General features: G+C 48.9%; 2 protein-coding genes across 5 annotated transcripts; one reads left to right on the forward strand and one right to left on the reverse strand.

The window, feature by feature from the left end:
- Positions 1-3,671: 3,671 nt before the first annotated feature.
- DNAH1 (dynein axonemal heavy chain 1) lies at positions 3,672-45,772 on the forward strand. The gene is given in 36 exon segments (XM_061346896.1): positions 3,672-4,296; positions 4,842-4,914; positions 7,305-7,479; positions 8,303-8,459; positions 8,997-9,129; positions 10,564-10,722; positions 11,246-11,501; positions 12,717-12,874; positions 13,649-13,860; positions 14,939-15,225; positions 16,229-16,379; positions 16,932-17,125; positions 18,371-18,596; positions 19,215-19,334; positions 20,109-20,191; positions 21,602-21,743; positions 22,861-23,016; positions 23,992-24,190; positions 26,044-26,297; positions 27,142-27,354; positions 28,885-29,049; positions 33,292-33,467; positions 34,440-34,518; positions 35,561-35,674; positions 36,610-36,696; positions 36,777-36,964; positions 37,076-37,171; positions 37,620-37,772; positions 39,407-39,459; positions 39,462-39,580; positions 39,844-40,038; positions 44,212-44,380; positions 44,383-44,420; positions 45,219-45,261; positions 45,264-45,330; positions 45,332-45,772. Coding segments are annotated over 36 exon segments (5,439 nt in total). The 5' UTR covers positions 3,672-4,086; the 3' UTR covers positions 45,471-45,772.
- Positions 45,773-49,405: 3,633 nt separating this feature from the next.
- BAP1 (BRCA1 associated protein 1) lies at positions 49,406-60,529 on the reverse strand. Of its 4 annotated transcripts, none has more exons than XM_061347043.1 (17): positions 60,396-60,528; positions 57,061-57,090; positions 56,912-56,966; positions 56,583-56,715; positions 56,142-56,261; positions 55,603-55,664; positions 55,378-55,520; positions 54,453-54,531; positions 54,148-54,271; positions 53,728-53,845; positions 53,171-53,358; positions 52,694-52,827; positions 51,654-52,126; positions 51,421-51,527; positions 50,706-50,798; positions 50,122-50,194; positions 49,406-49,830 (listed from the first exon to the last, which is right to left on the reverse strand). In XM_061347043.1, exons 1-17 carry the CDS (start codon positions 60,430-60,432, stop codon positions 49,697-49,699), a joined length of 2,103 nt encoding a protein of 700 aa, XP_061203027.1. In that variant the 5' UTR covers positions 60,433-60,528; the 3' UTR covers positions 49,406-49,696. The 4 variants fall into 4 exon arrangements, with proteins under 4 accessions (XP_061203027.1, XP_061203026.1, XP_061203025.1 ...); XM_061347042.1 differs by having other exon boundaries at positions 51,367-51,527; positions 60,396-60,527; XM_061347041.1 differs by lacking the exons at positions 49,406-49,830; positions 50,122-50,194; positions 50,706-50,798 and having other exon boundaries at positions 50,928-51,527; positions 60,396-60,529.
- Between the last annotated feature and the right edge of the window lie 419 nt (positions 60,530-60,948).

A 60,948-nucleotide genomic window follows, 5' to 3' on the forward strand; every position in this document is an offset into this window, starting at 1 on the left:
TAAATGAAACAAACGCTGTTGGAGTCACGGTCTAAGTGCTTTGTGTGCTGTCTCGTAGCACCCGCCGTGGCTGTAACCCCAAAAGGTGTGGTGGATCCTTGTCATTGGGTGCTCCGTGTAATAAACGGTGCTGCTTGCCATCAGTCTTGCTGTTCCCCCCTGTGTCCTCAGGTTCTAGTGGAGGTTTTATGGTGCTTTCCCACTGAGAAAGGAATGCATTTAAAAACGCAGAGGCAGATCAGTTTGGGAACCACACAGATCCTTGGAGGGAATGGGCTGCTGTAAAACCCCATTACTTTCCACTCCCTTTTTGAAACAGAAGAAATTTGAAGCACAGGATAAGGTTTAAAGTGCTTTGTGGAGAGCGCATCACCCTGTTTGAGCTTATATGGCTTAAATGATAGGAAGGAAGAACTTTGGCGTGTTGGCAACCAGATAGTGCAGTAGTTGGGTTTCTGGCTATCCGCAGGTAAATAATTTCAGATAAATGACTATTAGATTTCAATCTGCAGTTTTGTTTAGGGGTTAGATTATTTTTAAAGTACTTTTTTTTTTTCTGTTGCAGTTTTAGCCTTTTTGAACCTTATTTGAAAGAAAAGAGCCCATTTTGTTAGCTTTGCATCAAGGAATTGAAGTACAGGCAGCAGATCAAAAAGCTCATAGCAGACATAGAGCAAGACACGTGGGAGTTTGACTTCTTGGATATGTAAAGCCTGAATTTACCAAGAAATTGTAATTACAGCTTTGCCACGATGACACACAGACGTTGTACCTCATGTGTCAGCGGTGCCGTTACAGTGTGCTTTCATTTTGAGTAGTTCAGTTTAGTGTAGTACAACATACCTGGCATATCTAGGAAACGTGCTTTTCAGGTGTGAGGGAGCATGTCTGAACTGCTGAAGGATAGGTGTTTGAGCAGTCAGGAAGAGATCTTCAAAGAGGATTATAGCTAAAACTGAGATGGCTGGTGCCAGGCAGATGTTGGAGAGGGGGGAGATGCTCCCAGATGCACAGGGGCAGTGTAGAGCAAAGGGTTATTGAGGTGGGCAGAGGATCTGCTTTCAAGGAGACATCTGGTCTACTTGCAATGAGCTGAACTCCTTTTTCCCCTCCTTAAAGCCTCAACTTGTCAAAGGGGAGCTCCTGCCCTGAGGAAAGTGCTCTGAATAGGAAGGGATTGAAGACTGCAAACATGGTTTAAGCTTAAACAGGGGAAGTTCAGGTTAGATATATGGAAGAAGTTATTCGCTTTGAAGGTGGTGAGGCACTGGAAGAAGCTGCCCAAAGAAGTGGTGAATGCTCCATCCCTGTCAGTGTTCGGGGCCAGGCTGGACAGAGTCTTGGGTGATGTGGTCTAATGTGAGGTGTCCCTGACCATAGCAGGGGGTTGGAACTAGATGATCATAAGGTCCCCTAACTGGGAGGACAGCCCTGGAGCCTACACACTGCTCATCATTTGGGGCGAGTGGGAAGGCAGAAGGTGGTGTTGGTGGAGTTTGAGCCTGGGGAAGAGTGAATTGCTGTGCAGTAAACTCCTAGGCTCAGCAGCTAGGCTGAGTAAAAGAGAGAGGGTCTCTGTTCTCATCGTTTAAACCAACCTGGGGGCTGGATGAGAGCACCACCATGCTCTGGGAAGTCTCCTCGCTGGAAGCCCTGGCCACAGCCCAGCAGCTGGGGTGGCAGGAGAGCAGGATTCCCTTTGTGTTCAGCAGTTCTTCCATCTCTAGGGTAGCTTTAGCATGCGCTGCTTTGCTTGTCTGTCTAGGGAATTGCTAGGAAAACTTTGGAGGCCTGTTTTCTTTCTTTATTTTAGGTGGTGTGTGTCAAGCTTTTTGCAGTTACAAACCCCAGAGCTTCCCTTGTGCAGCTGGGAGATCGTGACAGATGGAAGGACGTTTCTGAGCTGGACACTGAGTAGGGGTTTGTTTTATTTTGAGTGCTCAGGAAGGGCTTTACGGAGGTGTGAGTGAGCACACAGGGAGCAGAGCATTGAAGAATTAGGCCTGCTGTGGGCAGGCTGGGTACACACTTCCCCCATCGCAGACACTCGGCCGTCAGCGGCAGCAGGAGCCGCGTTATTTTGGTTCCAGGCAGAGATTGCCAGGGCTGCAGAATTGGGAGTGGGCTCCATCACTCACCCTAAAGGTTCAGATGAACTGTGAGTCCTGGAGGTAGCTTTTCTTTGGCTTGGATGGGGTTCGGATTCTGGTCCAGGTCCCATTGCCACCTCAGCCCTGCTCCCAGGAAGAGGATGCTCAGGTGACATATCAGGAGAGCCACCACAGGGTTGTTCTGCCTTGCTGCTGTTCTCTGCGCTGATGCAGCAGGCACAAAAGAGTCCAGCAGTGATTCATCAGGAATCCTTGGATCTTGGCTGATACCAATCAATCCTGCTGGGCTGCTAAAATAGATATGGCCAGAGCATAAAATAGCTAATAAAAACAAAATCCTCCATGGCAAATTCATTCTTCAGGGTATAAGGTTCCAGTTGCCATGCCAAAGAGAAGCTGAGAGGAGAATGAGTTGAGATTTTGTAGCTTGAAGCAGGGGAGGGGGTATTATTGATCTTGTCTCCCAGGTCTCTCCAGTCTGTTGGTTTACTCCGTTTCACTTAAAGGATTCGCATCATGGTAACTGTGATTTATTATCTGATTTCTTTTTTGATTCAACCTCTCCAAATTGTGTGCTGGCTTGAACCTGCAGCAATAAGCCAGCACAGTTATTCCCTCTTATCTTCAGCATCCATGTAATGCTTTCTCTGCTGTGTGTACCTGATTCATTCTCGCAGACAGGCAACAAGGTGAAATTGAGAAAGAATTGCCCTCTTTGACCAGGGGTATAGAACAGGCAGAGTTTTGACTTGTTCAGGAGCAGAGCAGAGAGGGCATGGCAGGAAGGGACACTGTGGTAGTGTCTCCACATCAGGATGAGACTCCGGACAGGCACTGTGCCACCTGTAGCCTGCAAGACCAGGCAAGGTCTTCCTAGTGCTTTGCTATGGCAAGGTGGAGGACCTCCACATGGGGTTGGCCTCCAGAAGTGAGTGAAGCAGATGTGTGGGTCCCAGCAAGGGGAAGACACAAACCGTTAGGCAGGCAGGGCTGGATGAGGAGCCTGGGTCTAGCCCTGAGTAGGAATTGATGAGTAAGTTGTGTCACACCTGGAATAGAGATCCCAAGGAGAACTTGGGCTCATAATTTGTAGGACTAAGCTAGGCAGGCATGTGTCCATCATGTTGGCGCACGCGTGTGGAGGCTGGAGGGGCTTGCGGTACTCGAGCCACACCGTACTCATTACTTAGAGCAGTCATCTCTGTTTAGACAAGCCTAAAATCAGGGGTTGCACTATTGCTGTGCCAGAAGTCCAAGGGCTGCTCTTAATTAGTTTCTCTCAGCACACGAAGGCTTTTGTACGATCAAGCCATGGAGCTGTGGTATTTGCCTGGGCTTGCTTTTCCCATTGTGGAAGTGCTGCGATCACCAGCAAAAATACCCCCTGCAGGAGGACAGAGGGGACCTTCTTGCTATATTTTGTTAGGGATACTTCACCATCTCTCCTGAATTATTGAAATGAAAGAGTCAGACTCAAGCCTGGGAGTAGCTGTGTCAGTATTTAGGCTGTAGCCTACTCGCACTGGAGTCAAGCGTGACAAGATTTTTAGGGGATTTCAGTACAGCAGCAGCATTTCTCTTGCAGTCCCAGTTTACTCACATTCTCCTGGCAGCCTTTTGAACGCTGCCACAGATCCAGGAAGCCCCTGCTGCTTCAGAAAAGTCGCTTTTCATGTGTATGCTGCTGGTTTATCCCCTCCAAAATCCATCTGGAACAGCAAAACACTCTCCCCAGGGTTAGTGAATCACTGAGTCAGTGACGCGAGACCAGCGGACCCCAGGTCATGAAAGCAAAGCTTGGTATTGAAACCGGGGATTGAACTTACCTTGTTACCCACTCATCTTAGCAAGTCAACGATCCCCAGTGTGGTGGGAGGGGGTGGAGGAGTGCCAAAGTTACAGTATTTAAAAGGCTTTTAATGTTTTCCACTCCAGCAAGCTCAGGGTTGCATCACAGCATTGTTCTCCAGCAGAGATGGATAAAGCAAAGAAGGATTTGATGAGTTCTCTGGGTGGGAGCCCCAGGCCTCCAGACACCAAGAGGGAGGCTTCATGCCTAGACTGCAGTGCAGGAAGTTTGTTGGTTTCTAATAGCTGCAAACAGGGGCCAAGAAAATACTTAGCATTTAGACAAAAGATGTATTCTGCTAAAGTCCTCACTCCAGCAGCCTCCAGCATCTCCAGGGTAAGTGCAAAGAGCAATTCTTTTCCTACCACTGTCCTTCTAAAGTGGAAAGACCTATAGCACACCTGGTATAGAGAAACACAGCTTTCACCCCAGCTCCTAGCCCTTCATTTTGGTCAGAGGCCTTTGTGCGAGACCTTGACTCTTACAAAGTGAAGCCATAAGGCTCTTCCTGATGGTAGTTGTGCTGCCTTCCTTCATGGCCCATGCTATTGCTGTCATGATGTTAGCCAGGTTTAGGATGCCAGTATGGCAGGGCAGGCATGTGGAAGTAAAACTCTAATGACTGCCTGCCCCAGTCCACATCTTAAGCTGACATCAGGATGTGCTCTGCTGACAAATCCCCTGCCTCTTGGTGTGTTGGGCTGAAGTTTCAGGTGTTCCTGTCTCTTTGAGCCTTCTCTGACCATTACTCACAGTCTCAATTATCCCTAAAGCTCTGGTAAAGTCAGTTTTACAGTCTCACTATCTCTCTGGACCCCTTTAACCCACCCTCTGACTGTGCTTTGTTATCTTTGACACTTCCCTCACATGCTGCATTTCAGGATGCTTGTGCTGGCCCCCAAATACACCAGGCTTTGCTAAAAGAGGCGGACCTCGAGCAGCACACCCCTAAAGGTAAATATACTGAGAGGAAATGGGATGTGGCAGGAAATGGAGCCATAACTCTTAAGGCTGGCCATAATGAGTATGCTGGGAGCTAGGCTGATGGCTAAATGAGTGCTTTGCTTTCCTTCTCCTCTCAGTGCCCAGGAATGGTACTTAGCTACGTGAATGTCTCTGAAAAGTGAATTTAGAGGTGGAGCAAAGTGATCTGACTGGGTGGTAAAACCATGCTTGCTTTTTGCCTGCATATATGCACTTCCCCCAGGCTTCAGGGTGGACCATGTTGCTGCCTACGGGGGTTATGGTCTTACAGGCTGTATGCCAGGAGAGCACTCAGTTTCTATGCGTTGTCATTGCATATGGAGCCATCAGTGCCCCTTTCCTGTTAAACTGGGACCTGCATGTGAGAGTTATATTCAGAGTCTAGAATCATGGTACTCTCTCATTTATTCATTCTCCTTCCAATTGCGTCCTGCAACAGCTTAGTCTCTCTAGATGCAAGGGGTCTTTGTGCATACAGAGCTGCTGGTCCCACCTGCATACAAGAGCTTGTACCATGGATGCTCAAAAATAGGAAAACAAAAGTTTGCCAGCATTCTCCTGGCCCCTTGAGCACTCTCGGGTATATGGATCATAGCTGGCAGCAGGTGGGGAGAAAGCATACATGTGAGAGGAGTTTTAGTCTTAGAGAAAGATGGTAACTATATTTACCACCTTCCTGTGCATGGAAGTGACATTTGTTTTCATGAGTGAGGACAAATGACTGCATCCTCAAGTGAATCTTGACAAGCTAGACTCATCCCTAACAAGTGGAGACAGATCTCTATTTATGATCTGCTGCTCCTTCAAGGGGGAAGAAGCTATCAAGCTGAGATGTAAATGCAAATGAAACGCTAAGTATTGACATAAATAGTTGATAGTGCACAAAGAGCCATAATGGATGAGGCCATGGATTTTGCAACAGTGAGGTGACAAAATCGGAACAGCTGTGCTCCCTGACAACAAATATTAACCAGGGTCATTCTGTGCATACCGTAAGCAAGAGATCTGTATGAAGCTAAGGACCTCCATTTTAGGAATTCCTTAACCTTATTGTAAATGGTACATACTGGGATGGACAATGCAAATGTTTGGATTGTATTTGTTGCAAGCTAGGCACCCTTCCTAAGAGAGATGAGTAGAGAGGAGCCAGTTCAGAGGCCATTTCCATTACTCCCTAAGCAGACCAAGTACCACTACAAGGGTTGAATCAGGAACCATTTAGAAGGGTAAAGGGAATGACCTCTTAGAGGACCCTTTCTGTACCTGATCATCCCGAAATGTGTCTGGCTTCAGTATTATTGGCTGCTCTGCACAGCTACTTTGAAACCAAGGGGTTGCACCATGCAAGCAGAAGCACATGGAGCAGGGTGAAGGACTGGGTCCAAAGCTTGACCTCCAGCAAACCTGCTTACGAGCCAGAACCTTAAGTTTATCCTCAGTAGAGTGTGAAAGTTCACCATATGGAAAGCTCTCCACTAAAATCTATTTTTAGGTCAATGCCTAGCTCTGTCTAGGGAATAGTGCTTTTTAAAGCTTGCATGCAATTACTTAATTTAGGTTAAGCTTCAAATTCCCAGTTTGCTGCTGTTCTATTATTTTCAGCTTGTTTAGCAATATGAACAGTTTGGTTTATTTATGGGGTAAATGACATGGTTTGATTCCAGCCAGCTCTTGGAAATGTATACTTTCTGCTCAGTCCAATTCCCATTGAAAACATTTGGCCGAGTCGTGAGATTGCTGGCTGTTCAAGTCGGTTTTTTCTCACACCGCTGCAGATGTGAGTGGGAGGTTTGCTTGAGCAGAAACTGAGAAGAGGTTAGTCCCAAGGAAGGTGTGAATAGGGACTTCAGCACCTAAAAATGACCTGAGCAGCTTGTTCTCTCCTGCAGCATTCCTCTAGCACTGTTTTAAATGAGTTCCTCATAGCTAGGACTGACTCTTGGTCTGAGGGCCCCCCCAGAGCACATGGGGAATCCCACCCCTTTCTGAGAGGGAGGGAAGTCATGCACTGTAGACAGTAACTTGCCCATGATCTTGTAGAGTCTGTAGCAAAGCTGGGAACAGAACAGAGCTCCTTAGGGCCAGGTCAGTGCCTACCTCCTAAGAAGGTGCATCACAGTAATTCTCAGTGGAGGCTTTTTCTGTGCCATCACTTTGATACTGGAAAACCATAAGGACATGTTCTAGCAGGAAAAAAGGTCTTTTTCTGTGTCCCCTTTGATATCTACTTGATTTCTGTCATAAACTTAGTGAAATGACTCCTGCAGGCAACCCAGCAGACAGCACAGTTCTCTCGTGTGTGTACATGTAAAGCACAGTGATGGCTGGTGCTTTCAGATGTGCGTTTCTCTGTCTCTTAGTCACAACCTTCAGGATGCCTGAGGATCTTGGAAGTGTGCTGGATAAGCAAGTGATGGGACCAACCACTGAGAACCTCACCGTGTCAGATTTCCCAGTACAATCATATAACCCCAAAGTGCAGGTTCCTTACCAAGTGCTTCCAGGGCAGTGCCCTCGGAGCATTGAAATAGAGAGGTAGGTAACCACAAGGTGGCTAGAGACATCATTATGGAATGAACAGAGCAGATTAGGGTGTTAATTTCTGCTTTCAGGACTTGACATGTCAAGAACCTTTAGTGTGGAGACCTCATAGCAGCCTTCCAGTATCTGAAGGGGGCCTATAGGGATGCTGCGGATGGACTCTTCATTAGGGACTGTAGTGATAGGACAAGGGGTAATGGGTTCAAACTTAGACAGGGGAAGTTTAGATTGGATATAAGGAGGAAATTCTTTCCTGTTAGGGTGCTGAGGCCCTGGAATAGGTTGCCCAGGGAGGTTGTGAGTGCTCCATCCCTGGCAGTGTTCAAGGCCTTGGATAATGCGGTTTAGAGCAAGGTGTCCGTGCTCATGGCAGGGGGGTTGGAACTTGATGATCTTAAGGTCCTTTCCAACCCCAACTATTCTATGAGTCTATAAAATATTATCCTATAAGGCAGTGGTCTCTGAAGTGGGAGATGTGCATTGGGGGGGGTGCACAAGACAGTTCATTGGGATGCAGGAAGAAAATACATTTTTAGAGTGTTTATCTTTTTCTCACAGTTTTTAATTTCTATTTTGGTGTATGCTCTAGATTATAAATATTGGCATAGTGTATATATGTGTATATAATTTATAAATTGGACTAGATGCTCATTATAGGTATTTATTCTATAAATGATGGTAGAAATAGACATGTATGCAGCTCCATGTGTTCAAAAACTTCTTTACTGGTAGGGATACATGATCTGAAAGTGGAGTTGTAGCATGTGAGCCCTTCTGGGTGCGTTGAGTGGTTATTTCCCATTCCAATTCAAAACAGGAGGAGACGGCTATATCTCAGCTTTGATATTGCACAGCTTTTATCCAGCAAGGGGATAGCCTCCAATCAGCTCATGCCAAGGCACCACGATCCTGATGATATGCCCACAATTGAGGATAACAGAGATCCTCTCTTTCCCATCTACCTCCCGTTACAGGTAAGAGAGTGCATTTGGCACTTGTGATCTGTCTCATTGCTTATACCACAGGGCCGTTCAGACAGTTGCAGGACACTTGGCCTTTATTGATACAACAAGCAATAGAACAAGGAAATGCTTTAGAGCAGGCTTGTGCCCTGAAGGATCTCCACAAGATGCTGAGCATCTTCTGCAGGGGGCCCGCCACTTCCATCAGATCTAATAATCCTTGAGGGTGCTCCTCACTGTCATTTGTGTGTCCGAAGATAAGGTGTTGTTCCATGTTTCCTTCCGAATGCAGCAGTCAGCAGTATTATTGCATGAGATCTCTCTAGGTGGTGAGGGTCTTTCCTAGGGTCTGTGCTTCCTAGGAAAGGGCTAGAGGTACAGATACTGTTGTTTGGGGGAAGACTGAGATGAGCACACTTCTTGCACTGGGACTCTTTCCCATTTTTTTAGCCATTTAGGACCTGGGTGTGAATTTTCCTCTCAGAAAATTTTGTGTGGGGTATTTTCTTCTCTCTGAAGTAAGACTTAATTTCACTCCTGGCTTTTTAGGTATTTGATGATGAGGAGTATGACTGTCGAACTCCAGAGGAGTGGGTCTCACTAGGACTGGAACCAGGATCTCATCAGAGAAAGCCAGTGCCTGGAAAAGCACTTTTACCTACAGATGATGTTCTTGGACACGGTAAAGCTTGAATGACTTAGTGCTCAAGTGAGACAATGTTAACAGTTTCAGGCCTGTTCAGAAAAGGGAGCATTTAGATTCTGATGCAGGTAGCTCTGAATAGCAGAAAGCAGTACTTCATCTTGATCCGGCTCAGGCAGTCAGAGCAAGTCTTGTCAACTCTCAGTCCTGCCCAGGACTGACTGCTTCCATATGTTTAGTACTAGCTTCTGCCTTTTGCCCTCCTGCTTCTGTGCCTGGCAATCAGTACAGTCAAAATTTCACTTTACTGATGTGTAGGTATCATCATAAAGTTGGTTAACTCGCATGCAGTGTGTTCTGCCTGGATTCACTGCAAGTGCAGGGTCAGAAGTCAGGTTCAGACAGCAGCGAAAATCCAAGTAGTAAATCTGAGGCAAATTAAATGATGTGACATTGTTTTCCTGTCACCCAGAGCTTTCCCAGTGAGAAGGCATCACTAGGTACAGCTGTATGAATGTCCAGTTATGGCTGCAGCTGATATCATCACAAGTGCACTAGCTTTAAAGCATAGGAACTGGCATGCATATTGACTACAGCTCTGGAGCATCCTCCAGAGGCAGGGCTGTCTGCAGAACCTAAGCATAAAGCAGAAGCTGTGTGGAATCCCAGCCAGCCAGCATGTGATGGCTGAGTGCAGCTCGCAGCTGTAGTCAGCCCCCCTGGGCCCTGAGGAAGGTGAGACTGCTGATGTCTGTATAGTGCCAGGGCTGTTGCAAATTCCTGTAGTTCAGACCAGTGGTTAATAGCATCCCTTCTCAACCTCAATGTAACGCTATCCTGACCTGTATCTATATTGATCTTGATATATATCTGTCAGGTTAGCAGCTCCCAGCTTTTAACAGGATCTGAATATTTAAGACTTAGAAGCCCTGGGAATGACCTGGAGAAATAATAGATTGGAGGAGAACATACAGGGTTTTACACCCACTCCCAGTGAGAAGAATGAGAGCTTGTGGAGACACAGGGCTGGACCACCCATGGGGAAGGGGAATGGGATCACCAGAGCCCATGTGGGTCATAAGGGGTCCTAGATCAAGGGGTGAAGGAATTGGGAAGAGAGAGGTCCCCAAGTATGGGCTGAGACGAGATGTTAGGGGCACACAGGACCCAAATATGAGGCTATAGCTGGAAAGAGTGAGTGGGAGTGCCTGAAGCAGGAGGTGGGAAGATGGTCCACAAGGAGCCCACAGAGATAAGAGGAGGAAAACAAAGGGCTCTGGTGTGTGCAAACAGTTGGAAATAGTAAGCTGTATGATCTGAGTTTGTTATTTACTTGATTGCAGCAGAAATCATAAGAGATTGACCGAGTTTCAAACTAGTAAATGTAGCATCACCACTCTGATCAGGAAAGTCCTTTTGCTGTAGTCCCCTAGGAGAATGGGCTAAGTCTGTTTTAATCCTTGATTCTCTCAGAGGACCCTAAAAACCCGAAATTAATCTACCAGTGGATTGATGTTGGTGTTCTGGATTACGACAAGAAGACAAAACTCTACTTGGTCCATAAAACCAAGAATGGGATGATGCGGAATGAGGAAGGGAGACACATCCTCAATGGAGAAGTAACTTCAGAAGGTGTGTTTTGAGTAGGGCCCTTTGGGACCTGGCATATACTCTGAAGTACACCATCTTAGGTGGGGACGGGAGGGACATCAAGACCTCGTTTTATTTCCTTTCCCTGTTACCACTCTTGACACAGGTCTGCTCAACCTGTCCAGAGAATCCTCCAAGGGAGAGAACTCCACACCTTAATTTGACAACCTATTTGAGGTCTTCCCTTTGGAGGCATCTTCCTTTTTTCTCTGTCTCCCATCTTTTCTGCCTGCAAGAACAGTTAAATGATGGTCTTCCTAGGCCAATACCATCTTGAAGGGGAACGTGGACAGATTAAGATGAAGTACCCCCTCTTGAAAGGCTTGGAGATACTGCTAATTCTGTGCTCCTTGCCTCTTGCCGTCTTCAACTTCAGCCCCTCAGTTTGATCTCCAGTAAGCCAGCCCAGTTATATTGCCCATCAAAAAGCTGCTGTGTGAAACCCAAGCCATTCTGAGTTTCGTTTTCCCTGTAGACTCCTGTAAGCTTTGCTTTCCTTTCCCAGGAAGAGCCCCGTTGTTGCCATGTCAGTACTGGGTGCCGCGTGTTTGCCTGTTGTTTCTGGCTGAAGATCCCCGGGTGTTTGCACAGAGAGTAGTTTCTGCTGACAGCTTGCGTAAGAAGACGCAGGCACTGCTTCTGTATAACTTGTATGTGGACTGCATGCCCACAGATGGCCTAAATAGCATCAGGGAGGAGAGTCTGCAGAGAATGAAGCTTTTGGCTATGAACACTCCTGAACTGAGGAAAGCAGAGAAGAGGTAAGGTATCAAGCACATGTCTGGAACCTCAGCCTTCAGTCCATTAATGCTGTAGGACTTTATAGGGCTACAAAACAAGTGGCAGTGGAGGCAGATCTTGAGTGTCCAGCTCATAGACCGTGGATCTCCTCTGCCTTCCAGCCTGTGCACATGCACACCACCCTCTTCCCAGAGCGTCATCAGAAGTGGGTATGACAAGAGCTCCAGGAGCACATGTACAGGGTGGGTGATCTGTCAGCATTCCCAGGTGAAATAGATGTATTTTTCGTATGCAGATCCATGAGCCTGCAATTAGGTGGCATTCAACAGCAGGATGGTTGGACAGAAATGGCATGGTTGACCTTGCTGTCTCCCTGTGCTTCCAGGGAACAGATCCATCATTGCTGGATTGATCTGCAGACCACCAGCTGTCTCCAGAGAGTTGGCTGCTGGTGACTCTTCTGTCTATTAATAGCTGCTAAAACAAATCAAAAGCTGATCTGCACAGGGTGATGCAGATAGAATAGGATATTTCCACCTGGATAGAATCGAATGTCTCTTTAAGATGCAGTTTGTATCAGGAAGATGCTTTAAGAGTCTCTGCGCTGATGAATCATGAGCCATTGGTGGGAATCAGCCATGACTGATTGCCCTGCGCAGAGACAGGAAGGTGTGAAGGGCTGAATGGTCTGCCAGCCTAAGCTAGAGACTAGGAATCAGTCTCTGAGCAGAAATACAGGCTTAGAGAAGAGTACTCTGCTTGAGGTGGAGTATGATGATTTCCTTTGTTTTTCCTACGAATAAAGCAGGTTTTCAGCACTTACCCACATGTTCTGGCTGAGGAACCTGATGTCAAGAGGTGTTCAGCAAGAGGCAGTTGGGAGGACAGTTTGGGTAGCCCAGCTTTTCCAGAACTACCAGCTAGCTTCCCCAGTTCTAATTTCCCCTTGCCATTGTAATGCTTCTCCCCAGTGGAGGTTTTGCTTTGAGTTGAAAAGGCACTTGAGAAGGCTGCAGTCACAGTCCTCAGGTTCCCACTCACCTCTGCCATTACATGTCTAATTGATAGCTTTGCTGGCTGCTTCATTGTCTGCATAGCTCTCCTGGTGCAGTAGGTGAACTTCAGGGTTATGAAATCCAGGAGGGAGGGAGGGAAGGATGGGGTTTGCAGTAAAGCTCCAGACATGTTTCTGCTCAGATACCTTGAGTTCCCATTGTTCCCATGTCTTGTAATAGGATATTAGACCATGTGTGTTGCCTGGAGAAAGAAGTGAGATTAGACTATGAACGTACCATGAACAAGATCAGTTTTGACAGAACTGTCGCTTCCAAACCTGAGATGTTTTCTTATGTCACCTTGCCAGACAAAGAGGAGGAGAAAGTACCAGAGAAAGGTATGGAACACGGTGAAGCAGCTGGAATTCAGCATGGCTGTGGGACCTCTTGTCTTTGATAGGATTCACACTTTATTGTAGAAACTTTTAGGTTCATGTTAATGGTTAGGGCTCATAAGGGGCCATGCCAGGTGATTAGATGAGACTTGAGTATGTCTGCTCTTTTTTAGGGTATATTTGCATGTTTGTGTTACCTCAGTATAGCACATTATCATCCATCAGCAAGTCTGCAGTAACTCTGCAGGTGTACCCTTAATGGCACCAAATGCAGGCAGTGTAATTAGCTTAACTGCCTCCTGCTCTGCACTGTGCTTGGGCTGGCTCAGCTGTGCCATACCTCATACGTGGAAGAGAGATCAGGCTTTCCCAGTCTCAAACTGGAGGATAATGGCCACAGTAAAAGGTGGTATTTTGTGCCCTTCACAGTCCCCTTGTGCAAGGATAGCCTCGAGGTGGTCCCCAGGTAGCCTCTCACAGATGAGATGACTCGGCTGTGCCTTGAAGCCTCAGTGGGATGATTCTTCAAATCCTGTGATCTTTTCCATGGCCAAAGCCATAGGAAGGTCAGGAACCAAGACAGTCCCTCAGCCCCTGATGGGTGTCTGCTGCAGAGCAGAGACTCGCTTTCACTCAGCTATCTGCTGAAGCTGCTATAGGGTAAGGCCTATGCATCAGAGGAGAGTCCTTTTCCCAAGCACTGTCCCCAAGGGAGCTGTACTCTTAAACAGAAGCTGGGATGGCTGTTGAGGCAGTAATATTCTTTCTTGGTGCCAGGGCTCGTCTGTATCCCACACTATCCTTTTAAGAAACAAAAGGAAGATTTCACCTTTGTCTCCCTCCTGAAGAGGCCGGAAGTCATCCTTCTCCTTACAGAGGTGCAAGATGAGTGCAACAAGGTCCCCATCATGTCTCTGTTTAACACAGCCTCGGCCAAGTGTGTTTGCTTGGAGGAATTCGACCAGATCCAGACTCAGACCTTCACTGAGGTGAGCACATGGAGCAGCCAGCAGGGCCGGCAGTGTGTCTTAGGCAGATGTACCAGCTGCAGAGCAATTCCCTGGATGGAAATGGATGAGCTTTCAAATGAGATGCTGTGGGTGGAGCAGGGAGGACTTTGCATATGTGTGTCAAATTCACTGGGATGCGGGGAGTAATGGGCTTTCCTCCTCCTGGTTTGCATGCAGCTAACAATCCTGGTGGCACTCAAGAGTTTCCTTTTTGTTTTAGGTTTTATTTCTCTGTCTGTCCAGCTGCAAGCCACAAGAGCTTTGTTTTCCCCTGCAGCACTCACGGGGATAATGCATTTCTACACCCTGTGTTCTTCATGTATTTAATTACACCACTTTCAATGACAGCAAACAGACCAGAACAAAAACCTGCAACTTTGTGCTAACCCTCAGCAGATCTTTTTGCTCTCCAGATGAGGACAGTCCATTGCACCCTGGAGGCAGCCACACACAGGAGCTTGCACAGGGTTGCACACTAAATCAGTGGCAGAGGGCACGAGCTGGCCCTTCCCAGTCCCATGCTGCTATAGCGGGGCAGTGCTGTCATCCACTGGGTGACTGAGGTTGTTCTATTACCCACAACCAGCTTCTACCTGTGGAGCAAAATGAAACCACTGCAGACTGCTGCTGCCCTTGGCTTCTCCCCCTCTTTCTCCTCGCTTGTCACAAGAAGACCATATCCTGTCCATTCCTTGCTCATCATACTGTCTACACAACTTCCCTGACCCAGGCAGCTCCGGGGATACTGCTGCATAGAAAAGAGAACAAAGAGGAAACACTGTGTATCAAAAGAAAGAATAGAGCACTCCTGCTTCTTCACATCAGGTGCTTTCTCTGTAGGTCTTTTGTCAGCGAAGGAGTTGTATGGTCAGGTTCAGATGCCACATTTGTGTGCATGGATTTGAAAGCCACTGTTTAGCTGCCCCAGCTCTGAAAGAAGGGTTGCCTTTCACAGCAGAGAAAGGTCCAGCAGCCCCAGCCAGCAGCTAACCTTGTGATACTGCTTTCCCGTCATCCTTAGGGGATTACACAGCTTGCTTTTCTCACTCTGCCCTAGGTTCAGATGTTTCTCAAGAATACTTGGATCCATACTCTAAGGACTGCAATAACGAGCAGCTTGAAAGAAGCAGGCACAGACTGGTACAAACTGGAACAGACCAACTGGGATGTCTACCTGCGTAAGCTGCTGAACCGCATCAGATTCATGCTTCAGGACGCTCTGAGGTATCTGGTCCAGAACTCACTGATCAGCTTCACCCAGCTTGTGCTGGATGCTTGCCACGGTGTCCTGAATTGCTCACAGGACATGAAATGGGGAGATGACCTCATCAATAGTCCCTACAGGTAAGGAAGGGAGGGAAAAAAGGGGTGGAAAGAACAGAGCCGGTGTCTTTCTATTGTTTGTACAGGCAAGCTTTGTACTGTGTGGGGACCTTAGGCTGGGCTGTTTCCTCCAGTTCTCAACCTGACACATCTGGTTGAGTGTGGAAGAATGGCACTGAGCTGGCTGCTCTGTCAGTACAGATCGCAAGCTGCCGTTAGTGATATAGGCAGCCCCTCAGAACCAAGGGGGATGATGCTACTTCCCATAGTGTTTTGAAGATCAGCCACTTCCAGCTTTCTCAGAGCAGCAAATAATTACTAGTAGCTTTTTTTTCCTGGAGGCCAGCAAAAATACCAGGAGGCATTGGTGCCTATTTGAGGAGTAGGATCTAGCTTGTTCCAGGAGTAGCATCTAGGCTGGGATTGCTAAATAACACCAGATTTGGGTTGTCACAGTGCCTAGAATTCTGTTCCACTGCGTATCGATTTAAGATTTCTGTTCTTTATGGTATGAAAAAAGGAAGGTTTAGAAACTGAAAACAGGAAGAATAGGTAAAAAGCTGCCACTCACATGAGAGCTCTTACCTTGAAATCTGTGGAAGTCTTGACACTGACTTCAGCTGATCCTGAGCCACACTGATAATGTACCAGATTGGGAGGTACTGTGTATAGCTGCTAGAAGGTGCATTGTAGGAGTAGATTTGAGATGTTGGATGCTTGGTTTGAAGAGCATCTGCATTATTTTTTCTATAAAGCAGCTCCAATTCATAGATAAGGCTATGACTTTTGGGGGTCTTAGTATGTCATGATTGACACTTCCTTTGCCTCTCAGAGACAACAGTTCTAAACGTCTTTGGTGGTAAATTCAGAATGCAGTGTTCCATACCTTAATCTCCATGGGACAGTCTGCCTCTTCTCTGCTTTCCTGTCCAGCAGGCATTTTAATATCAGCACCAGAGCAATATAACTGCGTGCCATTGTCTCACAAAACATCCCTGTTCTTCCTCGTCTCTTCCCACTGCAGGCCTCTGAGGAATCCGCTTTTCCTAACAGACCTTGTGCTAGACACCAGCGGCATCCACTTCAGCCCCCCTGCGGACAGCTTTGAGGAGTCCCTCATTTCTCTGTTTGATGAGGGAATCCTGGCCACACACACTGTCCCACAGCTGGACAAGGTGAACTGCACTGGGGATGCAGTTGGGATACAGTCGTGCAAGCTTCAGTGCACTGCAGTTTGCCATAGACACCACTGAGCTTGTACTGAAGGAGGGACTTATAGAAGTAGATAGTTGGAAATCCAGTTAATTTGGGCACAACACTGCGCTAATGCTGTCCTGTTCTGACAGGATTTCTGCAAGCTCCCCAACCCTGTAGCTATTTTAAGTGGTTGCAATCTCTGTTTTGGTGCTGCAGGTTCTGTGCAGACAGGTCCCAAGTAGCCTGGTTACCCTAATGAATGGCAGCTGGTAAAAGCAGATTCATAAAGGAAATAGCACCTTTTCCAGTGCTGTCAATCTGGTGCAGATCTCTTCTGCATGTGCATCCTGCCTGTTACTGTGAAAGACCCATCTCCCTAGAGCCTCCTTTTTTGGTGGGAAGAATACAATCCCTGCCACAGTTCAGAAAGACTGCATGAGCTCCCAAAGGTGCCACGGGTGATTCCCTCACCCCTTGCAGCCATGGTTATCTCTCCTGGTCATGAAAGATCTCTCTCCTTCCTCTTCCAGTATGTGCTGGAGAACGTAGCTATCACAGGCACACCTTTGCTTGACTCAGTGGGCTTGCACGAACCAGAAGTGAAGAAGTTACGTGAGACCATGCGCTCTGCCATTCAAATGGCAATGGTCCCTCTCCATGCCTATGCCAAGAGATACGAGAAGTTCTTGGAGCTAAATGACAATGACATCCAGTCCTTGCTAAGGTACCTGCAGTCCAAGTGGAAGCCTTTTCAGAAGCTGTTGGGTGAATGGGCATGAGAATGTGGGACTTGTTCTGAGTGTGACGTGCCTCAGATGTGAGATGAGGCATCTATCAGAGGCAGACTTCAGCCATGGGCAGTGGTCCATGCTTTTAGGGGACACTGGTGATGGCAGTGAGAATTTTGTCCTGCCTCTGACAGCAGTCACATTCCTGTCATGTTTGCAAGTGTAATTGGAGATATTAATGGCCCTAAAAATGACTCATCCTGTTTGAAAATACAGTTAGCATACTTGACTCTGACCTCCTTCAAATAGTGTCTGTTCGGGCTGACAACATTCTGTAGAAGTAATGTTTTCTTTTGTTTCAGCCTCATTGCTTTCACTGCCAAAACTCTCTGCACCCGTGCTGCCTCTGGTACTTGAATGGTCTTTTTAGGCCTCATGTTTTCTACTAACAGTGGAAATTAAGCCCTTTGTTGTTATTTGGGATTAATTTATGAGTCCTATGTGATAAATTCCTGTCTCTTCCCAGAACACACAGAAGTGCCTGCCTTCCACCAAGATGCCTCCTGATCTTGCCCTGTTTATACCCACGCTTTCATCTTGTCTCTCCCCTTCCTCTTGTTTTACTACCTTTCTCATCTCTTCCATAGCTTTTCTGCAGCTAAAAGATTTTGTGCTCTTATTCGACTCCAAACCTATTGTGCTTTAAAACCTGTTGTAGGTTTGAGTCTGTCCCTTCCCTTGCACCCCAGTAGTGTTTCTCCGTTACATACCAGCTCCATGTCTTGTATACACATCTTCTGAAACTGAGGGCTGGTCTGTGCTGCTGCAGTTCAGGAAGGCAATAGGTAGCTTGGATTCCTCTGGTTGGCACTGGTAACTGTAGCAGTGGAGACACTGAAGCAAAGCCTTCAGTGCAGGCTGGTCACCTAAATGGGTGGACTTTACATGAATGTCTTTACTGTATGGTAAAGGTAGAGCTCATGTACTTGACAGATGCAAACACTTCCTATGTAGCGTATCTTTGGTTGCAAAGTCTAGAAGGCACTGGTACCTTCTCGGTCTGTGTTTACAGAAAGTTGTATACCTTCAAATAGATGGGTGTTTTAATAACAGTGAACATAGTATTACTTTACTGCCTTGATCCTTTGGGCAGACATGTGTGGACATCCTCTGAATATCCTGGCTGCTCAAATAATCTTATGGCTCTACATTACCTTTTTTGTTGGTGGTTTTATTTGCAGAGAATATGAAGAGCGATGTCCATCTGCCCAGGAGGTGAGGAATATAGTACACATGTACTTGGCAGAAAAGGAGAACCTGAACAGCACTCTACCTGTTTCTATTGTCATTGGTCCCTTCCGTGTCAGCACAGAAGCTGTTAAGCAAAATCTGACTGCAAAATACAAAGCGCTTTCCACTTCCATGTTGGATATACTGGCTAAAAACCTCCATTTGCGGGTGGAGAGTGTAAGTTACCTGGTTCAACAGATTATGTGTCAGTGTCCTGTCTTGTCCTGCTTTTGGAGTTGCTGTGTCTGTGAAATGGCCAAAAGACAGCAACTGAGGCCACTTTAATGAAGACATTTTAAAGACTGCATCAATGGGATTATTTAAGAAATAAAACCCAACCAGGGGAAGATACAGAGACTCAACCAAATAAAATATTAAATATACTTAATAAATTGTGGGCCTGAAAGCTGGATCTCTTGAGACAAAATTCTTAACACCTTGACATATCTGCCTAGTAGACAACTGCAAGGTCCTTCTGCTACCTCTGAGGGTAACTGGAATGCAGACAATTGCATCTGCTGGAGGGTTCCCTGAATCTGTTATTGTCATAGTTTCAACTACATACCTGCTGTTTCTCTTCCTCTTTTTTTGTCCTCATTTTGTTTGAGGTCAAATGAGATGGATGGAGAAAGACAAAGAGCAGAAAGAAAAGAAAAAGACAGAACAGGGCTGTGTACTCATCATTTTAGACCAAGTTCGTAATGGGAACCGGGTAGATCATTGCAGGTTTTCCAGTTTGCCCATTTGCAGTTAATGACTTTTTGATGGTCTTTTCTCTGCTGTGACCTCCTGCAGATCTGCAACACGTATGAAGCCACCAGCTGCAGAATGCATGAGAAACCAAACAATATTGAGGAGCTGACTGGGCTGCAGGAGTGGATGAAGAGCATCCCCAAGCAGCTGGCTGTGCAGGAGGTAGGGCTTGCTCTCCTTCTGGCCAAGGAGCACCAAGGGAAGTGAGGAGGGAATCTGTTAATGCAATGTGTGGTGTCTCAGAAGCAGAACTCTGATTTTTTGCTTAGATGTCTTTGCATGCAATGCCATAAGATTTCTGGCTTTGTATTTTCATAATTTGCAGGATTTGTATATTTAAATAACACGTCATGAATTTAAATATCTATTCAAAAGAGCAGTTAAAAATCTTGCCTAGAAGACTTATGTATGCTTTTTGCTACCTTCATGATCCATTCCACATCGTGTATTGAATAGCTGCCTTCTAAAAATTAATGTTGTTTTCAGGAAAATACTTCTGCTACCAAATGCTCATTGTGCTGGTAACGTATTTCTTCTGATAGGACGGTCTAGTGCTGAGCTATTTCAGATTTATTTGAAGTGTAGGTCTTCTCCCAGCTGAACAAATGGGAAACAAAGGCTTCAGGCTGTAAACTCACTTGCCCATACCAAAGAAAGAGCCTGGTAGATAACCCAAAACACTCAATTTCTGTCCAGTGCTTTATCCACTAGCTCATACTTCCTTTCATCCATATAGAACAGAGGGTGATGGTGTGATCATTCACAGAACAAGGGGTTATAAATCCATTCCCACTGTTCACACAGCACAGAAGTAGCCTGCATCACATTAAGCTTGTGCGACTCTTCAAAGGCATCTCATGAAAATGGGGTGCACACAAGAGGGTTGGAATCAGGATAGTCTACAGGTGTCTGTTTTTTGTCTTTCACCCTGTGCAGAAGCTGATACTTGAAGTCATGAACGATTACGAGATCATGGAGGAATTCTCTTACAACCTTACCAACGAAGATTTCAGTAACAAGTGAGCATAAGGCGTTTCTCCCATTGTCAAAGTGGGACACTTTGCAGCAATTACCATTCTTAGTGCTTTAGGGGCTATGTGTCTAGCAAGAGCTCCAGCAGAACTAAGTGTCTCTCAGACTGTGTGAGCACTGAATTCTTGAAATGAGGTTTATAGAGAAGTGTGGGTTCATGCTGCCTTCTGGCCTGGGGCAAGGCAAACTGGGAGCTATTAACCTGTTAAATGTATTAAAGATATTTTCTCTTGGGGTTTGGTTTGGTTTTGGGGTTTTTTTTGAGACATCTGTAAGGTCTCAAAATGCAGGGTTTAGTCTGTGTCTGAAAGTGAATGAATACTTTCAAGGTAGGAACACTCCCAGAGTCTTCTTAGGACTGGAAAGGAGCATGAACCCTGCATTATTATTGCATTCCTTTCTCATGCAGCCTCCTCTTAGTTTTACCTTTGGCTATGTGTCCCAATAGCAGAGGCAGCTCACAAACACAGCAACACAGCTTCTGAAGTCAGCTCAGCCCTGGATGCAGCTCTGATATGGCATGGGCTTGGTCCAGTGTGTCTGCAACTTGAGTGAGTTTGTGCAGAGCACACCTGAAACCAGAAACATGGGATACAGAGTGCAAAATAACCAGGGAAGCAGCTCAGCTCTAGGACACCCTAGCATGGATGTAGCTGTATGGCCACTGACCAGGCCTGGCACAGGTAGAATTAGTAGAACATTGCTGCATTCCCAGGCACTGCAAGGGGTGTGAGCTCGAGTGTGATGCTGTAAAGCTTGCATCTGGCATTGCACACAAGCTAACAAGTCCAAATGGCAATGCAGAGCCCTTGATAGACATATAGCCCCTAAGTCATGGGTGAGCTATGGGTGAGCAAGAGCCGAGGAGCCTGCCTTGGAATGAGCAGCCACTCTGTGCAGCCTTTCCGACTGCCCAGGGCACTCTGCGGGAGCCTGGCTAGCTGTATCTGGGTTACCCTGGCCCCTCACTGCCCTGCTCAACAGGAGCCTGGCTTTTTCAGTAGCCCTGAAAAGCCATAAGCCAAGGCTGTGACCTCATTTTTTTTCAGCTCCTTGTGAATACATTCAAAACCAGACATCCCCTCTGGATGCCAACTGTTATTTTGCAGTCTCCTAGCTTTTCAGCAGCATAGTGGATTTGTTCCTTTTAGAAAGGCCCTCCACTTCTCCCCAGCCCTCTCCAATTGAATAGCCTAGTCACAAGGACTGCATATCAACAAGACAAGCTGGAAAACCTGTTTTGTTGAAACCACATGTGTTGCTGTTGTTGTCGAGCTGCCTTGTTTGGTGGGATTTGGCTTCTCATTCTGTTATTTTTAGGATTTCAAACATATGCTCTGAAAGCTTCTCTCTCTTGCTGGTTTTGCTGTTTGTTTGGTCACACCATGTGAATGCAGGTGGACTGCAAGTTACTGGCCATTGAAAATAAGGAAGCAAGCCGAGTCCCTTCGGCAGCAGCACCAGAAGGATGCAAACAGGTTTCATAAAGAACATGTCCTGGACCAGAGCAGCTTTCAAAACAAACTGGAAAAGATGAAGGTAAATAAGCCCCTGACAAGAAACTGTCCAGAGAAAGGCACCCTGAAGCTCTTGTGGTCAGCCAGGGGGGAAACTTTCAGATGGTATTTAAGTCAGATTAGGTTTTAGGTCAATATACTGTTGGACCAAAAGTTATTATACACACATACACATACACACACTCACACACCCATTGTAATTTATTGGAAGTTGGGCTTTTGATGAAGGGTTTCATTTTTGTGTAAAAAGCAATACTATTTGCAGAAATCCTCAGTTTTCACTGGGAAAGTGTTCCTGAAGATACAATATTCCAATTCCCGGTGCTCGGGCAACACATACACCTCCTTTTTCTGAGCAGTGTAATCAGTTCCCTGCAGAGCATCTCCCATGATGTGCTGCCATCAAGGGGAAGGATACAGTATTTAGTCAGGGAGCTCCTGAAAGACCCTGAAACAGAGGCAGAGTTCTGAGCTGGTTTCTGCTGAAACGATTTGAGTTTGATTTTTTTTCACCAGAAATTCTTAAATCCAGATTAAAAATGTTGCCTTGGAAAGGCTTTAGTCGGTGACAGAGATTATCTTGGAAACAGCCTCCCAGTACCATACCACAACACTGGCTTAACAAAAGAAAGAAACAAAAACCCAACAATGAAATCCCCCAAACAAGCAAACAAAACCAAGCCACCAAACCAAAACAGGGAAGTTATTAGAGAAGCTCCCAGTATGTGTTGTTAAACAGTTCTTGGGAACAAACCCAGTGACCTAGTGGAGCTGTTGCTTTCACTTCCCTGATTCTGTACCTAATGACACTATAAATGCTGTGGCAAGACATTTGGGCACAGACTTACTGCTCCTGTTCCTCAGGGATTAACTATTGTCACAAAGACGAAAGCATCTGGTCATCACATCTGCACTTTGAACCACTTGAGCACTGGTTATAGCTTCTCCTCACTGCTTATGTTGTGGTCTAAACAGAATTGGAATTGGGTTGGGAGAGGTGAAATTCTGAGCATAGAAATCTTGCCTTTGACTGTAACAAAGAGCATCTATGGTTCTATGAAGCACACCAGGAAGCTGAGCTCTCCAGAGGCAGTACTCAGCCTCAGAACCACATCTCATGCCTGCCTTTTCTCTTCCAGCTGACTGTAGGTGGATTTTCCATCCAGGCGGATGCTAGCCAAGCTAATGAGTTGGCTAACAAAGCAGAGGAGGTCAGGAAGCAGCTGCAGGAGCTTCAGGATTTGGCAGCTGTCTACAACAACAGGGAAAGAATTTTGGGGATCAAAGTTACTAATGTAAGTGTCAGGTCCTGTACCTACAGGACTCGCATCTTGGTTGGGTTTTCTAGGTGGTAGAGCAAATAATGAGGCACAGTTCCTCAGGAAGGCATCCTTCATGCTTTCCCGATTCATCTGATCAGGTGCTCTGTAGAGTGTAGGGTGACCACACTGCTCCGTCACTCCACTGTGGCACAGAAGATCTGATGCCAGACAAATGTGTAAAGCTGCTTATGTGCCTGATCCAGCCACTGTGAGAGACTTTGTGTGGCCGTGCTTAGATCTGAGTGATGTTAATGAGGAGAAATTGCATGGGGGGTTGTCTCGAAACAGCAGCTGAGATGCATCCGTTTCTGTAAGGCTATTACTGCTGTTACATAGACGTGCAGGCAGCTGGTTGGGCTTCCATTGTAGAGTGTTCTCCTAAAGCAACACTTCACATAGTTGCAAACACTCATTTTGTCAGTAGCTGTTCAGCTGCCAATGAATCATTGCCATCTACCTTCAGCCCAGGCTGGCTGCAGAGCAGAAGTACCCTTCACATGATCCTTTACTCCTCAGTCTGTGGTTCCTTCTCCTTCACTGTAAGGAGCCAAATTTCTATATGATTTCTATATGATGCGCAGTGAAAGCATGTGTGCTTTCGTTGGTTGTGTGTGAACTGCCCATCAAAGTCTCATTCGACAGCAGAGCACGTGTAGAAGCAAGTGGGAGAGTGCTTTTCATGCCCAACAAATGGTGCAGGCACAGTTCCACTAGACCCATTTTGGCCTGACTGTGGGAAGCGCAGCTCTGCTAGTTGCTCTCCCTTGGAATCTACATTGTGGTCCCAGGAAAACGTAGTACGGTCCAGCCTCTTGAAGTACACATTTTCCCATTGCTTGTTTGAGATCCAAAAAACAATTGTGCCTTTTTTGGCCTTTTGACATAAAAGCTGTCGTCCTGAGCAGAATACACTTGTTGCTTATGCTTGCTTTTTCTCTCTTTCCAAAGTACAGTGGGCTATCCAGGATGGTTAAGGACTTCCAGCCATACCATGACCTCTGGAAAACAGTGTCAGACTGGACGCATCAGTATGAGAAATGGATGAGTGGTCCTCTCATGGAAATTGATTCTGAGCAGATAGAAAAGATCGTCAATGGCTCTTTCAAGACAATGCAGAGATGCGTGAGGCAGTTGAAGGATTCATCAGGTAGATACATGGTCTGGAGAAAGGAGGTTGGGGCATATCAGCAATGTTTGTGAGGCATGTCACAGGGTGTTCTGAACAGGGATTGTCAGGATGTCACATAGATGCGTTGTGTGTATTAGAGTCAGTTGAGAAAATGCTAGTGGTCATTTTCTACTTTTGTTCTGGAGCTGTGGTTACTCACATCTAGATCTTAGTTTGCTGCTTGAAGTACCAGTTTAACGTGGAAACAATCAGGCTGCAAATCCCTTTTATACCCAGTTCCTAAGACAGTACTGAAATAAAAGCCACCCTCTTATTTTGCATTTAATATTTACTTATTTATATAAAGTGAAAGAATCCAGATTAGTCATAGAGAATCACTATGTAGCCTACTGGCTAGACATGTGGGTTTAAGCCCATACGCAAGTCAGGCAGCAAAGGAACCTGAATCTGAGTCTTCTGGGTGCCATCTTCTTGGCCAATCTTATTTTCTCTATTGGCCAATGAATTTAATGGGAAGCCAGAGGAGCTCTTGATTTCGTTATGAATAAGATGAGACTGCAAAGTCTGGAAATGATCTTTGGAATGTAATAACTGTTTTCCTGCCTGCCTGAATGTGTATGAAGTTCAGATGATCACATCCAGCCCTTGCTATTCACGTGAAGGCCTTTTAATCATGCCTCCTAGTAAAGCTGGAACGGAGGCTTCAGTTGTAGCTTAACTTCCCATTCCATGATTCTCAGAGATGTGCTGGTCATCCTCTAGAGCTAATTCTAAAATCTCGTGCCAGATGGCTTAGATTGAAATATGTTCTGCAGTGGGAGAGTTTTGATTCATCCTTTTTAACTTGAACTTGCTCTTAAACAATGCCATGAATCAGCCCCAATGGAGGAGGTGATGAGTGGATGCATGAGTAACTATGAATCATTATGGTAAACAGAAATACTAAGAATACCTGCTCATACTCATTTCAATATTCCCTGGCACCTGGTTAAATATGAGCTGCATCCTTGAGGCTGCCTTTTCTTTGCATAGCACCCAGCAGGGAGTGTGAGGTGCTCAGATCCTTGCTGTGCTTGTGTGGTGCGACCACACAGGGTGCAATAAAAGGAGGCACATACTGTATGTAGCCAGGTTTTGGAAAGGAGTCAAGTCCTGTGCTCTTTGCCTGTCCGTTGCTTTATTCACAATAGCACAAGCTGAAAAAGGGCAGGATGTGAACAGTGTAGAGACGTGGGCTTCCAGAATGTCCCCAGAGATCAAATCCTTTTCCTTGACTGTGTCCTTTCTGTGAGGCAGAAGTACCTTTGGCTTTAATGTGGCCATAGGGTAGCAGAGCCTCTCCTGCCTGCTTTCCATGTCCATAGCTGGCTCTGATCCTAGTTTACTTCTATCTCTGAGATGTAGTGCCCATCTTCTATTTAGGGTGGTGTGCGATCAGTTTATTAACAAGTTTGGGTTGAGAGTTAAGATTTTGGAATGGGGACCAGAGCTTCTAAAATACCAGTTGTCAGAGGGGACCTTGTCATGCTTGGGGCCCATATTAAGGGACTAAATTTGTTTGCTTCTCATCTTCTAGTGAGCTCTAGGCCAAAGAACAGTTCTGCTTAGCATGAACTTGTCTATAGCAGACTTGGGGCTAATAAGCAGGTCTGCTTCTGGGAGTGGGCTTGAATCCTTGCTTAGCAGCCATGCTTAGAGAGCACCTTTGTGTCCTCATTACTTCAACCTGCATTTTTCAGTGTTCTCCCATGCTGTTTACCTACCATGTATCTACAAGCACATCAGGCTTTAGACTACTTCTATGAACTTCCTGAAGCCAACTTCCTCACAGAGTCTTGTTGCTGATGATGTTCTGTTTTTCTCCCTGAAAGCCTGCCAGGGTGTGGCAATGGAGTTTCGAGACAAGATTGACAAATTCAAGCCCTACGTCCCCTTAATTCAAGGGCTGTGCAGTCCCGGTATGAGAGAGCGGCACTGGGATATGCTGTCGGAATCTCTTAAGATGGATATCAAGATAGATCCCAGCCTGCCAGTTTCTCGCTGCTTGGAAATGAACCTGCTGGACCATATCAAGAGCATCAGCAAAGTAGCTGAGGCAGCTGGCAAGGAATACGCCATTGAGAATGTGAGGAGAGAGGGACTGTGGAGGCTTTGGTTGCTTCTCAAATATGTTTCTGTTGAGCAAGTAGTCATTGTCTTGGGTGATATTCTTGTCCAGAGCAATAGACACATTCTGCAGCAAAAGTAAGAAGATTGCTGTGCTTCAAGAGCGGAGCAATGGTCACACAGTTGAGTTCACCTTGCACAGTTTCACTTGTAGCATAACAGTGCTGCCTGATGATGTGCTGGTTGGGTCTGACACCTCACTATGGGATTAGTGACTGTTCAAGTTAAAGTAAATTGACTGCATTCTGCCACTCAAACATTACATCAGGGAGATTAGTTGTGGCTGGAAATGGAGGTGGCAAATCCTTTAACACAGTAAATGGTCAAGGAAGACTTGCTGACTCTAGAGATCCATAGGTTAGTCTTTCAGTTCACCAGTTCTGATGTGACCTAAGGTCTTTACTGAAAGTCATTACCTTCTGGCAGCTTTTGTTCTCTGAAATCTCAGGCAAGTACCCAACGAATAGCTACCCCTTTCACAAAGCTATCGTTAACCATAATCATTAGTAGGCACTTTGCTGGCAGCCTCTCTGCATCTACTAGCATAAATGGGCCTGGAGATGCAATTGCACTTTCTTCCCCTCAAGGTGTTTCTTTTGGGACAGCACTGAAGTGTTGAGTCCATGGGCAATGCAGATGAAAGGTGCTGTTGCTGAGTATGTCATGCATTAAATACACAGCTGCAGTTCCCAGTGGAATCTAAGAGGAAAAGTCTCTCACTTGCTAGAGAGGGGCATTAAGAGAGTTCTGGAAGCTGGGGTAACCACTGCCCATTGTATCAGTTGTATGTCCCTCTGTTTCAGGCGCTCAACAGGATGGAGAGTGAATGGAACTCCGTTTGTTTTGCTGTGGACCCATACAAAGACACAGGAACATTTATTCTGAAGAACACCGAGGAAGCTTCTGAGCTCCTAGATGCTCACATTGTCTTGGTTGGGAGCATGTCCCTCTCACCATTCAGGAAACCGTTTGAGGAAAGGATGAAGGCATGGGAAAGCAAGCTGAAGGTTACACAGGTACTGCTTTCTTCCCTGCACACACCTGGGAGAGGCAGGCAGCTGGGCTGGGCTGCCATGCTTAAACATGGGCACTGCAGTTGCTACTAGGGAACTGGGAGGAAGACTATCAGGAGAAAAGCAGTGTTAAGGGAGGACTGTAGTAAAAGAGGGGATAAACTCAGCCTTATTCTCCAACCAGCAGAGATGAAATTCCAGCTTTTTTTCTGCCTATTGTAAGACTTTTGGTTGGGGTCAGGACTGTCCCATTGCTGAGAACAGTCCTACTGCATCTCTGTTACACTATTTTACACTATATTACACTAAGTGGACCTTACAGATTCTTGTAGGCCCTGTGAGATCCATGCTAAGCATTCACATCTCAGTGTAGGAAATCACAAGGAAGACTGCTGCTTGGAGCAGGGTCTGTCACACCATGCCAGCACGTCTTCATCAAACCAGAACCTGAATGCACAGCACCCAGCAGGACTCAGCTAGCAAAATAGCATCTTGCTTCAGGAGAAAAATGCCAATACAAGCCTGGCTGAACTCTGTGTAAATGCTGGTCTTTGATGCATAGCAGCATTGCTATCTGTTACTCATAACTACCTTATTTTGTTTATTGTTGCTTACCATCTGGGTGTGCTTGGGCCATGGGCTGCTTTGTCTCATGAAGATACAGAAATGCTATTATAAGACCTAAGGCAGCAGGTGACGGGGGAAAATTCAGTTACTGTGTGGTTTTGGCTGTGATGTTGTCCATGCTTACACCCTGCTTTTCCTACCCCTTCTTTTGATTGCATTCATTCCTGTCACTAAAGGCCCATGAATCTGCTTCTGGGAAGTGGCTTATGAGGGTTAGCTGATGGAGCACAGCAAACATCACTGCCTGTATTACTGGAGAACCCCACCTGCTGCTAAGGCAGGGGGCTTGCCTGTGCTCAGGGGATGGGAGGCAGTGCCCTGTGCCTAAGGAAGTATGAAAGGGAGGCAAACACTTCAGCTGCTTTGCAGTGCTGGGCAGGCTCCCCATACCTTCCAATCTCCTATGCCTTAAAGTGGAGGAAGATGGTTTTTTCAACCTAGTTCTCTTGCTCCTTGGCTCACAGACAGGGTTTCCTGCCTGATGTCTAGCTTGAATGTTCAGCTTTTCATTCATTCTCTCACTCCTTCGTTTAGAGAGCTTTTCATGGTTTAATCCGGGGCTGGGGCTGAGGTACATCAGGCAGGAGAGAGGATTCTGCAGTCATATTGTATTGTCATTCTTCTTCCCCCAAAAGCTCTTCCCACAAAATAAAATCCCCATCTTACTGTATGATTACATTGTGCTATTTTCTGTAAAATACAGAAACACTAGGCACAGAATCTTGATCTAGAACTGAAAAGTCCCTTTGAGTGTTTGTACTGGCTTCCACATGTCTAAACTAACCCCGTTACAGCAGTGGGTGCTGTGGTTGTCTTCAGACCCATTCTGGTGTGCAGTTTGCATGGTTTTGTCAATGGGTTCCTAGCCTGGGGTCCTGATATGCCGCTCTTCTTGCTTCCCACTAGGCTGTCCTAGAGGAATGGCTGAAGTGCCAGCTCTCGTGGCTCTACTTGGAGCCAGTCTTTAGTTCAGAGGACATCAAGAGACAGCTCCCATTGGAAAGCCAGCTCTACCAGGAAGTGGATAAGGACTGGAGGGACATCATGAAGAGCGCTAATGAAAACCTTGAGGTGTGTACCGTGATGAAAGCCAAACTCCTTGGAGCTGTGCTCATACAGAGGCTGCCTTTGAATTGTTTTAGTAGTGGTGTGGGCTTGAACAGCACTGTTTAAACCATGAGGCCTTGTCCAGGGCGGTGTGCTAGGTTTCTCCTCCTGGAACTTGGCCTTTATTTATAGTGTCCAAACAGCGTTATTCCCTGTGATGCCTTGCACCAAGGCATCCACCACACCATTATCTTCTCCTTAGCACATACTCCCTACCTCCTACAGCTCTTGTAACCAGCTCTGCTATAATCATAACCCATAAGATATACGTCATTTGATTCCTTCTCAAGCCTGATCCTTTAAATTTAGAGCCATTGTTTTCACCCATATTTGTGTCCTGGTAGTAGTGCTCTGCACTCTTCTGTTCTCCAGTCTTCACTTCCCAGGACTCCACCACCGCTTGTATTCCATATTACAAGTGTTGGTGTTTAGGGGAACCCAGAAATGTGCTTGTCGCATCCATAAGTGCTGTTTCCCCTCCTTGCCCACAAAGCTCACACCTCTCCAGATCCCTGTGAAAGTACTCCTGTGAATGAGTCATTTAAATCCTACCAGTAACATCACTGGGCAGCCCAATTATCTCCATTTCCTTATCTCCCACTTGCTCAGAACACTGATGCTTCCTCTGTTCTCCATTCTTCCTGTAGGTGATTTCTTTGTGCCCTGATCCTGTGCTACTACAGAAGCTCCAGAGATGTAACCAGCTGCTGGAACTGGTGCAGAAAGGGCTGAGTGAATATCTGGAGACGAAGAGATTTGCTATTCCTAAATAACCTGGAATGTCAGGGGACTGGATCACACCCCCTGGTTCAGGAAATGGGAAAGGAGAGGCTCACTCCCGTTCTCTCTGCGAAGAAAGAGCAAAACAATCTAAGTTTAGGATGCTGTAATGAGAATGTAAACAGAAGCAAGGCTGCGCCTTTCAATGCTGCCATCTGATGGGGATAAAACAGAGAGACGCAAATGTTGGCATTTCTTCGTTGCATATTTGTGCCTCATGGTTTGCCTAGAAAGGGTGGGGTGAAATGAAGGAATACCATTCTTTGATACGCATTTAGACCCACTTTAGAATCATAGAATCTGTGATTAGAATAGTTCGGGTTGGAAAGGACCTTAAGATCATCCAGTTCCAGCCCCCTGCCGTGGGGAGGGACACCTCACACTAAACCATGGCACCCAGGGCTCTGTCCAGCCTGGCCTTGAACACTGCCAGGGATGGAGCATTCACAACCTCCCTTGGCAACCCATTCCAGTGCCTCACTGCCCTTACAGTAAAGAATTTCCTCCTTATATCCAATCTAAACTTCCCCTGTTGAAGTTTTAACCCATTACCCCTTGTCCTATCACTACAGTCCCTAATGAAGAGTCCATCCCCAGCATCCCTATAACCCCCCTTTCAGACACTGGAAGCTGCTCTGAGGTCTCCACGCAGCCTTCTCTTCTCCAGGCTGAACAGCCCCAACTTTCTCAGCCTATCTTCATATGGGAGCTGCTCCAGTCCCTGAGCATCCTCGTGGCCTCCTCTGGACTTGTTCCAACAGTTCCATGTCCTTTTTATGTTGAGGACACCAGAACTGCACACAATGCTCCAGGGGAGGTCTCACGAGAGCAGAATAAAGCTCACTTTAGACATTTCAAAGCCAGAATTGGGCACCCTCAGTTGCCCGTCAGACAATGCGGGGGGCAAGAGAATAGACATCTGCAAAAGGCAATTTAGGGACATTCTCTTAGATGCCCATCCTAGGAGGAGGTGACACTCCCTCTGGAGACATCTGTCCATCCACCATGGAAGCCAAGGAAAATAGCTCAGACTTTGCTGTCTACTCACAGACACCTGGTTAGGATGGAATTCTACTTTTGCTGACAGCCTCAAGAGGGACAAGGAGTGAACAAGCCTGAACTGAATGAAGTTTCTGCCTTCATCCCTACTTAGGAGCTGGTGCTGAGCCTGGTTTTTTTCACCTTTATTATTCCTAATAGACCTCAGACTCTATGGCTAGGCACAGCTCGCACCACCACAATACTCAGATGCTAAAAGCAATCTCCTAGTCATTAGCTTGGAAACACAGAAAGCAAATTGAACTGCAAAGCTGGTGCAAAACCACTGGAATGAATAAGTGAACGTTCAGTGACATGCTGGGGAACTGGGGAAACTGTTAAAATTTTACTCTTAAATTTTCCTTGAGGTCACTCCCTTGTGACCTCAAGGGAAATGATTTGAATCTATTGGAATAAACAGGAATCAAGGGTTTGAATCCTGGACAGGCAGTGAGAAATGGTTATCCTACCTATGATTTTATTTGCTTCACTCAAGTTAGAAGCAGTGATGTAAACCCCTTGTTTTCATACAAACATCCTGGACAAAGGAGGTGTCTGAAGCTCTGGAAGCTGATTTGGCCAGCAGGCTTTTCCCACAGCGGAGTACTCAGGTATGAAAATGTAAGGGTGAGATTTTGGCAGATGGGGACTTTTCAATCATTAAACTTTAGGTAACTTATAAATACAACCAGAACAATACTATAGGAGAGACAGACACAGTACCTGCCCCAAAACAGGTTAAAAAGTGCAGGTTTTTACTGTCTTAATCATTAAGATGTGTGTCATCATAAACCTCAAATAATGTATAGGACTGACAATTATGATCATTACCTGAAGACAGAAACAAGGTCAAAGATAACTTTTCCAGGTTCACCCACGAAATCAAAGGTGGAGGAGAACTGAAACAATAGATAGTAGGAATCAGAGTGAAACTGCATCCTTCCTAACTGTTCCTTGCATCTAATCACATCTAATACCTGGGAGATATCTAGCTCTGGGTCTCATGGTGCTCCCCCCCACTTCCTCCCCATCCCTCTGGGAGCAGACGGATGGGGAGGAGAACTGAAAGAATGGAACTCCCACGGGTTGAGATGAGAGCAGTCCAGTAACTGAGGTATAACACAAACCACTGCTGCTACCACCAATAATAATGAGAAGGGAAATAACAAGGGAAGAGAACACAACCGCTCGCCACCCGCTGACCGATACCCAGCCCAACCCGAGCAGTGATCTATCCCTTCTGGGTGACTGCCTCCAGTTTATATAGTGGGTATGACGTGTTGTGGTATGGAATACCTCTTTGGTCAGTGTGGGTCAGGTGTCCTGTCTCTGCTTCCTCCTGGCTTCCTGTCCTCATTGGCAGAGCATGAGGCTCAGAGAGTCCTTGGTCAAAGTAAACCTTACTGAGCAGCAACTAAACCCATCACTGTTATCAGTGCTGTTCCCAGGCTGAAAGCCAAAACCACAGCACTGCACCAGCTCCTAAGGAGAAAAATGACTGCTACCGCTGAACCCAGGACAAATAGCTGATTTCAGGTCCTGTGAGAGCTCCTGTCCATCTTAGTGTGTCACCTTATCTTTCTTCTCTCAAGGAGGAAATCCCTTGATATGCAGGTCTCTAAACCTGCAGGCTGTAGCCTTGAGAGCTGCTGTACTGTCTGCCACCCAGTGTTTTATCTTTCTGATGTCATGTTCACTCATCATTAGATACTACTGGACAAAGGGGGACCTGTACATGAGAGCAGTCAATGCTGAACTTCTCTATGGCTGTGAGTACCTGGGGAACACTGGCCGTCTGGTTATTATACCCCTTGCTGACAGGTAAGGAGACTATTTTCTATGTAATATCTTTTTCCTGGATGAACAAGCCTTACTGGGAATCTGACCGTGCTTAATGCATGTAAATAGAAACCATTTGTACAGTAAAGGACTCACTGAGATTAGGACACAGGAACATACTGGCATTGGTTCTACTGTATTCCTCATGATCAGTGCTCAGACTGATTGCTTTCATTCCCCTCATTCTTATTGCTGTGCTCTCTCATAAGATGTCTTCCTGATAGCCAAGGAGCTCTTCTACAAGGCAGTAGATATGGACATCTGGTACCCTAGAACATGCAGCAGCAATAATAGTTTTACTTGTTTGTAACTGTCCTTTTTCAGGAGAGTGAATCTGTAGCTGGTGGCAGAAGGGTTTATCCATTCAGACCCAGGTGAATACTAATTGAGGCCACATAGCTAACTCCTTTGCAGAATGCTGTCTATCTAAGCAGTTCCAATAATAAAGGATGGATTCTTGTTTGTCTCCAGCTGCATGGATCATACATCTCCCTTACTGAAACCAGTAGTAGAAGTACTTTTCATCATCTGATCTCTTCTTTGTCATAGGTGTTACCTGACACAGGAGCTCTGCACCTGAGATTTGGAGGAGCACCAGCAGGACCAGGCAAAAGGGAAGCAACAAAAGACCTGGGCAAAGCACTAGCAACCCAAACTGTAGTGTCCAACTGCTCTGGCCAGCTTGACTTTATGGCAATGGGAAAGTTCTTCAAGGGACTAGCCAGGTACAGTGAAATGCTGTGGGTCAGGTACAGGGGTGCTGGCCACTGGGAAGTGGTGGGTATTTTCCACATCAACCCAGAAGAATAAGCAAAGCAGCAGTAAGGGGGTTACTGTGTTCCAGGATGAGCAAAGGTCCTTCTGGCAGGAATTTTGTGACAGTTGGGTCAATTAAAACAAAAAAAGGGGGGGTATAAAAAGAGATCCTGTTTATTTAAGGCAAAATTAAAACGCTTTGCGCCAATCCACTATGCACTAATCCACCTGTGCAAGTGTTGCAGCTCTGCCCTTTGTTTGAATATCATACACGTTGAGCTGAGATTCAGCCTGCAAGCTGCTTCATCTTAAGAAAGAGAGAATCTGCTGAGTGTATCCAAAACTGAGCAGCCGGGAGAGACTGCTCTAAGCCCTGAGGGATCCTCTCAGAGAGGTTCCTCTCCCTGCCTGTCAAACAGAGCTGGTCCAATTAGTCTGTTGCACACTGCTGAATCTGAATGTTATTCCAACAGAAGCTCATACTCTTCTCAGATGTTTTCTTTGTCAGTAATTTAACTTCTTTCTCAAACTGTGATCTAAGCTCTGAAAACTGGACTTAAGGGATGTCTAAATTGTCTGCTATACTCACAGCTCAGGTATAAACCAGGAATTCAACAGGACACCTTTCAAGCCCAAATCTCTAACATGCACAATTTGTCCTAGGCTGTAGGAGCAGTCGTTGCCATGGGCTTGCAGGGACCATGCCCCTTCTCACTCACCCATGGCCTGGGATGCATAGTTGGGGTGAGGGCTAAAGGCCCTTCCACTGCACCAGTACATTGTAGCTGTGGGGCATTAGGGGCTTTTTAGGCTCATTTCTTGCCTCTGTGCTGCCTCCCCAGTATGTGAATCTACAATTTCTAGATCTAGCTGAACTTTTGACTGCAAGTCCGCTTCTGTAAGATGTTCCTGACTCCCCTCGTTTTTCCTTCCTTGCCTAGCTCTGACACATGGGCTTGCTTTGACAAGATCACAACCATTGATCAGATCACAACCATTCAGAAAGCACAGCAGCAGAGGGTATGTAATGAACTGGTGGATGCAAGGGCAGACAAAAGAGCTCCACTTGAGCTAGTCTAGGCAAGTCCTTGTCTTCAGACTAGCTTCACTGCTTAGGGGCAACTCAGACACACTTGAGCTTGGAGAGGCATGAGCAATGCCCTCTCTGGGAGCATCACATCAGGCCATTACACTGTTAGCACCTTGGGTGGGTTTTGTAACTTCACCCTAGTCTGTGCTACCGTAGTTGCCCATGCTTGCACAGGCTCACGTACATCTCAGCCTGAGCCGCAGTGCCAGCAGGCTTTGGTGTGGGAGACACTCCAATACAGATCCACTGGTACAAACTGGAGCTAAGATAAAGACAGTGTTCTGCCGTGAATTGCTCAGCACCACGTTTGTCTAAATGCGTTATCAAAGCCTTAGTGGATCTCAAAACCCAGTGTGTTCAGGAAAATGCATACTTGGGCATCCCCAGAATTGCAATGTAAAGTGAATTTTTGGCTTTACGTGGAGACTCGGCTGTCAGCCAGTCTAAGAGCCAGCCTCTGCTTTGTTGTCAGGGGGCTCAGAGGGGTTAAGACCTGAATCTCCTTTACTTTGGCTTGGAATTAGAAACTTGCTCTCCATGAACCCTTCTGCATTACCTTATCCCCCATCTGAAATTACTACCTACACAGCTTTCAAAAGGATTTAGGTTTCTCTTCGCCCTCTCTGCCACAAATTAATTCAGGTCCAAACTCTAGTGCAGAATAAATGAAAAGATGTTTGTTTACAGCTGGAGGGATAAAAGTCTGTTCAAGAGGAAAAAGAAAAAGAAAAAGCCTATCAGTGAATCTTCCATGAGCCCAGTTTCTTAAACAGGGAAAAATCTTCCTGGTAATACCAGATTCCTGCAGTGGGCCCACCTTGAGTCACTGCAGTTATGGGCCCGTCTGTGTGTCCGTGCTTCATAATTTAACTACTGAAAGCCACTGTTTTCCTCTTGGAGGATGCTGCTGTGTTACTTGATTTTCAGGTCAGGCTCTGTTCTTCAAGGAGAATAGTATCTTTAATTTTCTAGGTGAATCGCTTCATGTTTGAAGGCACAGAGATCCCACTGGTCCCATCCTGTGCAGTCTCCATCACAGTGAACCCAGGGTATGCTGGGCGTACTGAACTGCCCGATAAGCTGAAGGTAAGGAGGACAGACTGCATAGACAGAAAGGAGGCAGTACAGGTGCTGGATGCTACCCAGACCACTGGTGTGTCCATGACAAGGATTAGGAAGTGATGCTTTTGGAAAGGTTCTAGGATCATTTTGAGATTTGAATCACTTCTGTAAGCAAATGATGCTCCTCAGATAGCAGTCTGCAGGGATGCTATCCTGACAGGTGTCAGGCACACTTGGGCTGTGTCCTCTAAACAGACTGGGGTAGATACCCAGCCTTCTCAGTTTGCTGGAAAAAGTGTGTTAATCCTGTGTTGGAGCCATGTTTCAGGCTCTCTTTCATCCTGTGGCTATGATGGTCCCAGTTTACTCCATGATTGCTGAGATCTCACTCCTTTGGGTTTGATGAAGCCAAAACCCTTGCAAAAATCACCACAACATTCAGACTATTGTGAGAGCAGCTCAGCTCCCAAGTAGATGCCTTAATGTCCATAAATGTCTTCTTAAATGTGAGATTTTCAGCCTAGGCACAAGGTACCTGGGTGGTTCTCCCAGTGTCTTGTGACCGCATATCACAAACAGGTCACAGTGCCCATTCTTCATCTACCTCCCTCCTTTCTGGTTCTCATTTTTCCTCCTGTGGCTGGACTTGCATTCAGCTTCAGCGCTAGTTTGAATTACAGTGGCAGGACAGTTGAGCTAAGCAGCCCTGCCTGCTTCTCCTTCCATCTAGGATGTGTTATCATCCAGATATTCTTGTCTTCCTCACTTGTAGTCTGTACAGCTGAGGACTAGTTAGTTGTTTGAAGGATACTGAGAACAAACTGCGATAGGAAGCAGTTGTTCTGAGGCATAACTCATTTTTCTTTTCTTACCTGCTAACTGAGTGCATGCATAGGTTCACTCTATTTTAGGTGGTGCTCCTGTATCTGATGTCATTGTTTTGTCTGTGCCTTTCCCAGGCCCGCAATGATTTTGGGATGAGAGCTGTGAAGAGTGTCATCTCAACAGCTGGCAACCTAAAAAGAGAGAATCCTACTATGGATGAGGTAAATGGGCTAAGACTTCACATTGTCACAGACCTATTAGGACTTTTCTGTGCCTCATAAGAGAGCTGAGATCTCTGAAGTTGTTCAGTCTCTGCAGGAGCTGATCTGGACCCAATGGACCCAAACTCCTGAAGGATGCCCTCGCACTCTTCAGTGGTGTTGTCTCAGATGTATTTCCCAAGATCAAAGAGGAGCCTGTTGCTTACGGCATCCTGGAAGAAGCCATTCACAAATCCTGCATCAAAGAGAACCTGAAGGATACTGATGGTGAGGGAAAAAGCTCTCCACAAGCTCCCTGTGGGCCTGGGCTTTTAGTCCTCTGCCCTAGGAAAAGAGAGAGCTGGTTCCAGACCCACTCCCCATTCCTTCCTCTGCAGGTTTCTGTAACTAAGTGCATTCAGCTCTATGAAACTACTGTGGTTTGACATGGCCTTATGCTGGTGGGACCAACAGGTTCTGGTAAGACAAAGGTATGGTTGTGAGTCTGCTGGCACCAGTAAACCATCGCCTAGCTATGGATACAGAGGGTTAAGCTTCACAGAAGACTCACTCTCCAGCATTTCCACCTTCTCTCAGATAAAAGTCAGGGCACCAAGATGATGCCTTTTGGTACTGATTTATATGAAGTATATTACTAGCTCACTCTTTCAAGTTGGGAGATTAGACGAGGCTTATTAGCTCTGCTGCAGGTTTCTAAGGCTGAGACATGCTTTGACACCTTGAGATGCTTCAGGCCTCTTGGACAGGAGATCTAACTTCCTCCCCTCTTCATCTAGAATTGCTTTCTGTGAATACAGCCAGGCATCTCCTTACTGCCATATTATCCTTCACTGTATCTCCTTTTTCACTGCTTTTTGAATGCAACTGCTGTGAGAGCAAGTGGAGCCGTGGCAGTTAAATCTCTTGCTCTCCTGCTTCTGCAGTTACCAAGTTCTGGCAGCTGCAGTGACATCACTGGAAGGTCAGCCTGCAGCAAGTGGTGGGAATTAGGAGGCAGTCAGGTACTTTGTACTGAATCCCAAATCGATCACAATGGGCCAGCTTTATGGAGAGTTCAACCTGCTAACGCATGAGTGGTAAAGTACAAAACCTGCTTTCCTTCTTTCCAGACTGGAAACAGTTTTCTTCTTCTCTTGAGCATCTTCTCTTCAAGGCTGAGAACTGCTTAGGGCAGTGGCATGAAACCAGAAGCAATCAAGTCCTTATCCTCCCCAAGCCACAATAGCCAGTCACAGCCATTTAAGCTGACATCTTCTATTGTGTGCTTGGCTTGGCTGCCAGCACATGCCCAGACAGTTACTGCAGCTCAGCAAGCAGCACTAACTGCATAACAAGGAGTAATTAAATTGCTATGGAGCACATAGCCCTGCTCTAAGATGCAGCAGCTTAAAACCACTTGCTTTACTTCTGAAAGAAGCACTTGGATTGTTCTGTGTAAATACACTGGTGGCCTTGAACGAGGAGGAATGACTTGCAGACATAAAGAGGCATTTCATTGCTGTTACCAGGGCTCCTGCTTGCTTACACATTTAGAAGCAAGAACCAATAGCCTGTTTGCCCTCTTGACAGCCAGGTCTTACTGCTTATGTTTCTGTATGTGACCTCAGGTTGAATTTGCAGCTCACTTTATCCACATACTGAGGTGTGGGAAGCAGTGTGAATCTCCCTTTAGCCCTGTTACCCACCACTTGCTTAGGGGCAAAGCTAAAGGCTCTGTTCTGTAAAATGGGAAACTAAATAAATGTGAAACTAACTACCTCTAGGAAAAATGCAAGTGAGCAAGCACTGCTGATGCTGAGACTCAGAGCTTCCTACCTCGGGCTCTGGTGCTTCTTTACTGAAGGACGTTCTCTAGGATGTTCCAGTTAGGCTCAACAGTTTATTTATGGTGTGACTGTACCCAAGGGCAGCACACAGACATGGCAACGTGACAAAAAGAGAAATACAGCAGTGGTGTAAAACGTATTTACAGACAGATCCATCTGTTTTAATGAGCTGAGCTTGTGAACAGACTGTTTTCCCTTGATCTCAGTAACAATACCCCACAATTGACAAACACTGCAAAAATAACAAGTATTAATAATGGGAGTAAAGTCCAGGGCCTGAATGGAAATTGCACTCCAGGCTTCCATGTACAGATCAAGTTCTTGCTGCAAACAGCCAGCATTCCCTGTGTCTGCTCCCCTGGTCACCATCTCCAGCATCACCTGGTGATGGATGCTGAGGATGGGGAATTTCAGTTGTAGAGAGGGTAGAGGCATGCTCTTTAGCCTGGATTCGTCCTCATAACCTGTAGTTACCCAACAGAAGCATTTGAATTAGCAGGGTAGCTGTCCTGAAAACACTTGGTGGAGAAGATAACCCACCTATAACCTGAAATGGATGCTAGCAAGGCCTCTTTGTTTTTCACTGAGGGCGGAGATGTTAAAGGGAAACTTGGCATTTTACAGTTAGATGGCATGAAATACAGACCCTAATGCCCATAGAAACTGTTTCATGGTGTCACGGTGTCACGCAGACTGAGATGTATGTCTCAGTAAAAGAAATAACAAAATGGACCTTTAGGCAGTTCATCCAGTGAGGCACAGGTATCCTTGGGCACAGCAACCAGGGTAAGATTCTAGCTCTGTTGCCTTAGGTTGTGGAAGCTTTGCCATGGATTTCAGCAGAACCAGAATGGGCCAAGCGCTGCCTCCCTCCCACCTTTCAGGACAGATGGGATCCTTTCCTCACTCATCCAGCGGGGAGCTGTGGCCACTGACCCATCAAGCAGTGGTACATGTTTGATGGCCCAGTTGATGCTGTGTGGATTGAGAACATGAACACAGTGCTAGATGACAATAAGCTGTGTCTGAGCTCAGGGGAAATCATCAAGCTGTCAGAGGTAACTCATCTCTCACGCTTTTGCTGCCTGTTGTCTGTTTTCCTTCCTCTCTCTTGGAACAGATTTGCCTTTTACTTCCCATTTGATGTCTGTGGTGGACTTGTATGAAATTGGTGTCTCAGTGGTAGCCCTGAGCTGCCCAGGAACAACAAAAACGGCCTCAGCAACAAAGGAAAAGATTTCATCTTTGCCAAATTATGCTGAAAGGTATCTTGGAAGTGATCAACTCCTTATCCTCCTTGCTTTCTTTCTGCAGTTTCCAGTGTATGACCATGGTGTTTGAAGCCCAGGCTCTGGCTGTTGCTTCCCCTGCCACAGTGTCTCGCTGTGGCATGGTTTACTTCGAACCCAGCATCTTGGGGCTGGAGCCATTCGTTGAGTGCTGGCTGCAAAGACTTCCAGGCATCCTGAAGCCCTTCTCACAGCAGCTCTCCTCTCTCTTCAAGAGATGCTTCAAGGTGAGCAATGGTACTGTTCCAGCTTGGAGGTTGTCAGCTCAGTTATCAATGAGCCCAGACTTGTCAAGGCCTGGATTTAAACACTTCATACTACCAGTATACAAACTGATATATGCATTTCCTGGGTTTAACATGGGTTATTTGCTGATCCCTATGGATTTGACGTAGTCTTTTTGGTCATTATAGTTTTATTTAATTGTAAACTTATCTCCTGGACAAGATTGTCAGTGGTGCAGCACCATTGTGGAATAAGTTATAAGAACTCCAGTGAGAAGGTTATAAGAACAAGTCTTGTTATTTCTACTCTGCTCCTATTTTATTGAATATCATGGAGCTGCAAAGGAAAGCTCTGAAGGGAGCAAATGATTTAACAGCAGTGATGGAACGAGATGCACATCATCGTTGCACAGAACTAACAGGCAGGCCCAGAGGTTTCTTGGGGTTAAGACTGAACTGAAGGGGTTTGACTTGCTTCTCTCCAGTCAAAACAGTGGCATCTGGGACACGGTGGGAATGGCAGCGTTCTCAGTCACACCTTCTCTGTTAAATATAGCCTGCAGGCAGGGGAGGAGAAACTAGCATCCTAAGAAGGTAAAAGCGAAGTCAAATGTGTTGGATAGTGACACCGAGTTGTTCCTCTTTCTCCTTCATTGGCTTTGGCTGGAGGTTTGTGAAGGAGGTAATTGCCTCAACAGTAACCTCACAAGGAGCCTCCTCCTGCTCTTGGAACGTTTCTTTCAGCCTTTCATTCCCATTAAGGCAGGATTTTGCTACCTCTGTCACCATATTATGCCTGTAACCCTTAAAGGCATCATGTCATGCAGAGAGTTAGTCACCAGAGAACGAAGTGTTGGTTATTACACCAAAGAATGAGGTGTTGGTGCAGAAAGGTCACGCTGTAGCTCATGTGCATGGCAGAAGGTAATCCAGCATCCTGCAGAACACAGGTAAACCTGGAAGGATTATGCTTTGCCCACTGCAAGAGCTCAAGATAAGCTCCATGCCTCCCAGGCTGGAGGGAAGACGTTCACTTTTATCTATAGCAGAGGGAATTGGAGAAGGAGTGGAAAGCAGAGATCAGAGCTAAGCAGTGATGCACTTCGGATTGCAGATCCTTGGAGGATTAGTATTGCAGAAGGCTGGATGATTTTCAAATTAAAACCCAAAGACTAAATTCTTCTCCTAGCTCCTGTTGAGTGACATTAGTTCAGCAAGGGGAGTCTCTCAAGTACACTAATGAAACAGCAGGTTCTAAGCCACAGAATACATTAACAAGGCCTGGGAAAAGCTGGCTAGCAAAACTTACATAGAGGCTGGAAGCATGACAAGCACTTTAAGAGGGGTTTGGGGTTGGTGTACCTTAACCATGCCTTGGAATTTTCCTTGTGCTCTTCTCTGGTTCTCAGGGGATCAGGACAATGCCCCAGGAGAAGACAGCTCGTATCAAAGAGCTGATTGAACCCTGGTTTCTGCTTGCCTTGATCCGGAGCGTGGGTGCTACCGAAGCTTCCCGAGGTTACATGGCATTCAGCTTGTGGCTAAGGGAGAAGGTGGAGACTAGACAGAGGGGCTGGAAGCCTGGATTCCTCATCAGAGTCTGAGCTATACGCAAGGAGCTGTGACAGGGAAGATGCAGCAGATACAGTTTTCCTATAGAGGATAAATGCAACGGCCCCCTCTGAACACACCCATCCCTTTCAGAAGTGCTGGACCCTACAGCATGGTTCCTGATACCAACTTCTGTGACATTATTGTGACCATGACAAACACAGCCCGAACGGCCCATCTGCTGGATGCTCATCAACTATAAGCAGTATGTGCCCAGCCTTATCTTTGCTTTTTAGTTACCCTTGTTCTCATCAACAGCTACCTGATCCTTCTGAGATTATTTCCCACTCCCATGGATTTGTGGCTCTCTGCTCAAAAGCTGTGCCTAAGCAACAAGAGCTCTCCATTGAGCCCCCAGGCACCACGCCAGCACTGCAAAGGCATGTCAACGCTCAGGTGCTGAATCAAAATGCAGCAGTTGCTAGATTGCTCCCCATCAAATTCTACTTGTTTCCTAGAGTTCCATTTCCTGCTTCTCTGGTCGGATTCCTTCCACACCAAGAGATGTGTTGAACGGCTGTCAGGAGCAAGCCTCCTGTCTCCTCCCAGCCTTTGGATGCCTAAGGGAGCAGTCACTGCATCCTCCAGCAAATGTCAGAGAGCTGAGGAACAGTCTGTATACCTGTGGTTATGCTGCTCATTGTGTCTCTAAGTTCTGTGCATTGGCCCCACGGGCACAGGGAAGATGCTCACAATGAGAACTTGCCTCTCAAATACATTACCCATTTCCTGATGTTTTCGCCACGTACCTCTGCTAACCAAACTCCAGATCTCATTGACAGCAAACTGGGTAAGAGGCAAGTTTCCTTCCTGCGTTTGCAAAGGCAGCATCCCTGAGCTCAGTGTTTCTATCAACTTAGCCATTTAGTTCCATCCTGAGACCTGAAGGGGCCCCAAGCACACAGCAGGTCTGAACTGGGATTGTGAGAGCCCCTAATAACTTGGTACATTTGCAATAAAGTGAGAAGGATTAGTGAGGCTCTGTCAAAATTGCTCCAGTTCTGGGTATTGCAGAAATACTCCATTTCACAGCACAGGTGTTTGCAAACCTTGGTGTGAGAGATTTATAGGAACTGATGAGATGAGAACGCTTGGTTGCTGACCCCAATCCCACTCCCCATCGTTAACAGCATCCCTTTTTCCTCCATGGCCAGCCACTGGTTTGAAGCTTCCAACAGCACTGACATTCACTGACATTGTGCATAAGCACCTTCTCCTCATGTTGTAAGTCAGCCTGATAATAATGGAGGTTGGAGGGGAGGAATTAGTACTGATGATCTGATCAAAGGGTTGGAAGCTGGAGCTTGCATTCACTGCTTGAAGATGCTTCTGGGGAAGTGTGGTTTGAATCCTAGCAAACAGGGAGCTCATACAGTTCAGTCTCAGGGTCAAACTGCTGGTGCCAATCAGCAAACTTCAGCTTTGTCTTTCAGTTTCCTAAGGAAGCCTATGATCTAGGCCTTTCAGATGGGATTTTGTGATGGATGATGTAGGTACCCTTCACCTCAGCAGGTAAAGCTGTGACTCATGTATCTTGTCTCTTTCTAGATGGACTCCTAGGAGAAAAGGGTTACAGAGATCCAGTCCATAAGTAAGAGAAGACAGAGAGAGATTGTGAACAGAACAAGCTGATGGGCACAGCATGGCACAGCTTACCTGTGCTTTCAGCACACAGACACTTGCCCAGACAACAGCCTTCTGTGGAAGCAGAGCCTTCTGTTACTTTCCATCTGCTGCAGCCTGTGGAGAGCTGGGCAGGGTGGATGTAAGCATGGTGCTACAGCCACCCAGGAGAAAAGGGCTCATTTGGCGCATAGAGAGTCTTTGTGTATTTGACAGGGTGGGAATTTAGGGTCATCTTTGCAAATGTGCCCTCATCTGCAAGCATGCCAATGGGAAGGAGCAAGAATAGTGAGCTATGAAAGAAGCAAAGCAGAGCTTTCTGTGTGCTTGCAACATTACAAGCATCAGTACCTGACTGTGAGCTTGGGGGCACACTGGAGCACCTAACTGTGATTTAAAGTAAATGGAAGTGCAAAGTGCTGGGGTGTCATGGAGCTCTGCTTCCCCAGCGCTGCCTGTAATAAACCTAACTGGGAGAGAAAAGCAAAACCCAGTATTTTATGCACTAAAACTGGCAGCTGTGTTTAAATCTTGCCAGACTGCTGCATAAGAAATCATTCCTCGGTGGCTTTGCATTTGCTGAGCTCAGTAAATTGCCAGGCACTCCAGTGAGAGGGCACTCAGCCCTTCTAGCTTAAAAGTAGCTGAGACTCCACTCCGGGAGTATAAAGAGAGAGAAGGAAAACCTCTCAGGGGTATTTCAGGTAAGCACCAATTACCAGTCTGGCAGTGCCTCCTCCTCCCTGGGGTGCTTGAAGTCTTAACCCCACAGAACTGTTGTGATGCATTCTTCCCTCTCTGAATCTGTTTCTTTTTGGTCAGAAAGCTCCTTGGCAAGCAGTGAGCAGGTGCTTAGTTGGGTCCCCCCATAGTCTCTGCATAAGAAAGCAGAAAGTGTGTTCCTGGCAAAGTCCCCACTGCCAGGACCTTCTCAACCCATAGTCACCACCTTTATACCCTCTTCACCTTCCTCTGTCTGCAGCAGGAGCGCTTGCAGTGAAAGACCTGACCGAGCCCTTGGTTGATGCCGCTATTGGTATGTATTTGACTATCCCATCCCAGCTGCTGCCCACACCAGTCAAGTCCCTTTGCACTTCCAACTGGAGAGATGTCTCCAGGGCGTGCTCATGGCTGAGCCCAGCACCAGCCAGGTGAGTCCTCCCATCTGCAGAGTCATGGCACCCAGGGGGATACCAGAAATGTTCCAGTGGAAGGAACTCATTGGTGGGCCTACAAAGAGGCCTCAGTTTCCTGCTGGAACTGTGTTTTGTTACTGTTCCACAAGTGTGGTAGCCTTCCCTTTGGCTATATTGCCTAGTACCAGTAGTACAGAGACATCCACCACCACCACCGCAGTCCTTCCTTGTCATGGAGGCAGGCGAGTGGCCACAGGGAGTCAGTATGATGCACCTTGGCCATTCAAGGCTAGATGGAGCCACGGGAGCAGAGAGGGGCAGAGGTTTGTCCTGTTACTAGCCCATAGCAATGGAGCTCTCCTAGGACCTTGCTCTGGCTCCAGCCTGGTCGGGAGAGGTGATTTATGACAGGAAGTACTTGGGACCCTGGGTCTGTGCTGCAGCTGGAAAAAAGACCTTTAAAACCAAACCAACCCCCAAGCACTTCTGAAAACAGTAGAAATTAAATCAAACCGAGGGAAAGATAAGGACAAACAACGTGGAATTTTAATCTGAGAGGAAGCCTGGCATGGACAAACAGAGGGGGATCAGCTGAAGCTGTAATGAGCTCCTGCAAAGCAGCTGTTTGACAAGAGCTGATTCTGAGAGAAGGGGATGCAGCTTCCTCTGCCTCGTTCTTTCTCCACTCCAGCTGCCTTCTAGCAGGAGTGGAGATGGCCACAGGCCAAGCAGGAGCCAGCTCTCCTGACTGTGATGCTCTTTAATGCTTCTCTGCTTCTCCCATGGGGGCTGTTTGCTGGGGTTTCCTACCAGGACAAACTGCAGCTGATGAAACGGTGGTACCCTGAGAGCTGCTCTGTGATCGCCTGCTCAGCAAGGAGGACCGCACGGGGTGCAACAACCTGATGAAGAGGATGATGGAGGAGTTACACCAGTTCTGAGGAGGTCATCCCCTCCCAGCCAGTTCTGTTTGGGGACTTCATGGATCCAGATGCCCACATCAAACTGTACAAAGCAATTGACAGCCAGGAAAAGGTAAGAACCGTGGGAACCATTACGATGTGATCTATGGTTGCATCTTCCACGTCTTCTGCAAACAAATGAAAACAGTTAACAGTAACCATGGGGCTGCTTGAATTGGAGGTGTCTGGCATCACAAACGCTCCCAGGGCTCTCCTGTGAAATCCTACCCCAGATACGTACAGTGGCTGCGTATGGTGTGATGGGAACTCGAGGTGGAACAAGCTGTATCTGCATTGCCATCCTGGGGGCAGCCTGCTATGCCAAGTGTCCCAGATGAACTGCACTTGGGACTGAGAAGTGAAGTTTGCTGGAAAGAGATGGCACATTACTCCCAGACAATACTACCTTTGCCATTAAAGACTTCACAATTGACCTTTACAAGTAATTAATGTTCCTGCCAGATCCCCTCTTGGAGGCGATACTGTGAGTACTTTGGTAATAGTAATTAAGCAGAAGCAATGAGCAGTGCGTTTTGCACTCATTATCAGAAACAGATGATTATCCTGTTGTCTCTGCTCCTGTGATAGCTGTGTGACAGGCACTGGTAATTAACCGAGCTTTCCAGTCTCCTTTGCAAAGTAGCTAGGCAGGGAGGTTGGAACTGGATGATCCTAAGGTCCTTTCCAACCCCAACTCTTCTATGATTCTATGACTACAATGTGCGTATTATCTTCCCATAGGATACTGAACCTGGTTTTTTACACTTGGCTGGTTTCTAGATGAAGTTTGAAAACTTTAAGAGTATGATTTCGTGTGATCCAGATCCTTTTTGTTCGTGCACCATTGAGCTGTTTCTTACAAAGATACCTTGCTTGCATTTGGGGCTGGCTTGTACCATGTTCATTGGGGTATCCAGTGCACATCTCTGAGCAGCTTGCTTGCTGGCAGGAGGGGACTCTTGTGCAGCTGCAGCCTAAGACCCTCGTGATCGGAGGCTGTAGCAGGGAAGAGGTGGGTGCCCTGATGCCATCAGTGCTCTGCCAGCCAGTGCCTGGTGCAGGCAGCGAGCACAAACCCCAGCAGTGATGCTGCCATCCAGGCCAGGAGGGGGCTCACCCATTTGCCACTTTCCTTCCAGCTCGTGGAGAAGACTGCCAGGGACACCCTGCTCCCATGGACCTGGAGGAGGTGATCCACAGATACCCACTGCTCTATGGAGTCCATGAACACAGTGCTGGAGCAGGAGGCGATCAGGTACAGCCCCTGTGGGATCATGTGCTGGGTCAGCAACTGGCTGCTTCCCTGGGGAGCAGCAAGGATGTTCAGGCCCCTGCTCCCAACCACCTTTGAGGAACCTCACTGCTGAGCATGGCAGTGGGGTTGGCAGCCATGCTAACAGTTGTGTTGCCCCAGCTGATCCCTGTCCTGTGGAAACTAAGCAGGGTCTCCATCTGCAACCATGAGCAATTCAGGGCTGGGGGGGCAGCTATGAGACCCCACCAAATAGGAATCAGCATGGGGGTTACATTGAGCTGGTTTGTGTTCCTCCAGCATGGAGATGTCTCCAGGCTGGTGCAGCTCATGACTGTTCCCAGTCTGGGGCTGGGTGAATCCCTGGGCTCTGGGCAGCTGCCAGCAGCTGGGGCACAAGGTCTAGGATGTCTTTGCATTCCACACGTTCCTCTGTGGGTGCCCCACAGGCCTACCCATTGCTGAAGCCCTTCGCATCCTGGGTGAACGGCTTGCGGCAGCAGATTGAATTCCTGAAGAACTGGATCAGTCACAGGATCCCCTCTGTGTTCTGGACCAGTGGGATCTTCTTCTCCCAGGCGTTCCTCACTGGGACGCTGCAGAACTTTGCCAGGAAGTCCATCATCTCCATCGACAGCATCATGTTAGCTTCAAGGTCAGCCAGGCAGCCAGAGGCTGTTTTTCTGGATTTCTTTGGAATCTGCTGCTACAAAGCCACAAAAGCAGCATCTCTACCTTTGACTTGCCACTGGGTGCACTGCTGCCCTTGGAGCCATCATCCCCTCTGTGCTCGGGTACACTCACCCACACTGCCAGCTATGCACACAAGGCAAGCAGGCGCCTCTCTGCCTCTCCAGACGGGCTCACATCCCCCTCTACAGGCTGCCCCGTGGCCTCAGGATGCGAGGTGCCAGAAAACCCAGCCCAGCCCCATTGAGGTCTGGGCCAAGCTCCCCTTTGGCAGTGCTGAACTAACCAGGAGCAGCTGAAGGAGCTCCAGGGACACCCCTGAACCAGTAAGTGCCCTGCGCCCCCTCTCCTCTGCAGGTGCTGAATGTGTCTGTGTGTGAGCCCAGCAGCCCTCCCAGTGAAGGCTGCTGCATCCATGGCCTGTTCTGGAGGTGCCCACTGGGACCCCATTGCGGTCCGGCTGGTGGAGTCGCGCCCCAAGGAGCTGTACACGGAGATGGTTGACATCTGGTTACTGCCTGTCCACACCGCACACTGCCAGCCACCGGCTCCTACCTGTGCCCCATCTACAAGACCCTACCCGTGAAGTAGGTGCCTGAGGAGAGGAGAGGGGCCAGGAGTTGCTCCTGACCACACTGGGTGAGGGCATCCATGGGGGAAAGGATTCCTCCTGCTCTGGTTGTGGCGAGGAAGCACCAGGAAGCACCCTGGCTCTGCAGCTCTGCCTCTGGCCAGCCCATCCTCAAGCCCACACCAAAACCAGAGGAGCCTGGTTCCCCCAGCCCCACTCCGCCTGTCCCCTAGCACAGGGATGGGACAGGGGATCCCAGAGAGGGTCACTTGGACAGGACTCCCCAGTGCGTGTGCAGCATGAGGGCTGCCGGGCCACCTTCTCACCCTTGCTTCCCCCATTACACGCTGTCAACAGGCCACTCCAACTGCGTGATTGCTGCCGAGATCCCTACAGACACGCCACAGAAGCACTGGATCAAATGGGGCACAGCACTGATCTGTGCCCTGGACTTGCAGGCAGGAAACCAATCAGCCTGAGTCATGGCCTCTGCTGTCCAGCACAGACAGGCAGCAGCCCCTCTCCCCTCCTGCCCTCTGAGCTGTCAATAAAGGGAGCTCAGCTCCACCAGCATCACATTGACCTGGTAGTGCTGCAATCCCCACGGTTACCTCAAAGGTCCAGCATACAGAAGAGCAGTGCTCCCAGTCACAGACGCGCCTCTCCCCTGGGTGGCTGTTACAGGATAGCTTTATTCCTTCAGACAGATCAATCTTTTTCCAGCACTTGATATCAGACACGGCAAGAGACAGAAGGATTTGCTTCCCTTCAACAAATACCAAAAGAACTGTTTCATTCCAGAGTCAAGAGCTGCACAAACCTGCAGACTTGCAAAACTAGCTCCTCTCCAGGACCCCTCCAAAGGTGCTGACCTCTGGCTTGCACCATCTCTGCACTGCAGTACCCAGCTGCCTCTCCCCGTGCTCAAAGGCTTTGCCAAGGCCACCAAGGGACCCCGCATGCAGCATCTGCCCCGGTGCTGTGCCCAGCAGCACCAAAGCCACCCCATGAACTTGTTTATAATTCACAGGGTTTCTCTGGAAGCAATCCTGGGTGACCACAGAAGAGGCTGCCAGGAGAGCAGCAACGACAGCAGAGCCACAGAGTGCTGGGGCCAAGGCCCAGCTCCAGGGATGAGCCCACCCCACCTCACCTGGCACCAGAGCTGCCCAGGGCGCAAGGAGCCAGGCTGCACTGGCAGGGGGGTTGTATACCCAGAGCGGTGAGGGGACAGGGCAAGGCAGGACCAGCCTGGCTGCACATGGGCCAGCTCTGGGAACGGGGCAGGAGAATGGGCTCTGTCCAGGAGCCACCTCGCTCAGCAATGGCCAAAAGTGTGGGTAGGAATCAAAACTGGGGAAGGGAGGGACAGGGTCGGAAAACAGAGACACAAATGCCCTGGGGAAGCAGAGAGCTGAAGGCCCGGATTGAGGACACGAGCCACAGCCCCCTGTGGCCAGCTCAGGCTAGCAGTGGCATTGCTAGCATTCCCACAGCGCCAGACCAGTCACTTCCCCTTGTGCCACGGCGCCGAGACACAGGCCCAGGGCGTGTGGGTGCTGCCGTGGCACGGTCAGGGAGCTGTGTGCTCTGGCTGGCTGGTGGCTGCAGGGCCTCCCCTCAGGACTGTGTGTTCCTGCCCTTCACAACTTGGGCTCAGAGGAAAAGCCGGTTTCTCCCTGGCCCCAGGCTCCACCTCGGCCGAGGGCTCGTTGTCGCTGTGGTCCCATTCCTTGGGCAGAGGGAATGTCGATCCAAGTGCCACTGCCCAAAGCCAGCAGCCCAGCTGCTGCTGCTCCCAGTCCTGGCTCCCCAGCTACTGGCGCTTGGCTTTATAGGGGCGAGAGCGTTTCCGTCGGTCCGGCTTCCTCTGCTTGTGCAGGCGGCCAATGCTGACCCCCTGCCGCCGGCGCACGGAGATGTTCTGCTCCACCAGGCTTGCCAGCATACCTGCAGGGGATAACCACACACATGCCCACGTTGGTATTGCCCACGCTGGAGCACAGCCCTCCCTGGCCTAGCCAAGCCCCATCCCAGGCTCCTCCTGGGACTATCAAACCAGAAGGACACTGTGGCTCCACAGACTGAGCTCTACCTCATGCCCCAGCCCCAGCAGAAACAGGGAGCGAGGCAGGATGAGTTCCCCAGGGCCCCAGGTGCCACTTTGCCATGCTCAGAGTGGTTCCCTCAGCTGAATGCAAGCCCCACGCTCCATCCCCTCAGCCACAGAGCACAGCTCACCTTCCTGGGCCAGCATGGAGATGAAGGTACAGATGAACTCATCATAGTTGTGGGTTCTCCTCTGGTCATCAATCTACAAAGAGATGACAAATCTACAAATGGGTGGTGGGGAGGAAGAAGAGCTCAAGGCTAACGGGGACAAGACAGGGCCCACCTCCCAGGCCAAAGATACCAGAAGAGGATGACCGCCTCCCAGCCAGGTCAGGCCAAGGCACAGCTGGGACTGTCTATCCCATTTCAGGTGCCAGCATTTTCCACAAAGGACAGCTGGGAAGCGGTGACCGTGGGCAGGGGAGGAATCCCACCAGGCCCTGAAGCACAATCCCTGCTTCCTCCTGCCAATGCTGTGTCAAGCTGTGGCCCAGCTGCAGTGCTCCACCCACCTCAAGCCCACCAGTGCCTGACCAGGGCCTTCAGTTTGTCCTGGCAGGAGCTCTGCTCCGTAGGGTGGTTTGGTAATGGGAAAGGGTCCCACATGCGCCCCAGGGCCATTCTCAGCTGAACACTGCTTCCACTTTGGCTTAACAACCCAGAATGAGCCTTGGGGGAGCTAAACTGGCAACACAAACAAGCCATTGACACACCTTGAACTTCTTCCTCTTCTCCACCTCTTCCTTCAGGCAGGCCTCATAGTTTGCAATCTCTGCCTCCACACACTTGAGCAGTGCCAGCAGCTCCTGCCAGGACCAAGCAGAGCAAACGTCAGCAGGCAGAGCCCTGCTGCAGCCCAGGAGCCAGCGGGCTGAGCTGGCACATGTTCTTCTCTGCACTGGGAAAGGGAGAATTCAGCAAAACCAACAAATACCAGAGACCAGCTCATTGTAGTGAGCTTCTGAGTCAGGGTGATCAGTCAGCCAGCACTGAGGCTGCAAACTTCCCTTCTGAGTAAGTTTCTCACCAGCTCTCCTCCAGGGAGCCCCTGCTGCACTTGTGCTGCCCCAGCTCTGAGCTGGAGGGCACAGACAAGCAGCGGAGTTCCCAGCAGGCTGGGGCTTGCGGGTGCAGGGTCCCTCTGGCCCGCAGAAGAGCACAGCACCCCGGACACCTCAGCTGCAGGAGGCAGCAGCTCTGCCCACGTGCTGAGGGAAACATCCCCACGGTGACACAAGGCCCAGAACCTGCTCTGCCCTGCACCTGGAGGCGCGGCTGCGGCGACGCGAGCGGGACAGCGTGCACATGCGGTTCAGTCACTGCCAGCGCTGCTGCGGCTCCGTGTCCCCAGGGCTGCCGCAGCACAAAACTCACCTTGGGAGAATACTTTTCCCCCCCAGGGTGATCACTGGTCCTGCCAAGTCCCACCTTCTCTTTGCTGTCACTGGCCTCACTGCCCTCCTTCTCGTCCAGTTTGATTGCGATCGGGGCCTCATCACCAGGTTTGATGGAAGGTGGGGAGCTTTTCCCCCCGTCTGCACACAGGGGAAGGAAGTGTTAGGCGCTACATCAAAGGACTGGCATCCACTCCTGAAGTCAACGGACAGTGTCCAGTCACCCCAGGGGAGATGCCACCACCCCTAAAGCCATCGCACACCTACCTGCGACAGCCAGCGGGCAGAACACGCCGTCCTCTGTGAGGTGCAGCAGCCCAGTGCTGATGACAGGCCCCAGGTCTCTGACGGCGCGGTTGTAGCGCATGCAGTCCACCCGCAGCAGCCCATCCTCCTCGCCAAAGAGCACCTTGGAGATGTGGGAGGTGACGGGGCTGGAGGGGCGCGTGGGGTTGGCCGAGCGGATGGGGGAGCGCAGCGGGGAGTTGAAGGCGCTGCCGATCTCGGAGGCCGTGTCTGTGCTCTCGTTGCTGGGGGTAGGAGAGGGCTGGGAGTGGGTGACCACTGCCACAGCAGTACCCCCGCTGGTGGTCTTGATGGACAGGGGAATGGAAAGATCCTTCTGAGACTCCTTCAGCTTCTCAGCCAGGACGTTGATGGTGTTGGGCTGGAGGACGGAGAGCTGGCCATCCACAGCCCCTGCCATGTGCTCCTGCTTCACCTGCCCTTTCCTTTTGTACCTGCCCACGGAAACAGAAGGGAAATTGAGTACCTGGTGGAAAGAGGCCCAGCACAGCCACTGCCAGCTTCACACTCATCAGTATTCGCTGTCTCCTGGCATGAAGCACGGCATGAAACATTTCTTGGTTGCCCCCACTGCCGCTTGCTTCTCTGGCAGCACTTCAAAACTGAACCCCTCTGCTGTGGGCACCCCTACACAGCTGGAACACACCTCTACTCTTCCTCCACAAGCCCCCAAAACACCCTTGCTGTGACCCCATTTCCTGACCTTCACAGCAGTCCAAGCACACCAACACTCACCAGGAGCAAACCTGGCAGTCTGCACTGGGGAACAGAGGTTCCTCAAAGCCTGCTGCCAATCAACAGCTATAGATAGAGCAGCCAAAATTCACGGTTGATAGTGAAGAACTGCAGAAGAGGTTCACAAAATCCAGCAGTAACACAGCAGGTGAAGAGAACAGCCCCAGTTGCACACACAGGCACAGGCTCCACACAACTATCAGCTCTCAAGAGATCTGGGACTGGCAGTTCTGCTGAAGTCAGCTCCCTGCCCTCAGCTCAGTCACCTGATGGCCGAGTTGGTGTTACGAACTTCCTCCTCCTCATCATCATCGTAGTCATCCTCATCGTCAGAGTACTGCTGGTGCTGTCGGACTGGGACCCGGCTGCGACCCACTCCTGCTGCAAGGTCCTCCTCCTCCTGCAAAACACCATTGCTGATGGCCTGCTGGCAGCAGGGGAAGGGAGAAGAGCCCAGCAGACATGTCCTGAGTCCAGCCAAACACCAGAGCATGCCCTTTTCAACAGGAGACGGGACTTTTCCCTTGCTTGCTCAGCTGACCCACATTGATACTAACATCTTCTGCCAGGCCAGTCCTTACTTGCCCTCTCACCTCCCAGTCTGGGTTAGTGCAAGGGCAGGCAGGCTGCAAGGCAGGGGAAGGGCTTAAACCAGTCAAGAGCCACAGCCCCGCAGAGGTGAGGGCCTGGAAGCAAGAAGTTCAGCTCGAGCCAAGCACTATTGGCCTGGAGCTGCAGCCTACCTGCATGGGGGACTTGGCATAGTTGTGGTTGTCCAGGAAGGCTGGCAACCTCTGCACGATGGGGTTGGGGTTTCCTGGAGGTGCTCCATTGATGCTGCTCGCTGATGCCTTTGCCACTGGTTTGGATTTGGTGGGTGGGCTCTGCATGGCCGCAAGGTGGCCCTGGGTGGCAGGCTCATCGGTGCCATCTGCCACACGAACACAGCACAGCCTTTCATGACCAGCACCACCACCTTTTACTCCATATCCTCTGCCACCCCTTGCTCACCGCACAGAAGAGCTCTTATACTCCATCAGACCCACTTCCCATTCCACTTCCAGCTGTCACCTGTGTCCCCAAGCTTAAGCCCTCCCATTTTCAAACTCCACATCCCTACAACTCTCCTGCCAAGCACAGAGGCATCCACCACACCCCAGCACCGTGTGCATGGAGCTGGGCGTGGAGAAAAGAAAGCAAAGCTGACCATAAAATTGCCTCAAGCTCCAGGTCAAGGCAGCCACTGTCACACCACAGCAGGCCAGGCTGGCTGGCAACAACACTGATAGGGGGTTTGTACCTGTATGGGTGCTCTCTAGGGTCACAGTCTTGCTGCTGGCTGGCTTCACCTCTTCAGGAGGCTGGGAGTCCTGAGATTTCTGGGTCTGGATCAGCTCAGGCTGAGTTACTCGGATAAGCTTGAAGGCAAATGACAGATGGAAATTGAGCACTGGGGTGACCAAAGCCACATCCCTCCCATTCAAGCACTGCAAAACTCATGAGGGTGTGCACTATCGATGGACAATGCCATGGGTAATCTCCCAGGTGAGCAGCAAAAGGCCAAGCATTGAAGCTGGCTATCTCCTCTTCCCAGAAGACATTTCCCAAGGACAAAAACCAAACCAAAATCTAGGGGCCCCCACAGCACATGGAGATGCCCTGGAAACAGAACCTATTCCCATCTCAGGCTCACACTCCCTTCGGGTTTGGGCTGTCCTACCTGCTGCAAGGCCTCCAGCACAGTCTGGCGGTTCATCTTCAGGATGTGGAGTTTGGACTCGTACTTCATCCTCCGATCAGGCACCACGGCCATCAGGTTGAAGCGGATGTCATGGTAGGGCTCCCTGCAGGAAGGGACAGGAGACATCAGCCTGGCTCCCAGCAAGGAGATGCCCTGCAGAGCTCCTGCCACCTCCTTCCAGGCAAAACTCTCCACCCCCATTTGCACAACTGTTGCAGAGAGAGCACAGTAGAAACAATCCAGGGAGAAATGGGCCAGTGCATGCACCACGGCTGGGACCTCACCCTGCAGTGGCCAGGCCGATGCGTTCCATGATTACTCTCCTGGCTTTGTCTGTCCATTCCTCATCATCAGCCCACGGCCCTGTGGGAACAAGAAAGAGCTGGACTCAACAAGGCATAGCCAGGCTCCTGCTGCCGACACACAGAGCAGATCTTGCCATCCACACCACAGGCAATCCAACAGCTCCCTTCTGTACCAGTGAGCAAGTCAAGAGGGGCCCAGGAGGCAGAAGGACCATGCTCTTAGCCCATATGTGGAACCTCCTGCCTCTGCCTTCCAAATGGAAAACATGGGCTATCTGCAGGGCAGAAAAGCAAGTTCTGAACCCTGCAAGTGGTTCACAGGCTTGGATCCCAAAGTCCAAGGAAATCCCAGCTCCTGCTGGGATCCACCTGCCACTGGATGTGGTGCTATGATTAAGTAACCCAAGAACATCAAGTGGGTACCTTACCAAAGGGCCTGACAGACATGTAAATTCCTAGCAGTGACAAGTGTCTGGAAGGCAGATCTGAGTAGCCAAGTTGCAAATAAATGAAGTATCCAGAGCAGCCTGCTGGGATGTGCACTGGGAGCTTGTGCCTCAACACACAGCAGTTATTGGGCACATGAAGAGATCAAGCAGACAGATTCTTGCAATACAGAGTTATGTCAGAGCTGCAGAAGGACCCTGTGACCCTGAGCCACTGGGGAGGATAATGGCAAGGCTGGAAAAAGCAATGCAATGCATTTAGAGATTGTTGCTTTCCAGACACAGTCCCCAGCACAGATGCTCCAAAGTGAGCTGCAGAAACTCAGGACAAAGCCATTGGAGTGATTCTCCACAAACATCAGCTAATGCCTCGCAGCAATGAAAAATAACACACACATCTGGGCAAAGCAGGGTGTCTGTTCAACTGTAGCGATGAGTAGGGACAGGCAGGCTCTTACCATGGTCAATGGGATAGACCTTCAGCCCATCCAGCTCAAACAGCCGTCCCTTGATGGGGACATAACTAACAAAGTGAAAAGCCTCCATGGTTCGCACAGCACTGATTCCATTCTGCTTCTCTGGCAGGTGCCGTGGCTCCGGCCTGCAAGGGCAGGAGAGGCAAGAGGTGAGTGGGGAGCCTGCTTCCTTCAGCAGCAGTGAGCTGGAGATCCCCCCTCACTCACCTGGCATGGCTGTTGTGGGCCTTGGCCAGCTCTGGGGCATTGCCGATGGCATAGCCTTTGCTCTGCAGCGACAGCAAGGAAAACAACTGAGAAGTAATAGGAAACGAACAAAATGCTTCACCCACTGGCTCCCCAGTCCCTCCCTCCCTCCCAGGACTGGGAGAGCAGCTTTCAGGCACTCCCTCTGCACTGCTGAGGTGAAACCCAAGATAAAAAGAACAGACAATTTCTGCTAAAGAAATTAGAGTCAGAAACACAGACTTCAAGATATGTCTGAAGGTAGGAGAGAGGAACTTTGATCCCAGACTTGGAGAACGCACCTAGGCTAGGGAAGAACACAACACAAAGCTCAGAGCTGTGCCAAGTCTAAGGGGACTGAGGCCCTGCACAAGGCAAAGTACGAAGATGAGAGAGAAGAGGCAATAGTGATGTAGTGTGGAGCCAAAGGGCTTGGAAAGGAGCCAGCCCATTACAGCATCAATCCAAGGGGAGCAAGAGGCAGATTCCCATGTGCTCCTCGTGCACATCCCTGCCCCTACCTCAGGGCTAAATCCTTTGGTGAAATCCTTCATGCGGCTCAGCGTGGGGCCCAGGTCGACATTGTTGCAGTTCAGGAGGACGCTCAGCAGGGCATGGGTGGCACAGGAATTGGGGATCAGCTGGAGGGTGACACAAGGACCATTTTAACCAGCAGGAAAAAGGCAGCTCTTCAACAACCCCCAGTGTTGACAATAATCAAGTGAAAAGTACTGACACAAGTACCACTTGTGAGAGCAGTGACCTGGGCTCTCAAAGGACAGGAGGGGAGTCTTGTTTAGAGGGTCCACCATGCCCCATGAGTTCGCAGCCCTCCCTGGAGTCCCTCCAACCTAGAGCTCAGGGCAGAGACCCTCAGGAAAGAGGAGCTGACCTCAGCACCACATTGCTTCCCTGAGGTGTCACATGAGACACACACACGCTTCCCCTTGGCTCCAGCCTACCTGGTGAGCAAAGAACATGTTATTGACGATGTCATCGTCGATCACCGATGTCTCATCCACCAGGGTAGAGACCTTCCGGCGTGACCTGCGCTCCTCAATCCACTTGAACAGGAAGATGAACCCATAGACAGGGCTGTGGAGAGAAGTCAGCAGCTGTATCATTTTGGATGAACCACAACCAGTGGGGCTGCACTGCCCAGCACCAGAAACCTCTGATTTCAAACTACAGCAGAGCAAAGGCAGAGAGGAAAAGAGAACCACCAGCCCCATCTTTCTGGCAGTGACACATTCTGCTTAATAAAACTCACGCTTTCACACCTGTGACTTACCCTTGGCATTTGCTCTGCAGATCATAAATCTCTTCAACCTGCACTCCCTTGACCCCTGCAAACAAAGGGCAGAAGCTAGTGTAAAGCCCACCAGAATGGACACGTGGTTAACACAAAACTGACTTCCCAGGAATGTTTCTTGCACTCACCAAAATCTTCAACCAGGAGTGTGAAGAGACCTGGAAAGGAACAAACCCAACAGGTTACTTCTGATGGAAGAGAGCAGAAAGGAAACCTGCTGCTACTGGTCCACGAAGGTCCCATGTGGTGCCAGGCCAAGGTACAGTCAGAAGAATGCAGCAGAGCAACACCAGGATCATGTTAACCCCCAGGAGCAGACTGGTAAGTCCTGGCTCACTTCAACCCTCCATCCCATTCATCATCCACTTCCTCGAGGGCACCCCAACAAACCCTCTCCTGCCAGAGGCCAAGGAAGCTGGACTCACCTTCAGCATCTGACCCACTGATGACCTGCCAAGAAATAACCCCCCACCATGAAGAGCAGCAGGGAGCACCTAACGGACACACACAGTTCTAACTCATCTCCCAGGGGACCAGCGACGACAAAATTCCCCTTACAAAAGGATATAACCAGGATACACACAACAGCAAAGAGACCGAAGGATGATTAGACATCAGGAACTGAGCAGCAGCTTCCACTGCCACGCACAGGCAGCCAGCCTAGTTTCCAGGCAGTCCCCCCCTCAGTGAGCTTAAGACTGGAATAATAAATCTGCTTCTTTTGCTGCCATACAAAGGCTGCTGAAAGCCTGGGAGAAAGTCTAAGGAATAGCAATAAGAAGGATTCAATCCTGAAAAACATCCCTTTAAGCAACGGATTTAAGGAACCTGTTGGAAGTTGCTCAGTCAAGAAGGGAAGAGCCAGAGGAGCTTCCACACCAAAGTTAAAATGATTAAAACAGGGAGGACACTTCTGGGAGCAAAAAACCAGAACTGCCAGTGGGAAGAAACACCCTGTAGAAATGACATGCTTCAAACTGATGAGAGCCTCCTTGCTCTCATGATACCACGGAAGGCTGTGTTATACAGGTGACATCTACAGAGACTTCAGGCAGCACTGCTGCCTTCTGTGCAGCAACCCACTTCAGGCAAGTGGTGCTTGCATTCCACAAGGGTCTTCAGATGCTCACTGCAGCCACAGCTTTTGTTCCCTCTTTAGCTGGAAGCAGGAGTCACAGCTGTTTCCAGGTAGAGTCTTTCAAGTGCAAAAGCTTCTGCAAAGGTTGAAGGCCTCAGTCACTCTCCAGTTCCAACAGTTGAAGTCAACTGATGACAGCAAAACATGTGTGATGTGAAATGTGAACCACACCTCAAGCTCTGCCTCGCAGCCAGTGAAGATCTGCACCAGACCAAGGCCTTGTGGACACAAACAACACCAAATGCCAAAAGCAGGCACCACCAGAAGGAGATGACCAAGCATGACTTCCAAGCTCGCCGTGGCCTGGAGCACTCCTATGCCTCTACAGCAGTCCTCTAGGACTGTGTCTGACCAGTAGGACTGCACCAAAGGGTATGGGAACTCAGCTGTTGATGTGAGCAACATCACTGGGCAGAGAGGACGGAGCCAAACTTCCCTGAGTGCACCATGAAAGGACAAGAAGTGATGGGAACATGCTGCAGCAAGAGAAATTCTCCCTGTGCAACCAAAAAACCCCAATTCTTCACCACCAGCACGGTCAGCCCTGAGACCAGGGTGCAGAAATCTTGGGTGTATCCAACCAGACACAGCCATGAGCCACCTGAACTACCTCTGAAGTCAGCTGCTTTGGGCCAAAGACTTCAGGGGTCCCTTCCAACCATGTTTTCTCTCCAGTTCATTTCAGTATTTTGTATTACCTCAGCATCCCAAAAGGCATAGTCCTGCTGCCATCCCTCCTGGAACACTCAAAATCCCCATCCCAAAGTATGTGGGTTGCCTGGAGGAAACATTCTGGTGTTCACCAGCACATGCAGCACTACACCAGCAGCCTGGAGGTTCCCAAGGCTGCCATCTCCACCCAGCAGCACAACAGGCAGCCCTAATCTGGATCTACCAACCCCTCCTGATCACTAAAGCACCGAGAGCTTCCAATCGCCAGCCCTGAGGCAGGGGCTGGGCAGCTCATGGGATGTGCTGAATGCTGAGAGCAGCACATGAGACATTCCTAACTGCTGTCCCAGCTGTCACTCTGCATCCAAACCTCCACAAATCTGAAGCATGCTGAGAGCTCACCTCTGCCCAGGCAGATATATTCCAAGCAAAGAACCTTCCCTCCCAGGTGGGAGAATTCAAACTGCATCCCGTCTTCAGCATGTGGTGAAGAAGGGGGAGGATGGGAATAACCTGGGCAATTCCCGAGTACCAGTAAAACTAGGATTAACAGCAGCAAAAGCTGGGGTGACCGAGAGAACAACAGCAGAGTCCTTTGCTGAGTGCAGGAAGATGAGTATAATGCTAGGGCTCCAATCTCCTTACCCACAGCCTCCAAAATACACCACCACGTCCTGAAGAGAGGCTCTCACCCCCCGGGAGGACAACCCCACACAGCACTACAGCAACCCAGAGGTGTTAAAACAACGCTCCACCAATGCCAAACTCCGGGACTCCACCACAGCAGGAAAGGGACAGCTGTGACCATGCTGCTCCCAGCTGCTCAGGCACCACACCAGGCTCTTCAGAACCCTCCTGGGCTCCCTGAGGGAGAGGCGTTGATCCACCCACTCAGCTGCAAAGCACTGGCAGGATCTGATACACAGGGAACACAGAGGCCACCCTCACATACCCCCAGGTGACCCAGGCTGTCCTCCATTGCCCGCCAAGCTTTGGGGCAATTGCCAGCCAGTGCTGTTTCTGTAACAAGGAGCATCCCACACGGTTCCCCTCCCTGTATTTCCATGATGTTTTGGGGCTTCATTTGCAAACGACAGGAATGTCTCATGCGACACCTTTGTGGCAATTCAGATGTTTTCCACGGAGCCCCCACGTGTGGGTTTACCAGATTATACACACACAGAGGTAGGTATCTGGGGCACCTCAGAGGCACCCAGGCCCCACTCTGAGCCTTCACAGAGCTCCTGCAGCCCTGTTCATCCCATCCTTGTCCTCAGCCCTACATCCAAAATCCTGACACCCCTTTTCTGTCTACCCTACATCCCCATAACCTCTCCCTACCCCCCTATGGGGTATGTCCTGTACACATCAACCCTGCACTGCCCCCTTTCCCCCAGCACCCACTCCTCCTGCCCTACACCCTCCCCTGCCCCCCACTCCGGCGCTGCACCCCCTAATCCTGCCTTCACAACCCCCTCCACACTTCACCCCTCCACCCCACAGCCCCGGCCTGCTCCTCAGAGCTCCCTCCCAGTCCCCAGCCTGCCCCTCACAGCCCCAGGTCCAGGCTCCACGCCCGGCCCGGCCCCTCAGAGCCGCCCCCCGGAGCCGTCCATGCCCTCCCCTCGCCCCGGTAACGGCTTCGGCGCTCACCGGGATCGCTCTCCAGCTCCAGCCAGCCCTTATTCATCTTCCCGCGGGCCGGGCCCCGCCGCCATGTCCGGCCCCGACTCCCAGCGCGGCGCGTCGTCGCCCACCCCGGCGCGTCATCGCTGCGCGACGCCACGTGACGCTACGTGACGCTACGTGACGCCACGTGACGTCACTCTCCGCGCCACGTGTGTCCCGAGGCAGGCGGGAGGGGCCCGCGGCGGCCCTAGGGCTCCGGAGCGGCAGCGGGGAGCGGCGCCTCCTCGGGGGCCGGGCGGGGCTGCCCCGGGGGGGGGGCTTCTGTCAGCGGGCTGGGAACTGGGGAGGCCGCACCTCGAGTCCTGCGGCCAGGTCTGGGCCCTTCACTACAAGAGAGAAAGGCAGCAAAGCTGGAGCAAAGTGTGATGGGGAACAGCTGAGGGAGCTTGGCGGGGCTCTAGTCCAGAGAAGAGGCGGCTCAGGGGGGACCTCTCTCTCTCTGACTACCTGAAAGGAGGCTGGAGAGAGGTGTGGGGGGGTCTTTTCTCCCTAGTAACAAGTGACAGGGCAAGAGGAG

Source organism: Neopsephotus bourkii, unplaced genomic scaffold (assembly GCF_033783945.1).
Source record: "Neopsephotus bourkii isolate Nb327-2 ecotype Australia unplaced genomic scaffold, CSIRO-AGI_Nbou_v1 NB_284, whole genome shotgun sequence".
Lineage (NCBI taxonomy): Eukaryota > Metazoa > Chordata > Aves > Psittaciformes > Psittacidae > Neopsephotus > Neopsephotus bourkii.

Excerpts from the sequence above, each read along its gene's own strand:
- BAP1 (XM_061347041.1), bottom strand. The coding sequence starts at position 60,432 with ATGAATAAGGGCTGGCTGGAGCTGGAGAGCGATCCCG. Across the intron at positions 56,716-56,911 it reads CTGCAGAGCAAATGCCAAGG|CCCTGTCTATGGGTTCATCT; the intron begins GTAAGTCACAGG and ends TTCTCTCCACAG. Across the intron at positions 52,127-52,693 it reads AACACCAACTCGGCCATCAG|GTACAAAAGGAAAGGGCAGG; the intron begins GTGACTGAGCTG and ends TTCCGTGGGCAG.